Here is a 72,089-nt window from a genome sequence, read left to right on the forward strand (position 1 = left end):
ATTCATGGGTGAATTGGGTAGACGGCACTGTGTAGGCTTGCTCGACCGGGGTAACTCTGTTGAGCGTCGGTCGCGCTCCCCGAGGTCGGGGTGTGACAAGAATATTCTTGCATACACCTCATATGTACTCCATCCGTTCACTTTTACTTCTCCACTATACTAAAAATATATTTTCACTTTTACTTGTCTACTATACTAAATCAAGAGAAAGACAATCTTTCTTTTCTTGTTTTACCCTTATCATTAATTACCAATTCCTCAAATCATTTTCCAAGAGTTTTGAAAATGCTATCATTATTATTATTTTGGATAAAATTGTAAAATATAAACTTTATTTTTTATAAAGGGAGTGTAAAATTAAAAGTAGACAACTAAAAGTAAACGAAGAAAGTATTTTTTTTTGTTCTTATCAATTTCTAATTTATAGGATCTTGTTGGCACATACAAATATTAATGAGCTTCTTTTTATATCAACTTTCCTTGTAAGATTCTTGTTAAAACACCTACGTAATATATTAAGAAACTATTAAATCAGAGGTGAATAAACTGCAGTCTAATGGTTAGGACTTAGGTGTAAAGTTTTAACTAGACCATAGGTTTCGTGTAAAGTTTTAATTCGATCAAAACTCTTTTTTCTCCTTTATCTTGGTTCTTCAAAATCACAGGTCACCTTATCCCCAAAAAATAAAAAAGAAAGAAGAGAACTATCAAAAAACTGATGAAACTTATAAGGGGACCAATTACCAATTAAGAGGAGCCTTTGCTTTGCCTGAGAAGTCTGACTTATAAGTGGAAAGTGGGTTCCAGCTTATTACAGTATAAGGCTAAATATGCCATGTGAGGTAGGAGACCACCAGCTGGCTATGTCTTATTTTTGTGGGTCTCTTTCTCACCCTTTCTCTTTACTCTTCTCTTCTTCCTTCCTCTTATTCTTTGTTGTGCGCAAATCCACGTTAGTGAATTCAGAAAAAATGGAAAAATCATCGTAAAATATTTCAAAAAAATTATATATATATATATATATATATATATATATATATATATATATATATATAGCAATAATATATTTTAAATCCACTAAAAGCGCCTAAACCAAAAGAAAAAGAAAACACAAAAACAAATGTCACTTTCCAAAGGACTTTGTCTTTCTTCATCACGGGACTTCCTTCAAGTCTCTTCTATCCTTTTGGTAGACTCCAAAAACACTTACCGATATCGTATAATTGATTAGAAACAATTGGCATATTTCAAAGGCATGTGTTTAACTATCCTGAATTGATATCCAACACATTTTCCGCTTCTCTCCTTTTTTCTTGCTTTTCTCTTTAAGTATGTTTACATTTAGTGAAATGAAAAAAGTACCTAAGTGCATCGCGTTTACGCAGAATTCGGGGAAGGATCGGAATGTGATATAGACAGCCTAGCGTAATGCGAGTATTAGTGACTGCTTCCACCGTTCGAACCTATAACTTAAGGGTTACAAGAAAATAACTTTACCGTTAATCCAAAGCTCCACTAAATATAATGAAATAAAAGTAACACAAAAACATTAAACGCATAGACAACTAGACCCTAGCCTTAAAAAAATCTCACTTTATTTTTTGGTTTTATAAACGTATTGATAACAACAACATGTGCATTATATCTCCAAGAGATAATGACCTATCAATATAAAGTCTAAAAATAAATCTACTACGTGTACCCCTAATTATTATGGTGAACAAAGTAGCAGCATGTGTAGAAGCATTTGCTCTAACGTTCCTTTGACGTGGAAAACTCTAACATTGGTGAAATAATGTAAATACTGAGTATACTGTGAGTAATTTTTTTTGATATTCTTTTTTGTATTAATTATACAGTGCTCTTCTTTGTTTGCTTGTATTTTGAATTTCTGGAACCTCTTTCTACCACCATTGGAGCAGTATTAGTTGGGTGGTAGCAGTTCAATTCAATGGCTATTAACAGAATGAGTCCAATCTTCTATTTCTAGTTTATTATAATATTACTAAGCAAGTGCAACTGACCCTTTCTGTCTCCAGTCACTGCGAAAAATATGTATTCCTTTCCTACTAAAAAAAAAAGCAAATGGCTTTTTATCCAGTTCAACCTGCTAAAGTCAATTTAAGCTTGTAGTTTAATGAACAATTTGCATTTAAACTACTACTATGAGTTAAATGTTCGTAGGTTGACGATATAACTTTTTAGACCGTTAGATTAAGTACTTGAAATAATAGGTATCTATCTATGTATAGTTAGTAGTTAGCATAAATTGCTAATATAAATTAGGAAATAAAACAAATAATCAGCTGTGACTAGTTAAAGTAAAATGAGGACGTAAAATTTCATTTGACTATTGGTATATATAATGTAGTAAATTCTTTAAACTATTACGGCATAGTGTTTATTTCACAAACCTTTAAAAAAAAAAATCTACATTTCATTGATTATATAGAGCACCATTTTGAACTTTATTTCTAATATATATGTGTATAAAAAGTATTATTAATATTTAACATATAATTTTTTAACCAATAATATGTAACTTATTATCCTTGAACTTATATGGGTCCACAATAGAATTTTTATGGTAGACATATATACATGTATGTAAAGCATATAGTAATAAAAGAAAATTATAAAATATTAGAAGCCGAACCCACTTGGCATACTCGTGCCAAAGGAAATGAAAACATCATCTACCTAGTAATCGTATATAGGATTCCAAATCACGTGGCCTTGCGCTGTGTTGCACCTTTACCATTTTCTGGGATTTTATTAGAACGCTGTCCTTTCTTTTTAGACGTGATACATACTTGTATATATAGTAAGTATTGGCCATGAAATATTTTTTATTTAAGAAATTAAGGGGAAAAGAAGAAGAAAAAAAGGGGGCAAAAGAGTAAATAGAATAACGACCAAAAGTGGAAGGGACAACTGTTTTTGACGGGAAATCAGTAAGAAGCCGTTGCAACCAAGGGCATTTTCGTAAAGAGTGATTCTTAAGTCTTCTCTTCTGACATGTTAAGCATTGGAAGCCATTACTCCTTCCTTACTAACCGTCTGGGCTTCTGTGTAGTGTGCACTATTTGTAGTGAAGACCAAGACAACTTAAAAAAAAAGAGAGAAACATTAATATTAAATATTAAAAGGTTCAATTTTATTAAAAATATTTATATAGATATCATTTTGCTTTAAAATTATGACTTCATGTCTGTTGAGGGTTGACCTATAATAAGATGCAACTCTCCATATCAAGACAAAATTATAACCTAAAACTGGAGTAATAATCAATTAAATTGCATTGTTAATTGGATCTAGTTTTTTTACCTTAGTTGTGTATATTTTTTAAGTTTTTTATTTGGTGTTCGGTATTCTAATGAAGCACCAATCAATTAATATTTGTACTATTAAAGAGACAATCACGCTTATTAAGAATAAATGAATCTTATGCTTTCTATTACAATCCTTAATACCGTAGTTATTATCTCTATATATAATCTAAACTCAAAATAATTTATTGATATTTATCAACAGTAAGTGTGTATTATTCCTCAGGAAAATGTTATGTAATCTGTATACAATTGTAATATAGATATGCACCCAGATTATTGTAATTGACATGGAGTACTTACTATACGTAAGCTAAAAATAAAATTAAAAAAACAACAAAAAGGGAAAAAAAAAAGGAAATAAAAAGAAGATGTTATGTAAGTGGTAATATATATATCGTTTTACTTAAAGGTTATGACTTCATGTGCTGTAGTAACAATGTAATAACAAATATATTGTCAGATTAAATTGTTTGTTGACATATAATAAGAGGTAACTCTCACAAAATCATAACCTTAGATTAGAGTAATAATCAATTAAATCACATTGATTGATAGTCAGAGTAGTTTGTTACATTAGTTGCCTATATATTTTTTTAATTTTTTATTTGGTGTTCCATATGCAAATGGAGCACCAATCAATTTATATTTGTAGCATTAAAGGGGAAAACATTCTGATTATGGGTAAATGAATCTTATACTTTCCATCACAGTCCTAAATGATTATTATCTGTGTGTTATTAGTTATTACTTGGCATAATGTTGCAATCTGTTACAACTGAAAATTTTACATTGTTGTAATTGGTATGGGGTACTTACTATAGTTAAGCTAAAAATAAAAAAAGAGGGGGAAAAAAGAAAAAAGGAAATAGAAAGAAGATGTTATGTAAGTGGTAGTTGTCATAGTTGTTACACTACTAACACACACATACAACCACTGTCACAATCTCCATCTTCTGAAATACTCCTCCTATACCATACACCCCCTTTCACTTCTCTATTCCCTCAACTACCCTTTTCTCAATCTTCTTACATTTTTTTTTTTCTGAGTGTGAATAACTAGCTTTCTTTGTTCCTCACCGACTCTATTAGCTGCTGTTGTTGCATCACTTTCTGGTTCCTTAATACTTCCTTTCCAATTCCGTGAAAAAACAATCTTCTCTTCTTCTAACTGTTTTTCCCACTTTCATTTCTTTTCACTGTATTATTTTTCTTGAGAATTTTCTTATGGAAGCTGCTACTGGGGAAGATTGTTGTGTTAAAGTGGCAGTTCATATTAGGCCACTCATTGGAGATGAGAAACTTCAGGGTTGTAAAGATTGTGTCTCTGTCGTCCCTAACAAGCCTCAGGTACTCTAATGTGATTCTTCGATTCAGCATTTTTGCACTGAATTGGAGCTGTTTTGGAGATCTGGATCTTATTGTGATAATAGCTTAATTGCTTTTTATGGACCTTATGGATTCTGCATGTTTTAGTTTAAGCCAAGTGTTTGTGTAATCGGAGTTTTTACTCTGATAGTTTGTGGCAAAAATGGTGAAGAATCTAACATTCTATCTGCCTGATTGAAGAATGCTAATCCGATTTTCTTTGATTTTTTTCTTCTTAATACATCTTGGGTGGGGTGAGGAGAGAGAAGGTGAAAAGGACTTGACTCTAAAGATTTAATTTTGTTTGATTGTTTCAAAGTGTGGCTCTAAATTGGGGAAAATGAACTTCTTTTGGTGCTATCAGGAGTTCATACATGGACTAAAATCCTATTTTCCTAACTTTTTTTTTGCTTCATTTAGATCTGCAATTGACTTTTCTTCTTGAGTTTTGTAGTTTTGTATAGCAACTGCAAGACAACTCACCTGGGTAAAGATTAAGGCTTTCCAAAAGAATCATGCATGTGAACTAATTCCCTTATGTCACTATTCTTGTTTATGTGAAAAGCCTAAACTACTTGGACTGCGTTCTTTCTCCATATTGATAATTAATAATTACCACTTTTCAGTCTCTTTTATCCTAATTAATTTAATAGGCTGCTGCTTTCTAATGACTTTCACTTCTGATAATTGGTTGGGCTTGCAGGTGCAAATTGGAACACATTCCTTTACTTTTGATCATGTTTATGGGAGCACTGCTTCTCCCTCAGCTTCCATGTATGAGGAGTGTGTGGCTCCTCTTGTGGATGGTTTGTTCCAAGGTTATAATGCCACCGTTCTTGCTTACGGCCAGGTAAATCATTTTGGTATACTAGAAGTGTGGGTTTGTAATAGAAGCTATAGTTAAATTCAGGCATTTTTTCCCCATATTCTTTCAATTTACATTTCAATGCAATGCAGACAGGTTCGGGGAAAACATACACCATGGGCACCGGTTTCAAAGATGGTTTCCAAACTGGACTAATTCCCCAAGTCATGAACTCTTTGTTCAACAAGGTTGAGGCTTTGAAGCATCAGGCAGAATTCCAGTTGCATGTGTCTTTCATCGAGGTTTAGTGACTCATTTCTTTCCTCTGTTTTATTTTAATTTCACTGAAATCTTCACCTACGCATGCCCTTAAAAAATTTCCTGTGAATTCATTTTCATTTTGTTGATGCATTAAGCATTTCATTTACTGGCGAGTATTTGTTCGTGCAAATTGCTATTGAAACCAAAGCATCCTCAGTATTCTAGTAGATAGCTCTTATGTTCCCTAAACTGCTTTGCATATTTCTTTTGGTGTAATTGAGATCACTTAAGAACTAATTGATAAGCAAGCTGAGGGACTTTGTTAATTGAGCACATAGTCTTCTATTAGAATTTAGCCATAGTAGGATTATACTTCCATGATGGACTCAAAGTGTACATCAAGTCCAAATTCATGCTGCATTTACTATAATGTATCCTTGGTTGAGATAGATGGATGAAATAACATGGTGGCAACTCGGCACAGGATCGACTTTGCTCATGGATTATACATTTTCCCGACTTCTTTTAGTTAGATGATATTGGATTGTGTTAATTGTTCAAATATGTAGTTTCGTCAATGCAGCATCATACAATAGTCTGCTTTCAATTCTCTTTATTTGGAACCCAGAGACTGATCAAACATCATTTCTAGATGCTAACTTTTTTCTCTTTATCATCTTGTTCTTTGTATAGACCGGATATATTTTTTATTTGAGTGATGTTACGCATACTTTGTGATAGTAATTATGCAGCATTTTTACTAAGATAATTCTTTTTCCAGATACACAAAGAAGAAGTACGAGATTTGCTGGATGCTATTTCTGTTATCAGATCAGAGACAACAAATGGACACAATGGAAAAGTTGCTATTCCTGGGAAACCCCCAATACAAATTCGTGAATCTTCAAATGGTGTTATTACATTGGCAGGATCCACCGAACGCAGTGTGAAAACACTCAAAGAAATGGCCGATTGCCTGGAACAAGGATCTCTTAGCAGGGCCACAGGCAGTACAAACATGAATAACCAATCAAGGTTGGAACCTAGTTAATTGTATAGTGTACTCTCTCCTCCTTACTTATTTTGGTCTGAAACATGGTCTGAAACCTAGTTAATTGTATAGTGTACTCTCTCCTCCTTACTTATTTTGGTCTGAAACATGGTATACTCTCGCATGAAACTCCTAAATTTAAAAAGAAAAAAACTGACAATAATTTTTTTTTTTTAATTTTCTTTCTTTGGGGGTTGGGTGGAAGTGGTGTTGAACTTTTGTGCATATAAATGATGATATGAGTTGAGCTTAAATGAAGAAGTGAGAATTTATGTAGCCGACCCCAACTTGTTTGGGACTGAGGCGTAGTTATAATGTTCCGATAATTTACGAATGAACTTGCTTCTTTGTTAAGAAAGAAATTATTTCAACGTGTAAGATTTTGACACATGAATTTATTAACACGAATGTAAGAATACGAGCAAACTAATAGCGAGAGTTCTTAAATCCAGCTTTTGTTGCTTGTATCCTGAAGGACCGAGTATTGACTCGTGAAAGATGCGTTTTTTCTGTTAAATTATTTGTAAATATTTACACTTATACAATAAGCTGCTTTATCCCCTTTTTGTTCACTTTTTCAGTCGCTCTCATGCCATATTCACCATTACAGTGGAGCAGATGCGCAAGACTGGTTCTAATGACGGCCATAGCAATGAATGCATGACTGAAGAATATCTTTGTGCCAAGCTGCATTTGGTAGATCTTGCTGGTTCAGAGCGAGCAAAACGAACTGGATCAAACGGTCTCCGTTTTAAAGAAGGTTCTTGTTTTAACATTCTTGCTGTCTTTGAAAGTGTCCCTTGCATGGCGATTATTGACCGAATTGTCCATCACAGGAGTTCACATTAATAAGGGCCTTCTTGCACTTGGAAATGTTATTAGTGCACTTGGGGATGAGAAAAAGCGGAAAGAAGGTGTGCATGTTCCTTATCGAGACAGTAAACTCACTCGGCTATTGCAGGTTTGACATGGTTCCATGTTTTAGGTTATTCCAATATTTCATTAAATCGTTGAAATAATAAACACAAGGAAGAACCAGATCTAAGAAATGGGAAAAACATTTCATATTTCTGTTTGAGTATCTCCTCATTTGTGTACTGTATGATGGAGCTCTGAATGAACGAGTGTGAAGAGAACTCATTTGATCAAAATAATCCAAAGCAGCTCTTGTTTGTTTTTCTCAACAAAATCAGCTCTTGGTTCATTTGATCAAATGAGTTCACTTTACACCTGTTTGTTCTTAAGATGTCATTGACATTAGGGGGACCTCTTGCTTCCCAATTTGTCAGTAGTTATGATGCAATCTTGATAATAAAATGTTTCCTGAATGTCTTTCCAACATCCAATCTGAATAAGTCCAACCTTTTTCTTGTCATCAGACTTCTATATCGAAATGTTCCCTGAAATCCTTGATACTCTTTATTATAATAGTAAAACATCAGCTAACCTTAGTAATAAGTTTTCTCACTGGAGAATTTATCACATAGAAGTATAAGTCATCTCGGTGGAGAGGAATTAAATTGGAAAATGAATACTGCGAAAATTGTGGACTGAGTTTGGCAATAATACAATATTAGGGTGGCTTTGGTATTTTAGATTTTGATAATATCATCATCTTTTAAAGTTGCTTTGTTTTGTTTCTCCCTTGTTGATTTTCTAGTCTGTTTATTTAGTTATTTGTTGATATTTTTTAATGAAATGTTTTTGGCAAATGACAGGATTCACTTGGTGGTAACAGTCGGACTGTCATGATTGGTAATTCCAGTTTAACCCCTTATTTGTTCTAGTTTGAATGGATTTTGAATGAAGAACCTATTATGTGTCTCAGTTTTGCTGAACTTTTCTACACTTAGGTCTTGCCAAAGAAAGCATTGTGACCTTGACTTAGTGATATTAACTATATTCTTTCTTCCGTACCTAGAATAAACCATGCTAAACTACCAAATGCACAAGTGTACAGATTTTTCTAGTAGGCAGTTTGTCACTCTCGAAATGAACGCTGTAGTTGCTTTCTTTGATCAAGAATGAACGTCAGTGTTAGCATTTAAGCAGAAGTTCATTACACTAAATTGTTTCTGTTCACTAAATAAAGAAGCGGCTCTTTGGAGATTTTTTACCCTGGAGACGACAAAGCTTGCATTTTCTAATGACTTGCACAAGCTTGGTTTCTCTTTAGATTTAGGTGAAAGCCTCTTCTTTATTCTTCTAGGTAAATCATGATATTGAACACAGGCCTCGACATCAGTTTAGCTTTTATCCAAATTGGTTGTTTTATTCCCCTGTCATTGCTTTCAAGCCTGTTAGCTGTGGGTGATATGTGTATGGTTACAATAAGGAAGTCAAAGTCATGTTCGTTTGGCACACCTCGTGAGATGTTTCTATCTGGCACATGACGACACAATTTTTATGAAGATATATTACCTTATCAAGTTAAAAGGAGAAAAAAATCTAAGGAAATAAAAGTGGTCTTTGGAAGAGTGAACTAAAGCTTATCTAAGCTAACAATAAGTTATTTAATTAGAGCTGTTATCGTTCTTTCTTGTCAGCCTTTGAGATGACAAGCAGATTCTTTCTGTATTCTTCTTGCTTACGGTCTGGTTTATGTATTTTCCAGCATGCATTAGTCCTGCTGATATAAATGCTGAAGAAACTCTCAACACTCTTAAATATGCAAATCGGGCTCGTAATATTCAGAACAAGCCAGTTGTAAGTCTAGTGACAAAACTTATTTCATGTATCTTATCATTTCTGGATCAAAAATCTCAAGTAGTTTTTCCTTAAACGATGTCCAGATCAATCGAGATCCTGTATCTAGTGAGATGCTGAAGATGCGGCAACAACTAGAGTATTTGCAGGCAGAACTCTGTGCCCGTGGGGGAGGTGCTTCCTCTGAAATTCAGGTAAACTTGTTGTGCTCCGTGTGTAGATGTCAGCAGACTACCTTTTTAAATATTAAATAAAGCTCTGGTCATCTTCAGTCTTCACCAAAATGACAAAGGAGATTTCAATTTGAAATAGGTACTCAAGGATAGAATTTCATGGCTTGAAGCTAGTAATGAGGAGCTAAGCAGAGAACTGCATGAGTACCGCAGAAGAGGCTCTGGCACTGAACAATGTGGAACTGAAGTGAAGGTATTGAGCTCCCCTCACTTATAGAAGCCATTTTAAGAAAGAGGAATTATCATGCCCCCAGGCTTCGGTCTAGTGGTAAGAGTGCCAGCTTGTGATGTGTGGGTTAGACGCACGTCACGGGTTCGAACACTGCCACAGGCAAAATTCTGGCAATTGGTATTTAACTGGAGAAGGATAGAGGGGTGGGCCCATTATCCAATGAGTTTTGAACCGTGCGTCACTGGTCCCCGAGGATTTCCCGGTCATAAAAAAAGAAAAAGAAGTGGAACTCTCATCCAACTTAGTTGCCTAACAAATTCTTCATGTCGATTGCAGGCTAATGGTGTCTTTTCAGTAAAAAGCGAAGGGCTCAAAAGGGGCTTGCAAAGTATAGAATCATCTGACTATCCAATGAGTGAAAATGGTATGCCACACTCAACTTTTGGTACTAGGCAATGAGGTCTATATTCTGATGACTATGTTTGGGACTGAGATGTTCTCAGGAAGAAAGCCATTTTCATTGTCTCAAGAATTTAAAATCTAAATGTTTTTAAGTGGTTCAGTATTCTTATTTGGAACCAGCCTCTGTACTGCCGGGTGATTCAGGGGATATGGATGAAGAAGCAGCAAAGGAGTGGGAACATACCCTCCTGCAAGACACAATGGACAAAGAATTGAATGAGTTAAATAGGCGCTTAGAGCAGAAAGAGGTGAGGCAGACTCTTGATTGCATCTGGACTTACCATGCAGGGATAACAAAATAGATGTTCTTAACACTAAATCAATTTGATATTGTTTAAAATTGTCTGTTCCTGTGCATACGGTTTTTGGGGGATTAACCTATTAAAGAGATATGCTAGTATTCATTAAAGAAGGGAGGCTACTAGAGATTCCACGTCCTTTGCTTGCTTTTTCACATTTGCACTAATAGCGACTTCAAACTTCTAATATTAATGGTTTGTCTTTTGCTGTAGTAAATTCATATGTGGATGTTTCTTCTTTTGTACGCTTTGCAGTTAATTGTGAATATAGTTATTCATTAAAAATATTAATTGCGAATATAGAATTTGAAATGGGATAGCGCTCTTGGTTGTGCAGTTCTCTTAGATGGTATGGTTGCTCGTTTTCCTATCGTTGATGCATGTGGTGATTTGACATATATATCTGTGTAACAATAATTCAGTCTGAAATGAAACTTTATGGAGGCTTGGACACCATGGCGCTGAAGCAACATTTTGGAAAGAAACTTTTGGAACTTGAAGAGGAGAAAAGAGCGGTGAAGGTAATAGAAAAGCAATGAAAATGTGATCACACGTTGTGATTTTGAGCTTGTCAAACTGATGTTCCCTTTTTTCAACTGACCTGTTGATGCAGCAAGAGAGAGATAGATTATTAGCTGAGGTTGAAAACCTTGCAGCCAACAATGATGGACAAGCACTAAAATTGCAAGACACGCATTCCCAGAAACTAAAGTCCCTTGAAGCACAGGTTTGCCCAATTGTACCATGTTCATTGTATAGCCATGAGTGTCATGCTTAACTCTAATATCTTAAACATTTTTGCTGACCAGATACAAGATCTTAAGAAAAAACAAGAGAACCAGGTTCAGCTTTTAAAGCAAAAACAGAAGAGTGATGACGCAGCAAAGCGCTTGCAAGATGAAATACAATCAATCAAGGCACAAAAGGTTGGTTTTTCTCGTTTGCTTAACACCCTTTCTACCACTTAGATGCAACTTATATTCTTTCCTTTTATAGGTACAATTGCAGCATAAAATTAAACAAGAGGCTGAACAATTTCGTCAATGGAAGGCATCTCGGGAGAAAGAGTTAATGCAGGTAGTTTGCTGCTATTACTTTTTCCCCATACGTTCTTCGTCTTGTAACATGTTGGGGGGTCATTATTTGAAAGGGATGATTGTCCTGCTATTTCAGTACTATAAATGTTTTCCTAAGAGTATTATATTCATGCATTACTGATGAGGCAAATGCAATTCATTCTGGTTGAAATTCTACTTTATTTTGTTAACCAACAATATTTTCCTTGGACCTTATCAAAAAGATTTTCCTTGAAATGCAGTTAAGGAAGGAAGGGAGAAGGAATGAGTATGAGAGACATAAATTGCAAGCCTTAAATCAGCGACAAAAGATGGTGAGCATTTTACTTTCCTTTTTGTCTTTGCATTCTCTTTCATTCTTCTACAGCAGTTTTAATCTGTTGGCCAAAGTCTAATTTAAAAATCTTCAATTGTATTTCATGAAATGGATATGTGTAAGTGGCAATTTTTGTTATCCTTTACGTAAAAATTCAGCCACTTGAACGTCTATCTGTACCAGAGGAGATGACAGCCTTTTTCTTAAGAACTTTACTTCGATCACTGATTCCTGAAGATCTAGCTCAAGTATAATGCAAGATATATTAAAGAGAAAAGTGGTACCCTCCCCGCCATATTGTGACTATTGTACATTTGACAGTGTTGATTTAGTAGTGGGTAACATAAGTTGGTGGCTTTACTAGAATAATATGGACAAGAGTCAAGCTCGTGTAAGGGGGTGATCACAGTCGATATCTGAATTGTATATGACATCATGGATTTATTTCAGGTTCTTCAAAGAAAGACAGAGGAGGCTGCAATGGCAACCAAGAGACTGAAAGAATTGCTAGAAGCGCGTAAATCTTCAGGTCGTGATAACACAGGTTTGCACTACATTTAGCTTTTATCTGATGCCTTTGTTGTGGATTACTGGTGCATTTCTGTTTCTATTTATAATATAGGGTATCAAGAATTTTGCTCTCATATAAAGTTCCATTGAAATTCTACTAATTTCTGAACTTTTAACTGTTCATCTTTACATATGTTCTGTTTAACATGCAGTTACTAGCAATAGCCACATAGCAAATGGACAGGTACTTATCTTGCTCTCTTTTGGACTCTAATAGTCTAATGGATTTTGTTTCTGTACCTGTTTGATCAAAGAATTTAGTCAAGTATCTTTTGCATTCAGAGCAATGAGAAGTCATTGCAACGTTGGCTTGATCATGAGCTTGAAGTGATGGTGAATGTTCATGAAGTTCGTCACGAGTATGAGAAGCAAAGTCAAGTGTATGTAATAAACTTTAGTTTACCTAATGAAATCTTCTCTTAATTTGTACACACTCAACAATTCTTGTTCTTTGCATTTCTTAAAATTGATTCTTTTCATCTCAGACGAGCTGCACTGGGTGAAGAGCTAGCAGTGTTGAGACAAGTTGATGAATTTGCCTCAAAAGGACTGAGTCCTCCAAGGGGTAAAAATGGTTTCTCTAGGTGCGTATACTAAACTCATCTTATCTTTCAGCCAATAGTGGATTCCGTAATTCTCCAAAATGCAGCTGGAAGAGCATTAACTACATTAAACTACAAAAGAAAGTTCGGGGTAATGGATTTCTATTCATGGTTATCTGTTCAGGGCATCTTCAATGTCGCCAAATGCTAGAATGGCACGAATTGCTTCCCTTGAGAATATGTTAAGCATTTCATCCAATTCTCTAGTTGCCATGGCTTCACAACTTTCAGAAGCAGAAGAACGAGAGCGTGCCTTTAGCAATCGGGGACGTTGGAACCAGCTCCGTTCAATGGGGGATGCAAAAAGTCTACTCCAATATATGTTCAATTCTCTTGCTGACGCAAGGTATCTACTGATGTGTTTTGTATCTTGTAGTATGAATTGTTATTATCTGAAGCTTTATAAGTAGAAATAACTAGAATCTTTATGCTCTGTATTCAAGAAGGAATTGCGAAAGGAAATAGAGAAACTGAAGGTCTACTGCAACTAAAACTATCTGAAACACTAGATAGGTCTTTTGAGCGTAGCAGTGGAATGTGGATTAGGAGCATACTGCTTAGGTCCAGTAGTGAGAGTTTTCAACCCAAAAAGATTTTGTATCTTGGTAAGCTAGGGACGTCAAAAGGTAATGAAAGTGAGTTCCAAAAGGGTAAGCAGGTCTTGTCTTTACTTTAGAAAGTACATTTGGTCTCCATATGTTTACACAAGTGTAAAATTCCACATCATCCCAGTCAAAAGAGTTCCACCAAAAAAAAAAAGGAAAGAAAAAAAGAAGGAAGACAGAACCTTGGAAGATTTCCTTAGGAATGAGTGCATATGATACCCCAGCTGACCACTATCTCATATGGTACTTGGGAGTTGGGATAACTGTCTCTACCTCAAAGTGCATATGAATTCTGGATGATTACTGACATGACGTCCAGCTATTAACTAAAAACAAAATTTGTAGAAGCAACATCTCATTTAGTTCTATTTTGCGGCAGCCCGCTGGATTTTTTTTGCTTTAACTCTCATTATGTCATCCAGATGCCAACTTTGGGAGAAGGAGCTTGAGACCAAGGAAATGAAAGAGCAGATGAAAGAACTCATTGGTCTATTACGGCAGAGTGAAATTAGGAGAAAGGAAGTTGAAAAGGAGCTTAAGCAAGCTGTTCAAGATGCATTGGCTTCCCCAGCTTCGGTAGGATTTTACTTTCTTTAGTCCCAGATTATATATCAAGTGTTTTAGATCTTATTTAAGGGAAGCATGCAAGGCTTTTAGATAGTACTCCCTCCGTTTCAATTTATGTAAACCTATTTCCTTTTTAGTCCGTGCCAAAAAGAATGATCTCTTTCCTTATTTGGAAACAATTTACCTTTATGCAATGATTTATAGCCACACAAAATATATGTGCCTCATTTTATACCACAAGTTCAAAAGTCTTCTCTCTTTTCTTAAACTCCGTGCCCAGTCAAATGAGTTCACATAAATTGAAATGGAGGGAGTAATATTTTTTGAGTTTTGAAAGAAATGCCTGATGGAGTCTTTCTGCGTGCTATATGGTTAAGTGCGTCATGTTTATGCATACTGTTGAACTGTGTAGTTACAAGATCAGAATGGATTACATTCTTATGTTTTACATTTTCCCTATACCGATGATGTTGCCATGAGAAACAGGTTATCTCTAACAAGCAATTTGTTGATGAGATGAGCGGTCCACCATCTCCAATCCCTGTACCAGCACAAAAACAGCTCAAATATTCAGCTGGCATTGCTAATGCGTCAATCAGAGAGGCAGCAGCCTTTATAGATCAAACACGAAAGGTTGTTCTAATGTTTTTTTTCCCTACCTCTTTGACAGTTGCCAAACTCAAGTTTATCATTATTAACAAAAATGGCTGATAATAAGCTCTAATTATGCAGATGGTGCCACTAGGGCAATTGTCGATGAAGAAATTAACAGTAGCAGGACAAGGTGGGAAGCTGTGGAGGTGGAAGAGAAGTCATCACCAGTGGTTATTACAGTTCAAATGGAAGTGGCAAAAACCTTGGAAACTCTCTGAGTGGATTAGACACAGTGATGAAACAATTATGAGATCACGGCCCCGTACCCAGGCTCTGCCAGATATTATGTGCAGAAACGGTCACTAGCTTATTCATGCCAACTGTATATTCTATTCTGATCTCTTTTGACCCCTACACTTGGTACAGGGAGAAGCTGGAAATAAGTGCTGGTAAGTTCTATTTTGTTAATTATACTGTGATTCGTCTCTTCTTTTCTGGGATCTTAACTGCCTTTGCCTCCATAAAATTGATAAATGAACACTTTTTTGACTGATTTCACATGGTTCCATATTGTGGTAATGGAAAGCATGTCATCCTCGTTATGGACAAAAAACAATTTATTCAAGGAATAAATTACAGTAGGAGTGTCCGACGCTTGGCCACACTTATGCTTAACTAGGATAACTAACATTGCAACATAAACAGTGAATTATGAGCTATATTATGGTTTATCAAGAAGCATAAAATTCTGTCGTTTCTTACTTGAAGGGAAAATGTAAAAAATGAGAAGCATTGACATAAATGGTCAAATTGCCTAGTCATAGACGCACTTCACTGTGCTATATCTATTGAGCCTTTATCTATTTATTAGGTAGTAACTTATTTTCAAGAACATGGGTTAATGCCATTTGCAATACAGGTATTATACGTGCAGGTTGCAGTTAAAGTGGTCGAGCGGTGGAGGGGATTTTGGTATTGGGGTGTTCTTAAAGGAGTGGTTTTAGTTGGAGTTGCTAGATCTTTGAATTTTTGAACTGTGGTTATTCATCAGCAGCATCTTGTGGATATGTTGAAGCTACATTAGGATTGCCTCAGTAATTGCTGAACAATACTTAGAAAGTGGATGGTGAAGTTGCCAGTAGATTTTAGTTATAGGAGATTTGTGTATACATTTTGGCAAATAACATAAACTTGAAGGAATTCCTCCGTCAGGTCACAGAAGCATGTCAAAAGATCCTATTGTTTGAATTTGTTTTGGTCATTCTTGATAAATTTGTGTAATGTACATTGTGTGTAGGCACAACATTGATTTTGTTTAAAGTATAATGAAATATGCAGCATTTCCTATAGCAGCTGGAACTTTTTCTTTTTGTCCATTTTGGCCATGCGGTAGTGGAATTATGTATGGCCTTGCGTAGGATTTGTAAAGAACACTTGGTATTTAGGAGACTAATTTTTTACCGTTGTGTTTGTTATAAATAGAATTGTATTAAAAGTGTAAATCATCCCAAAATATCAATAAGAATTACTCTCTCTTTCTCTGTAATATTGTTCTTCTACTTTTATTGTTTTATCACGCGTTATCAGCACGAGACTCTAATCAATTGAATAGAAGCTTTGGGATTGAGCATAATGATTGTCAATTGTTCCATGAACTTCCTTCATGATTAAATTCTAGATTCAAGGTAAGTATTTTACTTTATTTTTCTATTTTAAATTCTTGAAATTTTATAATTTGATTTTAAATACAAGCAAAGACAATAAATTTTATTTTTAACTCTAATAGAGTTTGTAAGTAATTATAACCTCCCGAAGTGGTAAAATTTCTATGTTTTGCCATGATCAAATTCATATATGATTATGAGCACAAGAAGTGGAAACCCGTCCCATTGAATTTGCTTCATTCTCGTTCCCTTAAGAGAATGTGGTAGCAATATGTAATAAGTCTGAAAGAGACAAAATTATTACCGTGAAAGTATCAATGGATGTGGACGTGGCAATAGACGAAATTATAATCGTCATCATTGTGGTAATGAGAATAATAAGGATTCTCAAAATAATCCTTCACTATGTGAAAGTAATGTTTGTCATCGATTTGGCTTGAGATTTTGTAAAGCACACATAGATAATCATGGTCCATTCATGATGTGAATGTGACAACATGTGATTTATGAATAAATATTCATTCGTGGAAGAATATGAACGTGCTAGTGTTGGTGAATATACCACTCACCTCTAGAAGGAGGTTTGAGATGAAATAAGAAAATAATGTCATTATTATGACATGAATGGTCATTGGTTAAGTACCTATTGTACGCCAAAATATTTTTTCAATGTGATTATTAAAGTACAACAGTAATGCAAGAAACATATCTTGCATATAATTTTGAACTTGCTTCATTCTCGTTCCCTTAAGAGAATGTGGTAGCAATATATAATAAGTCTGAAAGAAGACAAAATAATTACCGTGAAAGTATCAATGGATGTGGACGTGACAATAGACGAAATTATAATCGTCATCATTGTGGTAATGAGAATAATAAAGATTCTCAAAATAATCTTTCACACTGTGAAAGTAATATTTGTCATCGATTTGGCATGAGATTTTGTAAAGCACATATAGATGATCATGGTCCATTCATGATGTGAATGTGACAACATTTGATTTATGAATACATATTCATTCGTGGAAGGATATGAACGTGCTAGTGTTTGTGAATATACCACTCACCTCTAGAAGGAGGTTTGAGATGAAATAAGAAAATAATGTCATTATTATGGCGTGAATGGTCATTGGTTAAGTACCTATTATACGCCAAAATATTTTTGCAATGTTATTATTAAAGGACAATAGTAATGTAAGAAACATATTTTGCATATAATTTTGAATTTGCTTCATTCTCGTTCCCCTAAGAGAATGCGGTAGCAATATGTAATAAGTCTGAAAGAAGACAAAATTATTACCATGAAAGTATCAATGGATGTGGACGTGGCAATAGACGAAATTATAATCCTCATCATTGTGGTAATGAGAATAATAAGGATTTTTAAAATAATTCTTTACTATGTGAAAGTAATGCTTGTCATCGATTGGGCATGAGATTTTGTAAAGCACATATAGATGATCATGTCCATTCATAATGTGAATATGATAACATGTGATTTATGAATACATATTCATTCGTGGAAGAACATGAACGTGCTAGTGTTAGTGAATATACCACTCACCTCTAGAAGGAGGAGGTTTGAGATGAAATAAGAAAATAATGTCATTATTATGGCATAAATGGTCATTGGTTAAGTACCTATTGTACGCCAAAATATTTTTGCAATGTGATTATTAAAGGACAATTGTAATGCAAGAAACATATCTTGCATATAATTTTGAACTTGCTTCATTCTCGTTCCCTTAAGAGAATATGATAGCAATATGTAATAAGTCTGAAAGAAGACAAAATTATTACCGTGAAAGTATCAATGGATGTGGACGTGACAATAGACGAAATTATAATCGTCATCATTGTGGTAATGAGAATAATAAGGATTCTCAAAATAATCTTTCACTGTGTAAAAGTAATATTTATCATCGATTTGGCATGAGATTTTGTAAAGCACATATAGATGATCATGGTCCATTCATGATGTGAATGTGATAACATGTGATTTATGAATACATATTCATTCGTGGAAGGATATGAACGTGCTAGTGTTTGTGAATATACCACTCACCTCTAGAAGTAGGTTTGAGATGAAATAAGAAAATAATGTCATTATTATGGCGTGAATGGTCATTGGTTAAGTACCTATTATACGCCAAAATATTTTTGCAATGTTATTATTAAAGGACAACAGTAATGTAAGAAACATATTTTGTATATAATTTTGAATTTGTTTCATTCTCGTTCCACTAAGAGAATGCGGTAGCAATATGTAATAAGTCTGAAAGAAGACAAAATTATTACCATGAAAGTATCAATGGATGTGGACGTGGCAATAGACGAAAATTATAATCGTCATCATTGTGGTAATGAGAATAATAAAGATTTTCAAAATAATCCTTTACTATGTGAAAGTAATGCTTGTCATCGATTGGGCATGAGATTTTGTAAAGCACATATAGATGATCATGGTCCATTCATAATGTGAATATGACAACATGTGATTTATGAATTCATATTCATTCGTGGAAGAACACGAACGTGCTAGTGTTAGTGAATATACCACTCACCTCTAGAAGGAGGAGGTTTGAGATGAAATAAGAAAATAATGTCATTATTATGGCATGAATGGTCATTGATTAAGTACTTATTGTACACCAAAATATTTTTGCAATGTGATTATTAAAGGACAATTGTAATGCAAGAAACATATCTTGCATATAATTTTGAACTTGCTTCATTCTCGTTTCCTTAAGAGAATATGGTAGCAATATGTAATAAGTCTGAAAGAAGACAAAATTATTACCGTGAAAGTATCAATGGATGTGGATGTGACAATAGACGAAATTATAATCGTCATCATTATGGCAATGAGAATAATAAGGATTCTCAAAATAATCTTTCACTATGTGAAAGTAATGTTTGTTATCGATTAGGCATGAGATGTTGTAAAGCACATATAGTTGATTGTGCTCCATTCATGATGTGAATGTGACAACATGTGATGTATGAATACATATTCATTCTTGGAGGAATATGAACGTGCTAGTGGTAGTGAATATACCATACTCACCTCTAAAATGAGGTTTGAGATGAAATAAGAAAATAATGTCATTATTGTGACATGAATGGTCATTGGTTAAGTACCTATTGTACGCCAAAATATTTTTGTAATGTGATTATTAAAGGACAACAGTAATGCAAGAAACATATCTTGCATATAATTTTGACCATGACCATAATGGTATGACTTTCTCCTTGAAAGAGATATTCACCATATGGATGTTGATGAATATGTGTTAGTACAAAATTAATTGAGAGCTTTGGACAATCCAATTATCACTATTTTGGAGAAATAAAATTGATTATCAATAAGGTATTGTGTCATAGTAAGTCTAAAAGAAACTTATTTAGTTTCTAAAGTGTTCGCGAAAGCGGTTGGTTATATTGAGACTATAAATACAGGAAAGATTTAATATCTTCTATTACTACAACTTATAGCGGGATAATATGTATGTGAAAAGTTACCCGCTTTATTCTCCAGTTTGTACTATACAAATAAAAGAATGCCACAATAAACTATAAGTTTATTGATATAAAAACTCATATAATAATAAACTTTGAGTTTATTGATAATTGCACACGTCATGGTGTAAACCTAAAATTTATCAGTATTGATAATTTATCCAGTTGGCATAACTGGTTTAGCCATATTAATATAAGTATGATGTGCAAAAATAAAAGAGAATTCACATGGGTACACATTAAAGAACTAGAAAATTCTTTACGAATTCTCTTATGTTCCTTGTTCTCATTAATTAATAGATCAATATCAAAGGTGAATATGGGCTCATTCACCTGCCATGTATATAACATAAGATGCATCTATGAGATGGTTACAAGTGCGATTATTATTAACTCGCAACATGGTGTTAGTCAAATAACTTGCTCAATAATTTAATTTAGAGCATATTCCAGATTTTTATTCAAGATAGTTCATCTTGATAAGTTGGTTTACACACAGTTGGTTTAGCAAAATAATTTATTGAGTGCCTCAACTTAATAACTAAACTATTGCTTATTAGAACAAAGGTATCTATATCAGTTTGATATACGTTATATACGAAAATATATTACATTCTCCCCTCACAAGTTGTTCAGGGTTAGAAACTAAATAATTCCATATTATTATTATGTGCGGTGTAATTTTGATTAACACCATAATACACAAAGGTGGATTTTCAAAGTTAAGGAAGCAAGTTAGTTTTTCTAACATGAGGGGGAGACAAGATAAAAATTGAAAAAAAGTTACTTGGAATGAATTATCATTTGTACACCTAGATTCTCGAATAAGATAATATGAACTTGAAGTTCATAAGAAGATAATTCATCTACAATATATTGCAAAGCATTCTAGATGCATTTGCTGACCCAAAGAATGTAACTATATTCTCACTGTAAATGCTCATATTAGAATAAGTCCTAGAAGGACAAAGTCTAAGGTACGCTTAAAGCGTATAGACAAATCGGTTTCAAATAAAATTCTTGATAAAAAAATATGAGCAAATGATCAAAATGATCATAATAAGGAGGCAAGTGATCTAGAAGATCACATGACATAATACTTCATAAAATCTCAAGAGAGGTTCAGGTACCTGAAAATGTAAATGAAGAGATTTCTATGTCGTGTCTTTATGAAAAAAGGTGGTTGGAACTGATATAAAATGTTCGCCGATTACATCCAAGATAACGCTAAATATACATGAGGATCTTAACTCTGGAGAAACAATTCAAATAGAATTGGTTTCATATGAAAAACATGTAGTTTTGGACCTGCAGTTCAAACACTTGAAAGTATAAAGTCAATGGTGTGTGCAATCACGTTTATCTATCTTATATGTCTAGCATGACATGAAAACTTGATGTAATAAAAGTCCATTTATATGACTTATATAACTTTACTTATGACAATCCCTGAAAGATTTAAATCGCTTAAAGCATATACAATTCTTGGTCCTGAAGTATCATATCCTAAGTGTAATTTGTGCACATATGTATCTTACAACAACGACAATAATATACCCAGTCTTATCCCACACCGTGGGGTCTGGGGAAGGTAGTGTGTACGCAGACCTTACCCCTACCTTGTGAGGATAGAGAGGTTGTTTCCAATAGATCCTCGGCTCAGGAAAGCATATGTATCTTGATATAACTAAAAGCATGATAATGTTATAGCGAGAATACCTCTGTGGAGATATTGAAAAGGCTATTCTACGACATTATATGAAGACATTATATATCTATCAAGAATGATTATTTCAAGGTGTAACATATTTATTGGAGTTAATATGGATGATTTATTCACCAAATCTCTGCCGACGTCAACCTTCAAGAAGCTAGTGTATAAGATCGGGATGCGAAGGCTTAAAGATGTGAATTGATGCTCTCATCAGGGGGAGTTAATAGTTAATGCGTTTTACTTTTTTTCCCTTACAAGGTTTTGTCCCACTGAGTTTTCCTTGCAAGATTTTTAACGAGATGACCAAAAGGCGTATTCCTAAACATGTGTACTCTTTTTCCTTCACTAGAATTTTTTTCCACTGGGTTTTATTTTAGTTAAGGTTTTAACGAGGCACATTATTTGTTGGATAAACATTCAAGGGGGAGTGTTATAAATAGAATTGTATTTAAGGTGAATGTCTATATTTAGAAAGATTTTAAGGTTTGTTACTTGATGGCTAAGTCATTTCCCCCTATAAATAGAGGGTTCTATTCCATCAATAAGTATTCTCTCTCTACTTTTCTCTGTAATATTCTTTTTCTTCTTTTATTGTTTTATAACAGTATACATTTTGATAGTCTCATTTTCTATTTAGCATTGTCTAAGAGAAAGTTAATATAAATGAAGTGCTAACGTTGTTGACTACAGGTATAAAAGTTGCATTCATCACTGATGCACTCCAAAAGGCAAGATGGACAAAAGGTGATTATTTTTCGGGTACAGCCATTGACTCTAGCTGCAATCAAGAGTTTACCTGAATCAAGGTAGTTAAACGAACTTCAAATGGCTCCCTATTAGATCAGTCAAATTAGTCAAGAATTTCCGTTCCCTAAAGCACACCACCAAACCGGGAAGGGGCAAAGGACCCAAACAAGCGTTGCTAGTCTGAACTCCATAAGAATTACACGAGTATTTATGTAGCAATCAATCGCGATGTGAGAGAGGATATTTGTATTTCTTTTAGTGATATGTTTTGGAAGTTGTTGGTCATGCTACTAGAACGACTTACCGCAAGCAGAGCAGTATTTAGGCTGCTAATCCTAAGAGCCAAAAAAGATTGTTAATCATAAGTTTGGCACAACCATAATTTACAAGCTCATTCTAGGGATATGCGTATTATTTGATAACATCTTACACAGCACAAAAGTGCACAAACACACTCCTAGAACCGAATACATTTCCTGTGATCAATATCTAACCATATGACGTTTAGTACTACCTCAGGCATTCATAACTTCAGCCACCAAATTGGCCATGTAACGCTTATAGCAACATGCCTTTAGAGAAAGTACATCTGCAACCAAGAGCAGGTTATGTATATAGTAGAAACTACCACCTATGGTGCGCCAGCAACATGCACGAGATATATGCCTCTCATGATGAGTAATGACATAAAAAATGTAACCAAGCAAGGAAATGTACCCCATCAAGTAGCAAACTGTCACATTTTGCAACACCAGAATGAGTAGTGCTCATCTTTGCGGTGCGCACTAACTAGACCCCCACACTGTAAGCAGACAAAGCTGGTTCCATCAGAGAATGCATCAAGCATTATCTGTTTTCTGCCAGTTTCAGCTAGTATTGAAGTTCCATCAACATCAACTTCAATTGGTTTATCCACTGTATTATGTTCATGTTCATAAGGCTGGGATACAGGAGGCATGGCCTCAGCAATGGCACACTCAGCAAATAAAGAAGCCAGCTCATCTGCAGCCACACTTGCCTGTACTTTATTTCTGTACAACTCCTGAGCACGATTAAGGGCTTGAAATACAGCTTGCTCACCGCCTTTGGTTCTCATGGCCATCACCACCTGTTACCTCATTTAATTAGTACCAAGATTAGCATGAACACAGACAGAAAACGAGAACTTTTCATAACACTATAATGTCAGCGAAAATCTGAATATATATGGTACAGAACTAATTGTTTTTGGGCGTATACCCCGCTAATTTTTGCAACTCAGAGTCATGAGGTCCATTTAACGGCTAAAAGCACCTTAACATGAGATCAAGATAACGGATACAAGCCAATGCTTTCATCTTCTTCTCCCACCCCCTTCCCCCCACAAAAAAAACGCAAACGCAGAATCTCTATTCTCGCAAAGTGTAAGATCCCGTTTGGGTTGGCTTAAAAAAAATAGCTTTTAGCAGAAATAGTTTTTAAGCCAAAAGGCAATAAGTTGGGTTGCGCAACTTATTACTTTTGACTTGTTTTAAGCAGTTTTTAACTTATTTTAAGTATTTTTTTGACTTTGTCAAACACTGAAAAAAGAACTTAAAAGCTGATTTGATCGGCTTAAAAAACAATCCAAATACCCTCTAAGTGGTCCTTTAGCCACTTGTTTCCATGAGCAACCTAGCATAGATCTTATGCATGGACGTCACATTTCTTATGCACAAGCCGTTTGTCCAAATATTGTGAAATATCTCTAAATTACCAATATTTCAAAAGATTTCTTACAAATGGCTATGCATGAGAGGTTATAAGCAAGTGGCTAAGAAGACTAGCCAAATGATTTCATGTATGTTATGGACAAGTGACTTCATGGCCTATGACACTTGTCATGAGACCATTTTACATCTTATAATTAGCTAATCATAACCACATTATTTGCAATCATAAGCAATCATAAGTCTTCCTTCAACAACTCTCTCACCCAGTTTTTCAATGTAAGAATATTTCAAAAGATGTTTGACAAACGGCTTGTAGGTAAATCTATGCATAAGCTATTTTGTTTAAGTGGAAAATGGATATGGACGAGTGGTTTCATGTTTCGCTAAGTGGCAAGTGGACATGATCTTAAGTGTCTTGCCACTTAACATGCAGCCATGACAAATGGCATGGTCAGAAACATCTCCTCTTCTTATAAATACCCCATTTTTACTCCATCATGAACACACAAAATATTGGCCTAATTATGTCTTCTTCATGCCACACCAATAATTGCTATTCCTTTGTCCCAATTTATGTTTCATACTTTCTTTTTAGTCTGCCCCACAAAGAATGTCATACTTTCTTATTTAAAAATAATTTAATTTTTAAATTCCTACTTTACCCCTAATAAAATGAGTTACAGCCACACAAATATCTATGGCATATTTTAGATCACAAAATTCAAAAGTCTTCCTTTCGTTCTTAATCTCTGTGTCGAGTTAAGCACTGCCACATAAATTGGGACAGAGATTGTACTAATTATTACTCTGTCCTAATATCTACTCTCTCCAGCCTTATTTTCTATACAATCAACCTCCCTACAAACATTTAGCTACACTTATCTTTTCTTCTTTTCCACTCATAGGTTATTGGTTCTTATTTAAATTTTGATGTTCTGCTCCTTCTTCCGTCAGAGGAAGGCCTTTTTAATCCCGAGGAAACTTTTCATCCTGCGAAAATGATTTTAGATTGTTGGAAAGCAAGTGAAAAATAATCACTACAAATAATAATTTATTTATGAGGAGATAGACATGGAGCTTAAGTCATGTTAGGCATTGTCCTGTTTCTTGAGATAGTGTCTGCCACAACTCAAACTCCACATGTATCTTCTCATATATAAATATTGTCAATATGTTTCCTAACTTTCAACAATCTAAGAAACTATATCAGTCAGGATTAAACAAGCTTTCCTCTATGAGAAGGCAGGAAAAACAAAATTAAAATAACAATCCAACAAGTCAGCAAAGCAAAGAAAAATAAGAAAAGGGACAGTTAAGAGTTTATTCAAGAAAATAATCACAAGAAGAAACACCTGGTGTAAAGAGTTATTGAAGGATGCTTGTGATTGCAGAATAATGGGATTATAATTAGTTATTTATCATACGTGAAACGGCCTCTTATTATGACAAGTGTCATATACCATGAAGCCACTTGTTTGTAATCTCCAATGCATGAAATTAGAGACGTACGCAGAATTTTTCGTAAGCGGTGTCAATATTTATAGAAGAGAGGAGAATAAATAATATTAATTATCACATTACCTAACAAGAAATAGTCTTAGTTCATTGATTTTGTTGAATCTTAAGTTAGAAGAGGTCATGAGTTCAATTCTACCTATTTACATTTTTTTAACAATAAAGGCTCTCTCAAATATTTGCAAAAAAATTTATCTAGTTGAGGTTCGAACCTCTAACCTCTTAGAGCAAAATTAGGAACTTAACCAGCGTGCCAAGAAACAGTATATATCAAGTGGAGTCATTTCTTTTAAGTTATTATTTCCGTACGTATTACTACATATATCTCGTAAAAAATTTCAACGAAACGGTGTCGCATGATACCGCTTCGTTCCACGTGCATCCGCCCATGCATGCAGGGGCGGATGCAATGTGGCAGTTACGGGTTCAATTGAACCCATAACTTTCGACGCGGAGTAAAAATTTATGTGTTGTTCATTAAAATTGCAAAATATAGTAGATATGAACCCATAACTTTAAATATATAATGGGTTCAATGTTAAAAAATTTAAACTTGAACCCATAGATTTTAAATCCTGAATCCGCCTCTGCCTGCATGAAATCATTTGGCTAATCTCATTAGCCACTTGTCCATAACTTCTCATGCATGAACCATTTGTCAAATTTTTTTTAAAATATTGGCAATTAAGAGATATTTCAAAAGATTTGGCACAAGTGGCTTGTGCATAAAATGTGACATCCATGCACAAAATCTGTGTGAGATAGCTAATGGCCTTGAACAGTAAAATGCAGATAATTAATAGTAACACTTATCAGAAAATTTTAGATAATCCATACCACGTAGGCCTCAAACCTAAGGAGGTTTATGAGGTGACAAACTGACAATAACACCAGTACAGTATCTTTTTTACAGTTACACCACTACAAAAACTTTTTGTTCCTTAAATCTTAGGCATAGAGTACACTACAGAATCTTATATCATCCAGAAAACAGTATGGAATAGCAGATATGCTACTTCAGTTAAACTGGAACTGTTTGAGACATCCCAATAAAAAAACCTAACACTGCTGGTACTAAAAAGGGCAGCCCGGTGCATTAAGTTCCCGCTATGCGCGGGGTCCGGGGAAGGGCCAGACCACAAGGGTCTATTGTACTAAAATATTTAATGATATCTTAGCCCGGGGCGGTGTCAGTCGACACGGCTTCGACGGAAAATTGAAGTAAATATATGTATTAATACTGTGAGGAAACAGATAAGTAGGAAAAGTCTTGGCATGTTGGTGGTATGCCTGAGTTTGCTCTAAGAGGTCAGAGGTTCGAACCTTAACTAGCACATTTTTTTTTTGGCAAATATTTGAGAAAACCTCTGTAGTTAAAAATTGTGACGAAGTAGAATTGAAATCTGGATCTTCTCTAACTTAAGACTCAACAAACCAATAGACTAAGACTATTTCTTGACTACAAGTATGATAATTAAAGTTATTATTCTTGTTCTTCTATAAATTTCGATACAAATTGCCATCTTAGCATGTTAACTACATTTCATTTCTCCTCTAATCATGTACTCATCCTTCATTGACATAAGCCAGAGTTAACAGGCAATGAGAATTCGCCACTGATATGGTGTCTTACCAAGCAGCTACCTGTATTGGAATATTTTGACTACATCCACCATTGTGCCTATTCAACCAGCTAAACTCTGAGAACATATCGATGAAGTGTCTAACAATCTAATATCCATCAACAGAGATGCTCTTAGTGAATCTTCAGTGACAATGATTACAGGATAGTGTACCTCACATTCCACAATAGGTAGGTATGAATCTCTTTCTTACATATTTCAAAAGTACTCTTGCAAAATCTACACAACTTCATAATGCCATTCCTAAGAGATACATGAATGTCAGAATGAGTAGCCTACAATCGTCAGCTAAATCCAAGTTATTACAGTGTACTTATCGTCTGTCTGGTTTACATTATACAAGTATCTGAGATTATTTAAATTGGTGATTAGTAAAGAGTTAAAATTATACCGGTTTAAAGTTGGTTATTAGCTAAAAAGTAATTTTCTGTCAAAATAACCTACTAATATTGAATATGATCATGAAAATTAGTATAAACCAAAAAGTTAAATTAAATATGCTAAAAAATGGCGACAAAAAACACTAGCATTTAGATAAAAATCCACCGCTCACTCAATAGTTAAATTAAGAGACAGTTAGCATTCATTTCCAGTTAAACAAAGAATTTAAAATCATATACTAAAATTTCAGAAGACGAGGCTAAAGGTAGGGAGAAATGAGATTACCGCTTGGAGAGCCTGAGAAGGCTTGCCTTGATCGATAAGCTGGCGAGCAGTAGTGAGCATGCCTCTAACGACGTCGTATTGGCCCGAACTGGAATGCAGTTGTGACGGTGGAGGTTGCGGTGGCGCCGCCGTGGACTCCGCCTCCATCATGTCAGTATCCGTACTGTCCATGGCATTTCAGTTGCACTTTGCGATCTGTACTTTCGTCGGTGAAGAAAACTTTATCTCTGACTCTTATTGTACTGAAGGGTTAGTATTTGATTGGAGGTATTAGTAAAAAGAAGAAGATAAGAGAAATGGCGAAGAGACAAGCAGATGTTTCTAGCAATTTCTGGAATATTTGCCCCTTCCCACCCCCCAACACTCATCTTTCCTCCTCGGCTCTTCTATCATCGTCCCCTTGGCTGATTGTTCTCTTATTGGGCCTTTTGTTTTATGGGCTTTTCACACCTAGGCCCAATTAAACTACAGTCCAGTGACCCATTAATCCATTTTTTTGTGCGTAAAAATTACATGGTATAGCTAATGTATACACTGTATTTAGCATACATAAATACACTTTGACATAATTATAATTCGTAACTATTCTTTGTATTTTGTAGCAAGGTAAATACAGTAAAGTCACATACAATGATACAATAATTGTATGTATCATTATATTTTAGTATGAATACAAATGATACATCCAATTAGATCGAATGAATACAAGAGATACAAGTTGGTAATAATAGAACAGTAGCTACAAATGATAATTAAACAAACTATATACATATGGTTATTAGGCTCTAAACTGTAGTGTTTTATAAAAATTCTTCCTATATAAAGGTAGGAAATTAGACAAAGAAAAAGTATATAAAGGTAGGGAAGACTCACATCTAATATTGAGGCATTTAATTGATTAAAGTTATGTATTGTTTGCCACTCCTCGAGGTCAAGTAGGCATATATTAACCTGAAACGGACGTGTGTTTAGTGTTAGATCGAATTGATTGTGTTGCTAACTTTTCTGCTACAGAAAAAGTTTGAACAAGGCGAACAATGGTGAAAGATTGCTAAATTCGAATTCTTGACACTATTGTTTAAATTAATTATGATCTTTCGGTGATCGAACTAATCATGCAAGGACACAATGACCCGTTACTTGATTACATAATATTTACATTTTCCGTGAAAACTAATATATGGTACCAAAGTTTATTGACTCGCACAATTTAGGAATCAACAATGATGAATAGTCGGAAGACTTTGTTTCCAACTTTAAGCAGATGAATAGGTAGTTTGGTAAGATTGGGAAATGGTATTATCGGGTATATGTGGTCCATGGTTATTTCTCATTTGGGCAAATGAATAGATTGTGATTGTTATTTGCTCATAGATATACATCAAAATCTATTTAAGGTAAGCTAAGAAAAAGTGAGTCATGAAATATTTAGTTATTTTGGTTAAGACATATATAGTGAAGGTACATGACAAAGGGACCATTGAAAAGGGAAATAGTTTCTTTCCTTTCAATTGTTATGTTGATTGGTGAAATATACGTTTCATCACATGTCATGAATTGTTATGTTGATTGGTGAAATATACGTTTCATCACATGTCATGAAGCATAACATTATCTGCTATAAAAAATACACCACGGCCATACTATATGCAAAATTCCCAAATCTATATCCACTCTTCATATTTATTAGTGTATAGTTCATACTTCGATTTTGGTTCATTATCAAATTCATTGATTGAAGTTAAGAACTCGTCAATTTATGTTGATAGTGGTTTTTTATCAACCTTGTCTATTTTTTGTTCAAATTCTTCATAATCAGTATTCCAAAAAAAGTTAGTATTCTAACGGTGCAGAGCAACAACATGCTTGCTAGGATTATATTGACAACTTAAGATGGTTTCACTGGTTCAATTTTCCATTGCAGGAACCAAAAAGAAAAGGGGAAGGAGTTAAATGGAAGCTCAATTCGAGTGGTGGTAGATGAGGCTGTCCACACCATATTAATTTGTTCATGGGTGAATATATTCATTTGTCCAGCTAACACAATTGAGTTTTACTTTACCTCTTTAACTATAGACACCTACTCACCTCTATCAAGCCACAAAATAATATGGTCTAATTTATTTTTTATAAATTCAACCTTCAATTACTGAATGAGAAGTAGCTCCAACAGCCAACTAGATGCCAAGTTGTATTTTTTCTTGAACTTTACTAGATGTGCATTAAATATTGTATCACTTTTACTGGAAGCAACTAAATTTGCTACCCTTTTCCGTAAAATTATTATGATACTCCCATCTACTACCATGATTCAATTTATAACATCATGAATTTTTCTAAGAGATTATAGAGAAAATAAATCAACTTAGACTCTTGAAAAAAGAAATTGGGATACCCAATGTGAAATAATGGGATAGTATTTAAATAAGACGAGTTACTTATGAACATGCTAACAAAACTAGTCTTTAATTTCCCCCAAACTAAGAGCTCCAAAAGTTAAGCAAATGAAAATCCGTATATAGTCTTGATGTTTCTGCCTTTTTAATTTACCTTTTTTAAGCTTTTCTTTGAACAATCGTTGAATCGAGGGTTTATCGGATAAGGTCTGACTACATATTATCCCATATGGGATTCCACGAAATTTGTTGTTGTTGCTTTTCCAATGAACAATCAACGGTGTTTAGAATATAATACAGATTTAACTTTATAACAAAGATTTAGTAACTAAAAACTAGGAGGTGCCAGTGAGGAGGTCCATATCATGACTATCTTCCATTATTACAGATTCTTTGATCTCTTGTATCATCTTTAACACTTGCCACATTGTAGGTCTTTGCTCTGGTGAAGTCACTCTACAAGCCATAGCAACTTCTAGAAGCATTTCCAACTTATTATCTTCTCCACTTCCGTCATGATCTTCTCTAGTAGATTTCACCCAATGGATCATATCATCTGGCATTAAATATGGATGTTCTGAGGGATGTTTTCCTGTTAAAAGCTCAAGCAAAAGAATGCCAAATGAATATACATCGGACTTGGCACTGGCTTGGCGTTGCTGGTGGTGGTTGTGACTCAACTTTCGAATTTCTGGAGCTTTGTAGGCTGCAGAATCGGGGTCGTCGTCGTCCGAGGGGATGGCGAGGACCGAGAGGCAATAGTCGGCTATGCAGGCCTCGAAATCGGAGCCGAGGAGGACGTTAGAAGACTTGAGATTGCCATGAACAAGCCTCCATGCTTGGTGAATGTAGGAAAGTCCTTGAGCTACGTCCTCGGCTATTTTCAAGCATGAAGTCCAGTGAAGTGGCTTTGCTCTTGATGACTTGGAACCTGAACACGTGGCACATTGACCAGTCAAAGTACGTTTCAGATGCCACGTCAGATTGACCAAGTTTTGAAAACTAACTAAATTCAACAAAGAATCAACCTTTGCATTAAATATGCAACGGTGGTACTGACTACTGAACACTATTCTTTATTACTTTAGCAATGCCGAGTGCTGACCCCCACAATACTATTAACTTCAAGTTACGCAATCACACGTGAAACATAATTAAAGTTACATTCTTAAATCAGATTAAATAAGTTTAATAACACTACTACCTATGATTAGGACACTAAACAAACATAAAAGTATTTTACGAAGACAGAAATCGGTTTCCAATGTCGTCAGGGTCAGCTGCAAGATGCTCTGTGTCTGTGAAAACCTTGGGTTGAGGAACTGCAAAAATAGGAGTACAACCCTATTTGATTGAACAGGGTGGCGGAGGTAGAAGTTGAGCCAAAGATTCAATCGAATCTAAAATATTTATTAACTTTTGTACAAATTCGGTTATCATTAATATTTATCGTTTTAAAATTAAGAACTCAGTAGCTCTGACAACATACTAAAGTATTGAATTACTTAATTTATTTGTAGAGTATATAAACCCACCTCTATAATTACAATATTATTCGGATAAGGCAATTATAAATAAACAAGGAATCCTTCAGAAGAAAGCTTTCATCAGTGGGGCACCTTTATAGGTATTTGAAATTCTTAGTACCATTTTATGCAACATCTTTTATTTTAAATTAATGTAAATCTTTACATTTCATTTTGATGTGAATTTTTTCCACTTCAAACTAATGTCTCAATGAAAAATATCATATAAATGAGAGCAAATGTAATACTGCTCAAACTCTTCCTTACTTGTCCCCGCTAATCTCCCACCGTCCAATAAATGAGGAATTAAGAGCAAATGGAGAAGAAACGTACCATGAACAAGAGAGAACAGGCTACCATTGGGCTGATAATCATAGACCAAAAGCCTTTCTTCCCTAGCCTGAAAATAAGCCCGAAGTGGAACCAAATTCGGGTGTCTAAGCCCGCCCACTGATTCCATATGCTGCTCAAACTCTTCCTTACTTGTCCCCGCTAATCTCCCACCGTCCAATCTCTTCACACAAACAATTAAACGGTTATCAAGCACAGCTTTATAAGTGGTCCCCATTGTCCCTCTACCCAAAAGCTCAGCTGAAGCTCTCATCAGCTGCTCCAGCGTATACACCTGCACCTCACCTGCACAGAACATTAAGCTCCCACTTTTCCCAATCACTTGCTGCATTCCTTGTTGTACTCTTTTCACCTTCTCTTCTAACTCATTATTGTCTTCTTCAATTCTCATTACAGCTTCTGCATTGCCACTAACACTTGGATCAAATGCACCTTTCTGGGTTTTTTCACCCAGTTTTTTCGTCGCTAATGCTAATAATATTACTGAACATATAAGTATTAAACAAGCTGTTGAAACCCCAATAATAAGTAAAGATCTTTTATGGGTATTTTTTTCTTTACGGTTTAAAGCAACCCCATTTTGTAAATCCTCGTTCTGACCGAGTTCTGCCGGAGTTTTCGGTGGCGGCGGTGTAATTTTGGTGGCGGCAGCCGTGGAAGGGCTGAAAAAGGGTTGTATTGCACGGCATTCTTTGTGTATGATTTCGCCACAAAGTCCTATATTATCTGAAAAGGATGCCGTTTTAAACCGGGATAGTGTCTTAGTTACTGGAATAGGACCGGACAGGGTATTGTGAGAAATGGTAAAGATTTGGAGTGAAGATTGGTTCAGCGGTGGGACTGAACCGTTTATCCGGTTTGAGTCAAGCCGGAGATAGTACAACCGGTTCAAGTTGTTGATAGAAATGGGTACTGGACCGGTTAGATTGTTGTAGGACAGATCAAGAGTTTTGAGCCTGTGAAGAGTAAAAATAGAAGGTGGTATTGAACCAGTGAAAAAGTTATGGTCAAGAAAGAGAACTTTGAGATTAACAAGGGAAGAAAGATCAGGAATGGGACCAGTAAGTGAGTTATTTTGCAGACTCAAGACTCTTAGTTGATCAAGTTTAGACAATGTGTTAGGAGGAAATGTACCACCTAAGCTTATACCTTCAATTGTAACACGAACCACTTTCTTTTCTGCACATTGTACACCTTTCCATTTGCAGAATCTGAAACTTCTATTAGCAGAAAACTCAAGTTTGTTTCCTAAGTCAGCTTTGTATTTGAATGCTAACAATGCTGAAGCATCTGAAGGAATTAACAAACTAGTGGAAGGAGAATGTAAATGAGAAGAACCAGTAGTTAAAGAAGATAAATATAAGAGATTAACAACTACTACTAAGAGCTGATGTATTTTCATCTTCTCTCAGTGCAAGAAGGGAAAAGAGTTGTTGGGGGTTTAAAGATTGAATTTTTGCGACCCTTTTTTTGGTTTTCTTTTCTTTGCTAGCTCTATAATGTAGTCTTACATTATGCAGATAGGTTTAGAGGTGCAATACGTGACAAAAGAGGTGAAAGACTGAAGAGAGGATATGGCAAAGGCACAGTCAGATTCACGTGAAGATATGAGAAAGAAAAAGAGAAATGAAAGTGAAAAAAAAGGAGGGTGGGGACTTCCAATATTAGCCTGGCTACTTCTCTCTGTTTCTGTGTCATGCCATCGCCATATGTTTGTGAAAATTGTTATAGTAGTACTCGACTACTCAGTAGGTCAGTTCATATATGAGGAAACCCAACCTAGGTATTAGAGATTCTATAACCAGGTTTAATGAGAAGAACGAATCATATGATGGCTTGGTTTGAAATGCACTATTATATTTATTATTGTTCCATCCTTATGATGTGAGTGCATTTATCCCAAGGACGGCTCTAATGTTACAAGAGGTAAGGCCTATACCTTAGGCCCCCAAATTTGGGGGGGCTATTTTTAAAAAAGGAAATAGGTTCACATAAATTGGAACAGATGGAGTAATATTTTTAATATAAAAGTAGAGTTTTTAATATAAAAGAAAAGAAAACTTTTTATATATAAAAATAAAGTAATAATTTGACTTACTTAAAAATTGGTAGATGAATAATTTTCTAACATTTCAATTTTTTAGTTTTTACTCCTTCATTAGAGAACGTGTAAAATTTTTACTCTCTTTTTCTTAATTTGTTCAAGTCAATCTTTCTTTTTATCAATCTCTTCTTTTTTAAATACATATTTTTTGTCTTTCTCTTTATTATTCTTACTCATATTCTTTCTCCAAGATTTTATTAATTTAAGTGTTCAACAATACTTTTAAACTTTAAATAGTTTTATACTTCTATTGCTCTATAATATCTTATCTAAAATCAACAATACCTGAAGAAAGACTAAATGAGTTGTCTATAATATCGATTGAAAAAGAATTATTAGAAAAAGTTGATTATAAAAAAGATCATTAACAACTTTATATCTCAAAAAGCCAGAAGATTAGATTTCAGATAACAATATATCTTATAACTTCATTCTAAAAATTTAGGTCTCGTATTAAATTTTGGCCTTAAGCCCCGCATGTGTTTGAGCCGTACTGGTAACATGGTCAAGTGATAAGATACATACTTTTCTGTAAGCCTTTTTTTTATTTTATTGGGCTTGTAACAGTCAGAATGAGTATATAACCCCACACATGGTAGTGCAATGTTTCACTCAATAATCAATCTTATTTTTGAAGCCAAATGAAACATCACTTGGAAATGTAGGTATACTCGAGATCGACTAAAGCTTACATGAAGATTTTTTTGTTTTTGTTTTTAAGATTGTTATTATCGTATCTTCAAGGATTAAGCTCATTACTTACAGGTTAATGGTACCTTGTGTTCAAAACTCCACATAAGCAGTAGAACTATCATTTTAACTCTTTTTTTTTGAATTCCAGCCCCAAACACAACGTTTATGGCTGATTAGCATTGCTCTTGACCATTTAGCTATTGACTATTGTGACATTACAAGTATGGACTCTGATGTCGTTTGTTAATTCATGAGATTTTAACACTGTAGAGCAAATATATAAAACTATATAAATAAATAGCATAACTTTTGATTTTTTTTCAAAACTAGTCTTATGATATGCGTGTTGCGCGTGTATACTATCTAAGTGGTAAAAGACTTTTTTAAAAACATATTAATAACTATTGTGCTTGAGTTATAAAATAATACTACATGTTCCTAAAAATAATAAATAATGATGCTATATACATCACGGCCACAAGAGAAGTTCTCAATCATTAATCAATACATTCAACTAAAAAATTGTTCCATATTTAAATTTTATTTTATACTAAATAGATAGAAAGTAGTGCTTGAGACGTATCCTATTAATCATTACAAATTTACACACAAAAAAATATTTTTCTCTTTTATCTTTGTAATCTTAAAATTCATTAGGTAATGAAATATCTCTTATCTTTGTAATTTGATTCATTAGGTAATGAAAAATCTCTCATCTTTATAATTTCAATTTCGTTTTGTTTATCTTACTTCAATAAATAGTTATGATTAAATATAATTGTAATTATTGATTTTTTACTATATGTAAAGCATTGTTATATATATAATCTATCAATATCATTTTATCAATTTAGTATGTATAGAAAATTTAGGAAGGAAATTTAATAATTGAACGTGCGTTTTGACATGACCTTTTATCAAGTTAAAACATGCTTAAAATAAACATGGCATTTAGAATTCGAAAATTCCATGATCAATACAAATAAAAAAATAAAGGAAAAAAACACACAGAATAAAAAACAAAAAAGAAAAAAATACACATACTGTATTCACTCAAGTGCTTTAAAGAATCTGGAGAACATATAGACGTTAATGAATTAATAGACCATAACAAATAGAGAATCAACCAACAAATCTATTCTATAATCAATACGTTTTCACGTATCAAATATTTTGAAGACACAAAGATTCTATATGAAAAATACACAAGAGTTTAATATAGACAAAAAATCAATTTTTACTTCATAGCAAAGGAAAACTAAAGATACAAAAAAAAAAGGCCGAACTTACGAACCTGATCAAGAACCAAATGATCAGTACTAATGATTTGGTTGAAGGAAACCAACTCTAACTTGCGATAAGAGTATATGTAATAGTTTTATATGTTAGACTTTGACATGGACTCAACAATAAATCTATCAATCCCCAATCACATTATAAGGAGGTGCAGAATATTCCGTAATTTTTGTCAAGTTGATACTAATTGATAGAAGTTATTTTTGTACTAAATTGTTCACAAAGGCAACAGTTATGTAGAATTTTATTTTTGGTTAAGTATTTATTGTGCTGCCAAACGGAGAAAAAAAGACTTCAAAATGTCTAAACCTAAAAGAATACTAATTATTAGAAAAATAATTATACGTCTAATCCTAAATATTAGGAAAATATTTAAATGCCTAATTCTAAATATTAGAGAAATAAGTAAATAATTATTTTGTCTAATGTGAATTCTATTTTTAATGGATTAAAAAGGCAAACGATATTTCGCTAAGGGTTTTCGTGCTTTTAATATAGTATAGATTAACAGATTCATTTACTTTTATGGCATATTCTAATAGTAGTTACGGTTAATGATAGACCACTAATTTAAAAATTAGTTTATAATCTTATAAATATATATCCATTTATCTTTCATCCTCTTTAATACATTTCCGTTGCTCTATTAATAAATATAGAGAAGTGCTTGACAATAGGGATGGCTAGATGACCACATGCAGGTTTGGTTTGTATTTTAGTTCTTTCTTACTATTTATAATTGAGTATTGGATAATTTTAACTAAAATAATAGTTACTCGATCAAAATACTGACTTTGAGTATATAATTTATTTAATATATATATAATATTCCCTTCGAATTCACCATAAATTTATTTTTTCTTGCGACTGCCATTCTCAATTTTTTGAAATTCTTAACCTAATTTCTTAATCTTTACTATACCAGGTATATTTTTATTATACCATGAATATCTTTATTATACCGTGTATATAATTACATATGCGCACATAAATAAACAAATGCATATGTACGTTATACCATTATTAAAATGTGTATATAATTATTACACACTTAATAAGAAAATAAAAATCTACAACGTACCCTTCATAATGATATAATATAATTATATATTCATACATAACTAAACAAGTACTAATTTATGATATACCATTATTGTGTCGTGTATATAATTTTCTAAATTAACTAACACAAACCTACAATATACCCATAATATACTAATTCACTTAATTGGAAGTTCAAGGAAATGCCTTCAATGGTGCAGATTATTTTGTGTCTTCCTTTGATGGTATGTCTAGTTTTTTGAAGACTAGAGTTTTTTTTCTTTCGGTTTTTGTTGAAAAAACGGAGATCATATGCAAAAGGTTATCCTTGGGGAATTTAATTAGGAGATTTATTGGGATTTCATTGACTACAAGATGGAAACTGCTACTAATATAATATTTTTATTGCCTCATTTGTTATTCAATAAATGATGCTAAGAATATGTAGATATTTTTAAAATCTTGTCTAGTTATAAAAGTGACGGATTCGCAATCAACAAGTAGCTAATTTATATTTAAAGTGAAATGTGAAATTCAGGAACTAGATGAAAGTATTATGCTTAAATTAAAATAATTAACGAATATATATATATATATATATATATATATATATATATATATATATATCAATCAAACATGACAATCCTCTGAGACAAGATGGGAGTTACAATTGTCATTGAAGTGCAATCAAGGGTATAATGTTATACCTTCCCAGGACCATGTATGAATTTTCTTTTTTCTAAGCACGGAAGAATTAGAGCATACTGTTGACATGCCTTTATGTTACTAATATTATAAAGAAAAACCTCGTTATTCGCTAAAAAGTTGACAGACATCTTCTCCACTGTGGAAAGGGATCAAATGAATGAGCTTGAAATGGCAATATTGATAATTCAGAACGTTCCCCTATTTCTAGCCAGAACTTTGCATGTGCAAGCATTATATGTAACTTTTACCTAATAGTTACGGATTTGATAAGTCAATCCCAAGAGGCAAGAACACTGTTCCAAACTATTACAGTATACTAAGATCATCTAGCTGGGGCATGTTCACTATTCTGAACTTTGGAAGCTTGTGGGCTAAAAGAGTTAAAGATATCGTAACCTCTCAGATGAACCACCATTAAAACCATAGTTTACGCAGGAAAAAAAATTATGTACTCAGATGACATAATATTTTTGACACTAACCCTATTAAAAGCCAATTTAAGGTGACTATTCATAGGAATAGTAAAATGGTAATGTAAAAAAAGAGAGTAGGTGGCATGTTACAATATCTTTAACTGATGGGACAGTTGTAGCCATAAAAATCATACAAGCTTAAATTCAACAATTCATGATGCGGTGATCTGCGTTTAAGAGATGAACTTCAATTAAAAGCGTTAAGTACGTTGGAAGAAAATGCTGTGCTTATCTATAATACAAATTAATAATATGTCTAGTTCCTGGAACATCTGATAAAATTTTCTTCTGTTCACTCAAGGAAAAAAAAAAACTTTTTAAATGAAGTAGACTTATCACTGCATGTTCCGCAATGGTCTATGAGTTTGTCGGAGCCTAGGTTCTCTTACATCTCTCATTAGTCGCTTTCAATTCTGAATCAACCATGCATTATTATCGAGCTAGGAATCATCTTTACTTTATATGCAAGGGCCACTTAGACATCTTGGGTCTCTTACATCTCTTATCTTAGCTGTTTGTGTACTGCTTGTCATTAAACTTGCTAAAACTCTTGTTTCAAGATGATTTTGCTTGAGATACTTGATATGTGATGAAAATTATGAAGAATTGTTAGCTAGCATTTGGTTATAGATTCTCAAATTTATTTTGAAAAATATGATTTTGGTGAAGTTTGATTTGAAGATGGAAATGTGTTTGGACATCTGTTTTGGGTGAAGTTTTATTTGAAAAAACATGAAACATGACTTATACCCACAAGTTCTAAAAACTATCACAAATACCCAACAGTACCATTATCAATAACATTCATTATATTATCGCAAACTATATTCCTGAACATAAATAAATTTGATACAAAATTATCATTTTTATAATGAACTACATGATACACTATCAGATGACCAAGAAGACGAAGCAACATCGTTACAAAATAATAAATGGTGGGCTCTTTTATAAAATATAAAAGTTTGGGATAATTTTTAAAAAATATAATACTGATATTTTGGCGAGCTGGTTTTGGGATTTGGGAATTGAAATTTGGGATTTGGCCAAAATGTAAGCAAAATCTATGGCCAAACATATGTTTGCCAAATAAAACCCAAATTTATTTTGGCAAAATCTATGGCCAAACGGATCCTTAGATTATGGCATGTGTAACTATATTACTTAAGTAATTACTCAAAGAGACCTCTGCTTCTGTCCATCTTAGCTATTTAAAGGAGCATCTACTCACTGACAAGTTAATTTTACATAAGCATTTACCCATCAGGGTTCAACTAAGTTTTGCACGAGTCATATATAGTCGGCATGGTTGTGCACTATCAGCCTGTTTTAGATTTTTGAAGTGTTTGGCAAATAAGAAAACTGCTTAAAAAAGTTAAAAAGGGCTTAAAAAAGCCGAAAGCCACAAGTTGGCTGACCCTAACTTCTCCGTTTTTGGCTTAAAAGCAATCTTATTTTGACCAATGAAATTACTTACTTGTCCCTTATAACTTTTACTAATCCCAAAACTACCCTTATCAAATAAATCCTAAAACATCGAACTACTCCCACTTTCTTCATTTTTTAAGCCTCTGCTCATCTTCTTTCTTCTTCTTCTCCTTCATCTTCACTCAAGTTTTCGGTGGAAATCAATCTTCTTTATATGCTTTTTCTTTGAGGTATGGGAATATCCGGATTATCCCAAACCTGGGATAAGGCTTTGCATTTTTAAAAAAAATATGGTAACAATCATTTTGCAAGATTTATGTTTGGTGATGGTCCGCTTATGTAGAAATCGATGTTTGGCAGAATGTTATATAATAAGCAGAGGAAGATGTAGGTTCTTGATTTGTTTTAGGCAATATTTTTGTCTTTTTAACAGAAAAAAATGCTTCTTGTTTACCAAACACTTCAACAACTTTTTTTAAGTTTCTAACACTTTTATCCAAACACGTAACTACTTATTTATAAAACAAGCTTCTGCACTTAAAAGCTGCTTTTAAGCAGTTGTGCTTAAAAGCTATTTTTTTCCAGCTAATCCAAACCGGCTCTATAAGTGAGGATGGCAAACAGGGCGGGGCCTTTAAGGTTACATAAGCATTTGACCCAAAAGGCATTTTAGAGTCTATAAGTTTGTTTACATTTGACTTCCCATAATAGTAAACTAAACCTACCGAGGCAAACTCCAAAAAGACGGTCAACAGTCACTGCATCAACACATTGTTCATAAGTAAATTTATATTTGACTTTCCATAATAGTAAAGTAAACCTACTAAGCCATACTCCAGAAAGACAGTCAGTGCATTAACACATTGTTCTGCTTAAGATTTCCAAGTTTTAATCTTAAGCAAGCGCATGCGTGCTGACTTTAAGCCTCACCTGCAACCTAATTTAACCAATGTATCTATCTCTTTACCGTAGCATATTGCATAACCAATAGCACTCAAATAATTCAAATAGAGGTAGCTCGGAGATCATACCAGATTAACATTTCCAACTTAAAAGATGACTTCTGCTCGAGGTGATGACGACCTTCCGAATTTCGTAACCTGTTTCATTATATCGATCAATGTTTCCTTAGATAATGTGCAAGTCTCAATAATCATTGTCTCCAACACCGGAGACTTGGCCAACAGAAGCTTGATCAATTCAATCTCAGGCTTTGTGCCACTAATTGCTTTCAGTTTAACTTTGGTAAGGTGATTCAACTTTATGTCAGAATAGTATTCAGCTTCCAAAAATTCCTGAGCAGGAAGTTCATCTCCTTTGTCATTAAATGCCTGAAGAAAGATCACAAAATGAGGAAAAGAACATAATAAACTAGAACATACAGCGAGAGGAAAACAAAGGAAAAGGAGGAATTAAGTCAAGGTAGTTGTTTCAAACCTCAATTTCAATTTCTTCTAAATATGGGGAGCTTCTAATCAAGCAAAGAAGACAGCAAACTTCATCAAATCCACTTAGACAAATATCAAACAGGTAAAGCTGTCGAAGACAGAGAAGAGGCATGGGAAGCCTTACTGGGATTTCATCTAGTCCTGCTATCATGGCCTTCCAAGGAAAATACTAAAATCAGGGCAGCAGAAACATGGTGTGTGAAAGAACATGATAAATATTATTAGTTCCATTCACTTTTACCTTGATAATACATATATCCAAGCGGAGATCCTTAACAGCAGACAAGGAACCAAAAAACTCGCCAAAATCACATTTTCCTCTCTCCACAGAAGATACATGATCTAAAGGATGTCCAGTCGCTATTGCAACATCAGCAAGAAGAGTGGTATTCTTGAAACATAAAGAATTTATTTTGCTTCCAAAGTAAAAGTATCTTAATTGAGGAGCATTGACTTCGATAAAGTTCAAGGGGTCTGAGATTTCCAGCTCCAGACACTCGAGAAGTGGGCAACAAGAGATTAAATTCTCGAGCGATTTGGCAGAAATAGTGACGTTAAACAATTTCAGGCAAATTAGCCTACTAAATTCTTCAAAGGAAGGTGATGGATTGATTAGACAATGGTGAAGAACCAAATACCTCATCTTTGAACACCTGAAAACTGCAGAGGGCAATTTGTATTTTTCACCCTCCGGAAGTTCAAGAACGAGAGACTCGACCCCATTCTTTGACAGGAAAAACATCAAGTTGTCAATCTCAGGGCAGTCTTTCAGATCAGGAATGGAGATTATACACTTAGTAATTGGTCAAGTGACAAGAGCTGATAGAGAATCACTGCAAATTTAACTCTAGGAGTTGATATGTTTTGCTTGGTTTCTTTCCACAGTGTGTGATCAAGTGTTAGTTTTGGAAGTTTGACCAAGTTATACCGCCATTTCCTGGACAAGATACTAGTCCTAACAGCATCTCGCAGGGGCAAACACATTAAAATGGCATTAATCACATCGCCTGGAAGGTTGCTAATTATATCAGAAGATTTTCGCCCTGACACTTCCGTGATTTTTGATTCCATCATTCTTGGGAATCAATAGAGGAATCTGGAGACAATAGAAGCAATAATTATAAAGCAAGGAACATTCAAACCATACTGGAATAACATGTTGCAACTTTGAGAAGCAAAACCAGGGTAGCAACCAATAGAAATTATTTCCTTTCCTAAATATAGTTATAACAATACCACTACTCATTTCTTTTAATTAAGCACATACATGAACCTATCCATAAATGTTTTTCAGACAAGTTGGATCAAATGATTAATGGCCCGGATTAACAAAGAAAATAAATCTTGACTACATCATATAATGCTTTCCAGATGACAAACTAGCATATTTTACTAATAAATCTGCGCCAAATTTTTACACATACATGGAGCAAAGAACTGAGTCAAAAATTTAATTGCAATACCAAGCTAAAGAATTAGCTATAAGAGAATTTTGTTCATGTTTAGGTGCTTTTATATAAATAGATTGCTAATACACAATTCATATACCACTATAACATAAATAATACACATAATACATATATTACTGCATAAAGTTTGTTCAGAAAGCTCATACATCAAATCAGATTGCCGACCTAATAAAACTGAAAATTCTATCATACCAATAACAAAAAAAATAAATAAAAATTGAACGTTATTTACAGAGAGAATCACTTTCAAACTCTGTTAGACCATGAATTGAGAAATTTGAAAATAAAAGACGAAAAAAATTACACCAGAAGCCTTATGTTCGCAATTGTACTATTGCTTAAACATGAAATTCTACGAATGGAAACCAGACAGAGAGGAAAATATCTAAACGCAAGGGAAAAGTAGAACATACCGATTTTGATTCTGTCCGAGAGGGAACTTGAGGAGTTCGCTATAAGAGGAGCAGATTTGCTCAAACGAGGGTTTGGCGAGATTTAAGGCAGAAAGCAGAGAATTGGCGCTCATTTGCTTGTTTTCCTTCCAATACACTAGAAATTAAGTTGGCCTTGGGCCTAAGTTTTACATTTAAATGAGTGAGGGATTTGCAAGAATAGCGTAGTTTCACGCCAGTATTTCTTGACTGGGCCTCTGATCTTATCTTGCCTGGTGATTTGCAAGAATGGCCTTCGAAGTAGGTAATCTTTATTTTTTAACGGGCGAACTTCAACTTTAACAAGTGTTGCCCCTCATTTGCCACATCAGCAATACTTTTGACTTATGACCTTAAAAGTTTGCCCATGGGACAAGCGAGAATTAAAATATTAAGAGTAAGACCATCAATTTTCAAGGTCATTAAGCCTGTTTGGCCAAGCTTCTCAAAAAGCTAAAAGTGTTTTTTTTCCTCAAAAGCACCTTTTTTCCTAACTTGAGGTGTTTGCCCAAGTTTTTTTTGGGAAAAAAAAGCAGTTTCTGAGAAGCCGAAAAAAATAGCTTCTTCCCAAAAGCAGAAGCAGTGTTGACTTTTCTTCCTACCAAAAATACCCTTAACAAAATATAGTATATACCAAAATAACCGTTAAACCTAATACTTAGGATATTAATGTATAAATATTTTTTTATTATTTTTAGGATATCTTTCTAATATATAGTAACTTTTAAGGGTGAATGATTTTATATTTGTTGAATGATTTTTATTATATTTAACTTATATTAAAATAATTAAGTACTTTTAAATTTTATTTTCATATTTTGCTCAAATAAAATAAAAAAATTTAATTATTGCCTGTAATAACAAATTTTTAAGATTATTTATTTACTTATAATATTAACTATTAAGTAAATATATTTATGTCCTTATTCGTAATTTGATACTTAAAAGTACTTTCTGAAAAGCTTGGCCAAATACTAATTATTGCTCAAAAGTACTTTTCAGAGTTATTAGCCAAACACAAACTGCTTCTTTTTAATAGTACTTTTTTCAAAAGCAATTTTGAAAAAAACACTTCTCAAAATAAGCTTATTTCTCCAGCTTGGCAAAACAGTATTTTGCCACGCATCTTCTCTGGCCCTCTTCATATTCTCGCCTATTTGAATTCTAGCCAGAACTTCGCATGTACAAGTAGAGTTGTTCAAAACCGAACCGTAACCGTTAACCGAACCGAAAAAATGACTTATTAACTTATTGGTATCGGGTTATCAGGATAACGGTTGGTGAACAGATTGAGATTTTATAATTAACAGCTTAACGGTTTGGGGGTGGATTACTCAATTTCCTTATTGGATAAACCGTTAACCCGTTAAAAAATTTTATATTTATACTTTTACCCATGTATATAATAAAGTAATTTTGAAACCCTAAGGTACTCTTTCTTGAATTCCTAACTATTATTTCCCCTTTCTTTTGCTATCAAAACATGCTATATTTACAGTATATTAAAAAGCATGTACTCGAAATGATGTGTGTTAAGAAGTTACGTGCATCTCTCTCTCTCTTTCTTTCTTTCTTCTTCTGTTGTTGGCATACATATTCCTTGATCGTGTCCTCAAGAGTAAGGGATAAAAGGTACTTCATTTAGTGCTTTTTAATATAGCGGTAGTAATTAAATTTGACAACTTACGGGAAAATATTCTTAGCTTTGCAACCAAAAGAACTAAGGTTCAAAAATTTTCTATTTGATTTAGCAGATAAACAACCCGATAATCGCCTGATAATCGTTAATCCGATACCAATCCACCCATTGTCTTATTGGATGGCTTGCGGATTACTACATTTATAATCCGATAACCGATAAGTCAGAACCGTTAAACGTAATAATCCGCCCAATCCGCCCGATAATCACTCATGGTACAAGACAGGCATTATATCAGTTGGATGTATCATCACTACATATTCCGCATTCCGCAATGTGTATGAGTTTGTCGGAGCCTCGCCTCTCTTACGCATCTATTATTAGTCGCTTTCAATCTGAATCCACTTAAACACAGCATGCCTCCCTCTGATCAAATTTTCCTCGAAATTTTGTTATTAATAACTTTTAGTCTAAGATGCACTTGAATACTAATGATACTAATATATACTCCCTCTATTTCAAAAAGGTTGCTCTTTGATCACATTTTTCTTATATATTATATAAATATTTTGAATTGTGAATTATTATGACTTATAATGCTTTTTATGTAGTTTCCGAAAATATAAATTTTATTTTCCAAAATTTGAAGAATTTATGTCCAATTTTACAGTTAAAGTTAAGTATTTTGACCATCATATTTTGAACTACGTCAATCTTTTTGAAACATATGGAGTAATTAATATTGATGGAGACACAATTTTATATTTGTGACTTTTCAAAAGGTCGCAAGCTTTTCTCTTTATTTTTTTTCACCTTTTTGCTAGAGTACTAAGATCAATTAAATGAAAAGTAGATGAACGGTGTGCCTTAATTCCCCGACATCTTATGAAAAAGAGCATTCTTTTTATTATGACAACAATTAGTAGTAATATACAAAAAAAAATCTTCCTATTAACCACATGTAATAAAAACTTTAACCGAGGAAAGTTTACTAGTAGTTGATATTTATGCCCGGAAGATCTTTTTGAGAAATTTTCAGAAATCACTATTGTTTAGTGGCTATTAACTTCCTATAGTATAACGGTCCGATCGGTCGTTTTGAGTATTATAACCCCGTTTCCCTATTTACTGCTCAATTTATGCCTTACAATTAAATTATGACTTACCGGGTTAGTTGGTTCGAGTCCAGAAGGAATTCGGAGTGAAATGAGACACTTAGTCTCATAATTAAAAATTTTAAGATAGAAAAGTTGTCCGGATGTGGACTTAGGTATAAACGACCTCGGATCTGAAATTTTATGATTTCAATATCTCCGTATGGTGATTTTGGGCTTAGGAGCATGTCTGAAATTTTTTTTGGAGGTCCGTAGAGGAATTAGGCTTGAAATGCCGAAAGTTAAAATTTTGAGAAGTTTGACCGGGGGTTGACTTTTTGGTATCGGAGTTGAAATCTGATTCTGAAAATTTTAATAGGTCTGTTGATGTTTGGCATATTTCGATATGTGTTGATGTTACTTTGCCCATGCTTTAACCACTTTTTGATGTTATTTAATCTTTAAAACACCCAACATGGTGTAATTATTGGTTTGATGACTAATTAAGTTATGTGTGACAATTTAAGGTGTTCGGAGTGCAAAATATGAAGAAAAGGTGGTTTAGCTAGAGGAAGAAGGGTTGGATGCGTCGCATCCAACCTAGGAAAACATCATCCTGCATGCAACCTTAGCAGTGAAGTTGTGCCATCGCGTCCGCCATCGCGTGCGAAACTGGGAAGTAGAAGTGAAGCTGGATGCGTCGCGTCCACCATCGCATGCAAGCTGAGAAATAGAGGACAAGGTGGATGCGTCGCATCCACCTTCGCAGGCAAAAATTGAAATGGAGGACAAGGTGGATGCGTCGCATCCACCTTAGCATCAATCCCTGAAGCCGAATTGGACTAGGAATGGGAGAGCTTTGGCCCACGACTTTTGTACGCAATATATAAGCTAAAAACGCCTCTTTTAGGTTATCTAACATATTGGGAAGAGGGAAAAAGCCAGGAAAAAGCTGTGAAGGCCGGAATTCATCAAGTTTCATCTTTCTCACACCAAACTTAGTAATTTTTATGTTTCTTTATATGATTTGTTGTTTGGCTACCATGTCTATGTGGAGCTAAACTTCACGTTCTAGGGTTGTGGTTCTTTCATGACTATTGTTATTCGGATATTGATTTTGACTTCTTGATTTATCATATTAGTTTATTTATTCAATCTTGCACTTAATTATTTAATTGCTTGATCACCAATTGAATATTATCTACGAATCTAGAATTGAACTCGAAAGTGGGAATTCTATATTGCATATAGGATTGAGTAGGGCAAGTTCTTGAACTCGGGCATCGGGGAACGGATTCGTGGTTAGGATAGACATATACCTAATTGCCTTGCTTGGTTGATTTACAGGAATTATAAATGCGTTCTTGTTGATTCTAACTCCATAGACATATAGGCGTTAGGTTAGCTTGAATAGGCGAGTAAGAACTCGACAGATTCTTATGAGCAATATTAACCCTGTCAACCAATAAGCTAGATAAATTAGTCGGTCAATTCAATTGAAGAATACAATAGGATTGTTAGATAGACCATAACCCTAGATCGTTTTCATTACATTGATATCATTAAAATCTGCTCTTTCTCTGTTCAAAGTTTATTATTTATATTTTTCTTATTTAATTAGTTAGAATAAAATATTTTTAGATTTAATTCTTATTTAGATAATTAAGATAGGCTAATTTAGTTAATAGCTAATCATAAGTCCTCGTGGGTTCGACATCCGACTTTGAGTCACTTTATTACTTGACGACCGCGTATACTTGCGTGAGTGTGTTTGGTCGCAACAAGTTTTTGGCGCCGTTGCCGGGGACTTAGAAATTAGCTACGTGACTAAGTTAAGCTTTTATTAGATATTTGTTTTCAAGTTTTAATTTTCAGTTTGCCTGGTTTGTGTCAACGCAGGGTTTACTCTCGAATGCGGAGGAGTAGAAGTGCAAACAACCTCATTCCTCTTGATCCAGAAATCGAACGAACATTACATAGAGTGAGAAGGGAACACGAAGCTAGAACGAGAATAGAAAGAGATTTGGACATTGCAATCCAACCACAGCCAATAGATATGGCAGGCAATGAGGAGCGTCCGGTAATCGAAGCCGCAAGGCCCAATCTTGCGAATATGACTCAGGCTATTGTGAAGCCTGATATCACTGGGCATTTTGAACTCAAACAGTACATGGTACAGCTGATTCAGTCCACAGGACAATATGTGGGTCTATCTCATGAGGACCCGCAGAGGCATATTCAAAACTTCTTGGAAATCACGGACACTTACAATTATCCGAACGTCTCCAAGGACTATGTCAGGCTGACACTATTCCCTTTTTCACTGTTGGGGGAAGCTAAAGAATGGTTGCAAAAGGAGCCCGCGAACTCTATCCACACTTGGGATAATCTAGCAAGGAAATTCCTGATCAAGTTTTTCCCAACTAAGAAGACAAAGTCGTTGAGGAGCCAAATTCTTGGGTTCCAACAACGGGATGGCGAGACACTTCGTCAAGCTTGGGAAAGATACAAGAAACTACTCAGAGACTGCCCGCATCATTGTCAAACTGATGAGGTATTGGGTCACACTTTCGTTGATGGGTTAGATGAAGCATCAAAGATGAATCTTGACTCAGCTTGTGGGGGTAGTTGCATGGCAAGACCGTATAGTGAAATACAACTCCTGCTAAATAATTTCACTGCTAATGACCATAATTGGCAAGGAGAGGGGGATTCACGAAGGGTAATTAAACAGAAGGCCGCCGGTTTGATTGAGCTTGATGACTTTTCCGCCATGAGAGCCGATATAGCAAAATTGGCAAATCAGATGAATAGAATGACAACACAACAAATGCAACATGTACAGCAGATGTCTATTTGTTGCGAACTATGCGGAGACAGTCATATGATTGACATGTGCCCCACGAATCCTGAATCTATATACTATGTGGGACAACAAAACAGAGGTCCTATGAATCAACATGCGCAATATGGGAACACTTACAACCCAAACTGGAGGAATCATCCTAACTTCTCATGGGGCGGGAGTCAACAGAATCAGTATAGGCCTCAAGGGAATTTTACTCAACCTCAGAAGCCACCCCAACAAATGGAAGAAAGTATGAATGACTTGCTGAAAAAGTTGTTACTGGACAATCAACAGCTCAGGACCGATTTCAGAAATCTTGAGAGGCAAATGGGGCAGTTAGCAGCAAACCAAAATACTAGACCTACAGGCTCACTTCCCAGTGATACAGAGAAGAACCCTCAAATTAATGCAGTTACACTTAGAAACGGGAGGGAACTAGAGGAAACGCCAAGGAAGATAAAAGAAAAACCTATACCTGGGGGGAGTTGACACCTAAGGCAACACAAGAGTCAAAGGAAGATGATGCAAGTTCAGAGCGAATGGAGGTTACAAGGCCACCACCACCTTTCCCCCAAAGATTGCAGAAAAGGAATGACGATCGCATGTTCAACAAATTTCTCTCCATGTTGAGTCAGGTTCAATTAAATATTCCATTAGTGGATGTACTTCGTGAAATTCCAAAATACGCTAAGTACATAAAAGACATAGTGGCTCATAAGAGGAAATTGACTGAGTTCGAGATGGTTGCACTTACTGAGGAGTGCACATCAAGGGTCCAAAACAAGCTTCCCCAAAAGCTTAAGGACCCTGGCAGCTTCACTATTCCAGTACAAATCGGTAATATTAACGTGGGACGTGCTCTGTGTGATTTGGGTGCAAGCATAAATCTGATGCCGTTATCCTTGTTTAAGCAATTAGGTCTGGGAGCTCCGAGACCAACCACCGTGATGTTGCAATTAGCTGATAGGTCCATAGCCTACCCCGAAGGAGTGATTGAAGATGTGCTGCTGCAAATTGGAAAATTCATCTTCCCAGCTGACTTCATTATTCTAGACTTCGAGGCTGATGAACAAGTTTCAATCATATTGGGACGACCTCTCTTGGCTACTGGCGATGAAATAATTAAAGTGAGAGAAGGGAAAATGATTATGAGAGTGGACAACGAGGAGGCAGTCTTCAATGTCTACAAAGCAATCCAACTCCCCCGCCACTATGAGGAGCTCTCTATGATATCTGTGGTGGAGGTGGATGAGAAACTTCTTAACACGAGTGTATATCTAGGCGACTGTTTAGAAAAAGCAATCATGCTGTTTGATAGCTTGGAGATGGATGATGAGGTTGAGGAGATGAAGGGAATCCTAGATACATCATGTGGTTACATGCAAGGAATAATCCCGTTTGAGCCCCTGAATAGGCCAAGTGGCCCCCCACCAAAGCCGTCAATTGAAAAAGCTCCAAATTTGGAACTTAAACCCCTACCCCCTCACCTTCAATATGCTTATTTGGGAAGTTCTGACACCTTACCTGTTATTATTTCTGCTCACTTGTCTAAATTACAGGAAGAAAAGCTATTAAGGGTGCTACGTGAGCACAAGCGAGCAATTGGGTGGACAATGTCTGACATTAAAGGCATTAGTCCAGCTTTCTGCATGCACAAAATCCTCATGGAGGACGGACACAAGCCGAGTGTAGAACACCAACGCCGACTAAATCCAATCATGAAAGAAGTGGTAAGGAAAGAAGTGATTAAGTGGCTTGATGCAGGTATTGTATTTCCAATCTCTGATAGTAAATGGGTAAGCCCCGTTCAATGTGTGCCGAAGAAAGGGGGGATAACCGTAGTAGTTAATGAAAATAATGACTTAATTCCTACAAGAACTGTAACTGGATGGAGAATTTGCATAGATTACAGAAAACTAAACAATGCCACCCGGAAAGACCACTTTCCCCTGCCTTTTATTGACCAAATGCTTGATAGATTAGCTGGCCAGGAATACTACTGTTTCCTGGACGGTTATTCGGGGTATAATCAGATTGCTATAGCCCCAGAAGACCAAGAGAAAACTACATTTACATGTCCTTATGGCACGTATGCGTTCAAGAGAATGCCCTTCGGTCTTTGTAATGCACCTGCGACTTTTCAAAGGTGTATGATGGCTATTTTCACTGACATGGTTGAAAGATATGTAGAAGTATTCATGGACGATTTTTCTGTGTTTGGATGTTCTTTTGATGAACCTTGATAAAGTGCTAGCTAGGTGTGAAGAGACGAACTTGGTGCTAAACTGGGAAAAGTGCCATTTCATGGTACGTGAAGGTATAGTTTTGGGGCACAAGGTTTCAAAAGATGGTCTACAGGTAGATAAAGCAAAGGTGGAGACGATCGAAAAATTGCCCCCGCCGACATCCATCAAAGGCATTCGCAGTTTCTTGGGTCATGCAGGTTTTTATCGTCGTTTCATTAAAGATTTTTCGAAAATTTCTTCCCCTTTGTGCAGGCTTCTAGAGAAAGACGTTACCTTCAAGTTTGATAATGCATGTCTGAAAGCATTTGAGGAGCTGAAGGGAAGATTGGTGACTGCACCAATTATCATTGGCCCCGATTGGGCACAACCATTTGAGTTGATGTGCGATGCAAGTGACATAGCAATTGGAGCGGTGTTGGGGCAAAGGAGGGATAAAATCTTTCACTCCATTTATTATGCAAGCAAAACTATGAATCCAGCTCAGATGAATTATACAGTGACTGAAAAGGAGTTGCTTGCAGTGGTGTGGGCGTTTGACAAGTTCAGATCCTATCTAGTGGGAACCAAAGTCATCGTCTACACAGATCATTCAGCTATCAGATACCTATTTGAAAAGAAAGACGCCAAGCCGAGGCTGATTCGTTGGGTCCTCCTCTTGCAAGAATTTGACTTAGAGATCCGAGATCGAAAAGGGACAGAAAATCAAGTGGCCGATCATTTGTCCAGATTAGAGAGCCGGAACCATGTAGCTGAAGGAGGGTCAATTAAAGAAACATTTCCGGATGAGCAAATATTGGCAATCACCTCAGGTGAAGCCCCATGGTATGCAGATTATGTGAATTTTATCGCAAGTGGGGTAACGCCACTAGAATGGACAGCTGACAATAGAAGAAGATTCCTACATGATGTAAGGTTCTACGTGTGGGATGAGCCATTCCTATATAGGCAGTGTGCAGATCAGTTGGTGAGAAGGTGTGTTCCTGAGGAAGAGATGAAGGCTATACTACATGACTGCCATGCGTCACCATATGGAGGTCATCACGGCGGGGATAGAACCGCCCAAAAAGTGCTACAATCAGGTTTTTATTGGCCAAAATTGTTTAAGGATGCACATGCCTTCGTTAAAAATTGTGATAGATGCCAAAGAACTGGAACTATCACGAGGAAGCACGAGATGCCCTTGCAAAATATACTGGCGGTAGAACTTTTTGATGTTTGGGGGATTGATTTTATGGGACCATTCCCATATTCTAACGGACACAGATACATCTTGGTAGCGGTCGACTATGTTTCTAAGTGGGTAGAGGCCATAGCTCTTCCTACTAACGACGCAAAAGTTGTGGTAGGCTTTGTAAAGAAGCACATCTTCACACGTTTTGGGACCCCAAGAGTGTTGATAAGCGACGGGGGAACTCACTTTTGTAACAAACTGCTGAATAATATTCTTGCAAAATACGGAGTCAAGCACAAAGTTTCCACTGCCTATCATCCCCAAACGAGTGGTCAAGTAGAAGTTTCCAACAGAGAGGTCAAGCAGATTTTGGAAAAGACAGTAAGTATGAATAGAAAGGACTGGGCCGGGAAGCTGGATGACGCATTATGGGCATATCGCACTGCGTACAAGACCCCAATAGGCACTTCTCCGTACAGGTTGGTTTATGGGAAGGCCTGCCATCTGCCCGTCGAGCTTGAACACAAAGCATATTGGGCGATTAAAAAGCTAAATATAGAGATGGACTTGGCCGGTGAAAAGAGATTGCTACAACTCGACGAGCTTGATGAGTTTCGATTGCATGCGTATGAAAATGCCAAATTGTATAAAGAGAAGACCAAAAGATGGCATGATAAGCATATCCAACATCGTGAGTTTGAACCAGGTCAACAAATTCTACTGTTTAATTCAAGGCTAAAGCTTTTTCCAGGAAAGCTTAAATCTCGATGGTCGGGTCCGTTTGAAGTGGTTAGTGTGAAACCTCATGGTGCGATAGAATTGTGTGATAAGGGGTCCAATACGACATTCTTGGTAAATGGCCAAAGAGTAAAACACTATTGGGGTGGTGACATTGCACGTCACAAGACCACAATGGATTTAGTGGAGGCATGAAGAACATGTTGCGTCGTGCCGCGACGTTAAATCAGGCGCTTCTTGGGAGGCCACCCAAGTTAGTTAGTTTTTTTTTATTTTATTTTATTTTATTTTTATTTTTATTTTTATTTTTTTTTTCTCCCTTCTTTTCGTAGGACATAGATTTTATTCAAGAAAACGAGGCGGATGCGTCGCGCCCCCCTCAGCAAAAAAATTGACGGGCCAATTGCTCAAGGCAGTGAAGTCTGCCTATCGCGCCCGTATCGCGTCCGAAAATTTTTGAAGGAAGACAAGGGGATGCGTCGCGTCAAAGCTCGCACGCACAGGTAAGTAATATATATTTTAACACATCTTAAGATAACCTATTCGAACAAAAAACGTTTCTTGCGACGCATCCACTCGTCTCGTTTTGGCGACGCCTACGAACGCAGAACAGAATTCTCTCATCGAAATTGTAACGCAATAAGCTCAAACGCGACAGGTACTTAGATTCGTAAAATGACAGCAGCGAGTAAACCATCCAAGCAACAAGACAAAGATGGTAACAAGCAACCGCCCAGAAAGCCTACCGGAAGGGCAGCGGGCGGTCCAAATCCATAGAAAAAGAGGAAGCGGACGGAGAAGGAAATGGAACTGCTGCCTAGGCAGTTAAGTGATGATTCAGAGCAAGAGGAGGAGGAAACATTGGTCCGGAGGACAGTGAAGAAGGGTATTTCACCAAGCAAAGGAATAGAGATACGAGAGCCTGTGACATACCAAAGAAAAGCTTCGAGAATGAGTGCTCCAACTGATAAAGGGAAGGAGAAGATTACTACAGAATCTGAATCCGATTCCGATTCGGACAATGACCACCTACAGATCAACATGAGTGATGAAGACGAAGGTGAACCCATAGACCGAGTTGATTGGGAGAAATACTTTGTTAATGAGAAGGCATTCCGAGCCTATAAGAAGATATTGGTTTCAAAGAAGTACATTCCGGAAAAGCCGATAAACATCGGACCACTTAAGACAAAGTACTCAGAGTTTCTCAAGTCAATTCGAGAGGTGCAAAAATGGGGACCCATTCTGAAAGGTCATGGCAAAGCCAACCTCACCATTGTTAGAGAGCTCTACGCCAATTGGTGTCACGCACGGGGAAACATTGTGCGAGTAAGAGGGATAGATATTAATGTGTCAGCTGAAGCTCTGAATAACTTCTTAAGGGTGCCACACACACTCACTGACAGGTTTGACGCCATATGCAAAACACCAGATTATGCACACATTAAGTCTGTCCTATGCCCTACCAGGAAGGATGCAGAATGGAAGCATGGGAGTATGGAGTACCACTCTATAGCAAAGGAATTCATGAGTACGTTAGCACGTGTGGCTCTAAATTTCATTTGTAACCGACTGCTGCCATGCCAACATAAAACTGATGTCCCTCGTTACCGCGCACTCGTATTATATGCTTTATTAGAGGGGATACCACTCAACTTCGGAGCCATCATGCATGATCAAATGCAGCGAACCAGGATGAATTACAAGTGGAGGCTGTTCTTTGCTAATACCCTAACGGCTTTTTTAACAGAGAGGGGAGTACTATGGGACAAGGAGAATGATGACATTGAGGCTAAAGCTCCAGGACCATATGATGTCACTCATGTTCTAGAGCCGAACAAGGGAAGGTCTTCTAAGCTCACCGTCCAACAATTATTTGAGCATATGCAAGCAGATATGCAAGAGAACAGGGCTGAGCTGATAGCGACTCGTGTCGAGTTGAGTGCCACCAGGGATGAGTTGAGACAGACTCGTGCGGATCTAAGCCGAGTTCAGACCGAGCAGGCCACGATGATGAAGGAGATATCATTACTCCTCAGAGCTCTGGTTCAATGTGCAGGTACAGACATCTCCCAGCTGATTGCATCATCCACTGCCGGACCATCCACTCCTGTTCCTCCCATAGTCACCGAGGCTCCACTCAACAGGCCTATTGAGGTCGCTGTAACACCTGATACAGAATCAGCACCAGTTGTTGATGATAGGAATGCTATGGATGCAGATGCTCCTCCACCTTGACTTAAGGGAGTCCTTCTCACCCTACTTTACCTTGTTTGTGTGCGTTGGGGACAACGCACAGTCCTAAGTGTGGGGTGGGGGTGATTTATGTTTGATGTATGGATGAATGTACTAATATATTCACTGGATTAATGGCATAAAATAGCAGTAAATTCATCTATATGGAGTAACTATCAGTTTATCTATTAGTTTATTTATTTAAAAAAAAAAAAGTATCTTTGTAGATAGTAATAATCCCCTGTGGTTTTTCTTTGTGGATAGTAATAATCCCCTGTGGTTTTTCTTTGTGCCTCTGTTCTTTTCCATGGGATGTAGTTTGAACCGGGTAATTTTGTTTTCTTTTTAGAGTAGAGTAGGAATGTAGGGAATAAAAGGAGGAAGAATGATGAACCTAGGTGACCTTGACTTGGTTGATACTGGCATATTTAAGCTTTTACATATGTAATATCTTCCCTTCTCACTCTGAAATTATTGATGATGCCTTGTTAAAACGGATAGCATGTTTTGTTGCAGCCTATTTCTCATTTTTCTTGACTTGTGTTCACTTTGCGTTTAATGCTTAATATCTCGTTGCTCCGTGAATACTTGCATTGTTTGAGAGTCGGAATGTGACCGTCCTTAGCGAGTCATGTGCCATGTGTGGTGAGGTTTTTGTGTAGTCCATGTAATGTACTTGTGTCTAGAACTTGCCCGGTATGTGAGTTGAAGCGAAATTTTAGGTGATGCTCGGTTTGAAAAATGATTTTAGGCTTTCTTTGATCTTTTTGAGCTTATTGCTTATCACAAATAAAATCTATCCCTAGTTAACCCTTTTGAGCCTGTAGACCTTTTATTTGGTACCCACATTACAAGCCTATACCCTTTTTATTCTTAATTGACATTGTTTTGATCCTTTTACCTCTTAAAGCACTTTAATTGTTAGATGAGCGCTAAAAGAAGTAAGAAGGGACTAAGTGTGGGGTGACTTTTGAGTGGAACCAATGAAAGAAAGAAGGGTACACTTATTTTGTAAAATAATACACCACTAGCGGCAATTGAAAGAAAGAAAAGTATAGAGGAATAAATTGTTGTCTTATTCTTGCTAGTGGGTATGAATTAAAAGTAGTGCTTAAAGAAAGAGGAAATATTGTTGGGGTGATATTATTTGTGAAATTGAAGTGGTGTTGAAGAATTTGCGCTTAAGTTATTTGATGATGTGTTAAAGTGCTTAGGAGGTTGAGTCACTATTCCTAAAATATATCCTACCCGTCCCTTAGCCCACATTACAACCATGAAAAAAGTCCTAATTGATTTTAGATCGAGCGAGCTTACATTAGTAGAGATTTACATTAAGGGCAAGCCTATGGTACCAACTACATGCATGTGACTTCTTTTGTGAGAATGAGCGATTTTCTTTGGGAGCATGAGATTCGAATGTGTGGATTGATTTTACTCTCTTTGCTTTTGTTGTGAGGGCACATGGTTTCACGAGGGATAGGTAACGTTATTAGACTTCTCTATGATGTTGGTTGTTCAAGCCATGAGTGCATTGTGACATTGAGTCGGTTTTTGAGGTTAGGATTGTTGTGAGCATGTTGTCTTTGTTCGAATATGTTTAAAGAAGGGCATAAGAAAAGGGAAGTGTGTTGATGCATAGTCTAGAGCCTAATTGTAGCAAATAACCACGGTCATAGGTGCAGTGTGCTTTGAACGATAAGAGTTTAATTTTGTTTCGTCTACTATAGGATGGTTTGTTCGAGGACGAACAAAGGTTTAAGTGTGGGGTAGTGATGTTTGGCATATTTCGATATGTGTTGATGTTACTTTGCCCATGCTTTAACCACTTTTTGATGTTATTTAATCTTTAAAACACCCAACATGGTGTAATTATTGGTTTGATGACTAATTAAGTTATGTGTGACAATTTAAGGTGTTCGGAGTGCAAAATATGAAGAAAAGGTGGTTTAGCTAGAGGAAGAAGGGTTGGATGCGTCGCATCCAACCTAGGAAAACATCATCCTGCATGCAACCTTAGCAGTGAAGTTGTGCCATCGCGTCCGCCATCGCGTGCGAAACTGGGAAGTAGAAGTGAAGCTGGATGCGTCGCGTCCACCATCGCATGCAAGCTGAGAAATAGAGGACAAGGTGGATGCGTCGCATCCACCTTCGTAGGCAAAAATTGAAATGGAGGACAGGGTGGATGCGTCGCATCCACCTTAGCATCAATCCCTGAAGCCGAATTGGACTAGGAATGGGAGAGCTTTGGCCCACGACTTTTGTACGCAATATATAAGCTAAAAACGCCTCTTTTAGGTTATCTAACATATTGGGAAGAGGGAAAAAGCCAGGAAAAAGCTGTGAAGGCCGGAATTCATCAAGTTTCATCTTTCTCCCACCAAACTTAGTAATTTTTATGTTTCTTTATATGATTTGTTGTTTGGCTACCATGTCTATGTGGAGCTAAACTTCACGTTCTAGGGTTGTGGTTCTTTCATGACTATTGTTATTCGGATATTGATTTTGACTTCTTGATTTATCATATTAGTTTATTTATTCAATCTTGCACTTAATTATTTAATTGCTTGATCACCAATTGAATATTATCTACGAATCTAGAATTGAACTCGAAAGTGGGAATTCTATATTGCATATAGGATTGAGTAGGGCAAGTTCTTGAACTTGGGCATCGGGGAACGGATTCGTGGTTAGGATAGACATATACCTAATTGCCTTGCTTGGTTGATTTACAGGAATTATAAATGCGTTCTTGTTGATTCTAACTCCATAGACATATAGGCGTTAGGTTAGCTTGAATAGGCGAGTAAGAACTTGACAGATTCTTATGAGCAATATTAACCCTGTCAACCAATAAGCTAGATAAATCAGTCGGTCAATTCAATTGAAGAATACAATAGGATTGTTAGATAGACCATAACCCTAGATCGTTTTCATTACATTGATATCATTAAAATCTGCTCTTTCTCTGTTCAAAGTTTATTATTTATATTTTTCTTATTTAATTAGTTAGAATAAAATATTTTTAGATTTAATTCTTATTTAGATAATTAAGATAGGCTAATTTAGTTAATAGCTAATCATAAGTCCTCGTGGGTTCGACATCCGACTTTGAGTCACTTTATTACTTGACGACCGCGTATACTTGCGTGAGTGTGTTTGGTCGCAACATCTGTTATGTCATTTATGACTTGTGTGCAAAATTTGAGGTTAATCAGACGAGATTTGATAGGTTTCGGCGTTGTTTGTAGAAATGAAAAGTTTCAAAGTTCATTAGGCTTGAATCTATGTGTGATTCGTGTTTTTATTGTTGTTGGATGTGATTTGAAGACTCGACTAAGTTCGTATGATGTTTTAGGACTTGTTGGTATATTTGATTGAGGTCCCGAGGGCCTCAGGTGAGTTTCGGATGGTTAACGGATCAAAAAGTGGACAAAAATAATTGCTGCAATTTTCTTTTGCTGCATATTCCTTCGCCCAAAATCGAGCCCAGAAGCGAGCCCAGAATCTCTCCGGATCGAGGGCCCAGGATCGAAGCCACGATCGAAGGCGGGATCGAAGACCAGGGTCGAGGGCCATGATCGAGGGCCCAGGATCGATGCCACGATCGAAGGCCAGGGTCGAGGGCCATGATCGAGGGTCAGAATCGAGGCCCGGGATCGAGGCCCAGGATCGAGGCAGGATCGCGGGCTGTCTAGGTAGAATTATAAAGCAGGGGACTTCGTCCCATTCGTCATTTTTGACAAATTGAAGCTTGAGGCGAGGCGATTTTTGAAAGATTTTCCAGGAAAACTTGAGGTAAGTCCCTTGTGATCATTTCTACTCCATAATATTAAATTATCATCGAATAATCCGACTAGATTACATGATTTTGAGGTGTAAATCGGAGATTTGAACTTAGAAATTTGGAAATAAGATTTGTAGATTTGAGAGTCGAGTTGAGGTCGGATTTTGGTAAAATTGGTATGGGTAGACTCGTGGTTGAATGGGCTTTCGGATTTTATAACTTTTGTCGGATTCCGAGATGTGAGCCCCACGGGCGATTTTTGAGCTAAATTTCAGAATTTTATGAAAAATTAGTATTTTCTTATGGAATTAATTCCAATAAAATTTATTGACTGAAACGAATTATTGTGGCTAGATTCGAGGCATCCGGAGGTCAATTTGCGAGGTAAAGACATAGCAGAGTAAAGAATTTTATGTTTTGAGGTAAGTAACAGTTATAAATCTGGTCCTGAGGGTATGAAACCCCGGACTCTGTATCATGTGTTTATTTTGGAGGTGACACACATGCTTGGTGACGAGCGTGTGGGCATGCACCTAGGGGATTGTGACTTGGTCTGTCCCGTGGAAACTGTCAAGTTGAATAACTTGCTGTTAGCTATGTGCTCTCTATGTGTCGTGGAAATTTGACTATAAGTCATGTTAGAAACCATGTTTAGGCTATATTTTGGTATTGTTGGGACCAATAAAGGTCGTGTACATGTTGAACTATCTGCTTAATAGCTATTTTGTACTCAGTCACAGCTTACTTGATTATTTTATCACAGTCTCTATTGTTCATTATTGATGCATCATATCATTGTTGTTTGGGCTGATTTCATGATTGTTGAGAGCCCGAGAGACTGGAGAGATTTATGACTGAGCGAGGCCGAGGCCCGATTGTGAGATATTATACTATAGCACGTAAGTTGTCTGTGTAGCACGTGAGTTGTCCGTGCAAATCCAGATATTATACTATAGCACGTGAGTTGTCCGTGTAGCACGTGAGTTGTCCGTGTGGATCCAGATATTATATTATAGCACGTGAGTTGTCCGTGCAACACGTGAGTTGTCCGTGCGGATCCAGATATTGATACTATAGCATGTGAGTTGTCCGTGCGGATTATAGCGCTCGGGTTGTAGGAGCCCCTCCGGAGTCTGTACACCCCTAGTGAGCTCGGGTACCCATTGAGTGTGAGTGCTGAGGGCTGAGAACAGAGTGGTTAAGCTGTTGTGATGAGTTAAGTGACTGTTTCCCTGAGAGGCTGTACTTGCTTTTCATTTGTTGTTATACTTAGTTGCTATCTGTCATTGTTGTGAAATTCTCTGAAAGATTTTATATGTTGCTTAATGTATAAAATTGATTTGACTTAAACTGCTGGATTTGAAAGCATGTCTATTCCTTGTTTGGAATTACTGATAGTGAACTATAACTGTGTAGCTCGTCACTATCTCCAGTTCTTTATTTATTATTGTTACTTAGTGAGTTGGTTGTACTCAACTACACCCTGCACTTCGTGTGCAGATTCAGGTATTCCCGGCCATAGCGGGTGTTAATTTCTTTCGCACAGTTGATATTCCGGAGATTCAGAGGTAGCTGCCGTGTTTCGCAGACCTTGCCTCTCCTTCCCTATCTCCTTAATTACTGCATTTGGTCTCAGACTATTATGGACCGTATTTTCCAGACTTATATTCATATTAGATGCTCATGTACTCAGTGACACCGGGTTTTGGGGGTGTTTATATATGTATTTGTGAGTTTTTCTTCCGCTAAATTTAGATATTATGTTTTTCAAACTTAACAGATATGGTGGTTTATTGAGATTGTCGGCTTGCCTAGTATTGAGATAGGCGCCATCACGACGGGTGATATTTTAGGTCGTGACAAGTTGGTATCAGAGCCTAGGTTACATAGGTCTCACGAGTCATGAGCAGGTTTCGTAGAGTCTTGCGGATCGGTATGGAGACGTCTGTACTTATCTGCGAGAGGCTGCAGAACCCTTAGGAAAATTTCACTTTCTTGTATTCTGTCGTGCGAATTTCTTGATTCCGGAAACTAAATTTCTATTATTCTATTCTCCCACAGATGGTGAGGACACGTACTACTAGATCGGACGACCAGCCACTAGTGCCACCAGTTAGGACTACGAGAGGTCGGGGCCGTGGTAGAGGCTGGGGCCAAGGTAGAGGTCGAGGTATAGCTCGTGCAGCAGTTGGAGCAGCACCTGTAGTACCACCAGTTGCTCCAGCTCAGGAGCAGATTCCGGATACAGTTGAGCCAGCGGGACCAGCTCAGGCACCAACTACACCTATTGTGATTCCAGGCCTTCAGGAGGCTCTGGCCCATATATTGACAGTTTGTACTGGTCTTGCTCAGGTGGTTTCGGCTCAGGCCGCACCTGCCACTTCTCAGGCCGGGGGAGGTACTCATACCCTTGTTGCCCGTACTCCAGACCAGGTAGTACAGGGACTTCAGATACCGCGGGCACTACCAGCCCAGCCAGTTGCAGCTGCTCAGACCCCGGTAGTTCCTATTATGGCAGATGATGAGTAGAGGAGACTTGAGAGGTTTGAGAGGCTTCGAGCTCCACCATTTAGTTGTACTGAGTCATAGGATGCTCAAGGTTTTCTGGATAGGTATTAGTGGATGCTTCAGACAGCGGGTATTCTGGAGACCAGTGGGGTCTCGTTCACTACTTTTCAATTTTCTGGGCTGCCTTCAGATGGTGGGAGGCTTATGAGAGGCGCAGACCAGTTGGTGCAGTACCACTTACATGGAAGGAATTCTCCGTTCTTTTTTTGGAGAAGTTCATGCCACGGTCTTGCAGAGAGGAGCTGCGTAGACAGTTTGAGCAGTTACGTCAGGATGGCATGTTTGTGACACAGTACGAGATGAGATTTTTGAGTTGGCTCGTCACGCAGTCTGGTTGGTTCCCACTGATAGGGAGAGTATTAGGAGGTTCATTGATGGCCTCACATATCAGTTGCGGTTACTTATGACTAGGGAGAGGGTATCTGGTGCTACTTTTGATGAGGTAGTTGACATTGCTCGGCAGATAGAGATGGTTCGTAGCCAGGAACGTGGAGAGAGGGTGGCCAAGAGGCCTCGTGGTCTAGGTGATTACAACGGTGTTCCTTCGGGGGGTCAATTTTACCGCGGTAGGGGTCGTTCTTACAAACACGCTCAGACGGGTCGTCCAGCTCGTCGTGGTGCATCAGCTAGCCACAACTCTTACAGTGCTCACTCAGGCCAGTCTTTATTCAGTTCACTACCGGCATATAGTTCTCATCATGCCTCGTCCGCTCAGGCTTTTGCAGGTAATTCCTCGGATTATCCGGAGCAGTAGTTCCGTTAGAGGAGGGGTTGTTTCGAGTGCGGAGAATTTGGTCATTTCAAGAGAGAGTGTCCTAGGTTGTTGATTGGGGATCCAAAGCAAAGTCCTCGACTGACGGCACCAGCACCAGCAGTTCCACCACCCGCCCAGCCAGCACGGGGTGGGGGTCAGGCAGCTAGGGGTCACCCAAGAGGGGGAGGCCGATCATGTGGCGGGCAGGCTCGATTATAATCTTTTCTTGACAGGCCAGATGTTGTTGCCTCAGATGCAGTGATCACAAGTATTGTTTCAGTATGCCACAGGGAGGCTTCTATATTATTTGACCCTGGTTCTACTTATTCATATGTATCATCGTATTTTGCTCATTATCTGGATATGCCCTATGAGTCCTTAGTTTCACCTGTTTGTGTATCTACACCAGTGGGCGATATTATTACTATGTACCATGTGTATCGGTCGTGTGTAGTAACTATTGGGGAACTGAAGACTAGATTTGATCTCTTATTACTCGGTATGGTTGGTTTCGATGTAATCCTGGGTATGAATTGGTTGTCTCCATGTTTTGCTATTCTGGATTGTCACGCAAAAACTGTGACGTCGACGATGCGGGGGTTGCCAAAGGTTGAATGGAGATATTCTCTAGAATTTGTTCCTAGCAGGGTAATTTCTTATTTGAAGGCCCAACGTATGGTTGGAAAGGGATGCTTGTCATATTTGGCCTCTATGAGAGATGTTGATGCAAATACTCCTATTATTGATTCAGTACCGGTCGTGCGAGACTTTCTAGATGTATTTCCTACAGACCTGCCGGGTATGCCACCCGACAGGAATATTGATTTCGGTATTGACTTGGTGCAGGGCACTCAACCCATTTCTATTCCTCCGTATCGTATGGCACCAGCTGAGTTAAAAAAATTGAAAGAGAAACTTCAGGAACTCCTTGAAAAAGGTTTTGTTAGGCCTAGTGTGTCACCTTGGGGTGGACCGGTTCTGTTTGTGAAGAAGAAAGATGGTACTATGCAGATATGCATCGATTATAGATAGTTGAACAAAGTTACAATCAAAAATAAATATCATTTGCCGCATATTGATGACTTATTTGACCAGCTTCAAGGAGCGAGAGTGTTCTCCAAAATTGATTTGAGGTCTAGGTATCACCAGTTAAAAATTCGATATTCAGATATTCTAAAGACGACATTCAGGACTCGTTATGGCCACTATGAATTTCTTGTGATGTCTTTTGGGCTAACCAATGCCCCAACAACATTTATGCATTTGATGAATAGTGTATTCCAACCATATCTTGATTTATTTGTCGTAGTATTTATTGATAATATTCTGGTGTACTCACGTAGCCAGGAGGAGCATGCACAACACTTGGGTATTGTATTATAGAGGCTGAGAGAGGAGTGACTTTATGCCAAATTCTCTAAGTGTGAGTTCTATCTTAGTTCAGTGGCATTCTTGGGACATATAGTGTCCAATGAAGGAATTAAGGTAGATCCGAAGAAAATAGAGGCAGTTCAGAATTGGCCTAGGCCTTCTTCAGTTACTGAGATTCGGAGTTTTCTCGGCTTGGCCGGTTATTATCGTCATTTCGTGGAAGGATTCTCGTCTATTGCATCGCCTATGACTAGATTGACCCAGAAAGGTGCTTCGTTTAGGTGGTCGGATGAGTATGAAGAGAGCTTTCAGAAGCTCAAGACAGCTTTGACTACAACTCCAATACTGGTGTTGCCTACAGGTTTAGAGTCTTATACTATGTATTGTGATGCGTCGCGTATTGGTCTCGGTGCAGTATTGATGCAAGACGGTAGGGTGATTGCCTACGCGTCCAGACAGTTAAAGGTACATGATAAGAATTATCCGGTCCACGACCTTGAGTTAGCAGCTATTATTCATGCCTTGAAAATTTGGCGGCATTACTTGTACGGTGTCTAGTGTGAGGTATATACCGATCACCGGAGTCTATAACATTTGTTTTAACAGAAGGTTCTTAATTTGCAGCAGCGAAGGTGGTTAGAGTTGCTTAAGTATTATGATATCTCCATTCTCTATCATCCCGGAAAGGCCAATGTAGTGGCCGATGCCTTGAGTTATAAGGCGGAGAGTTTGGGTAGTTTAGCATACTTACCGGTAGCTGAAAGGCCTTTAGTATTGGATGCTCTGACCTTGGCCAACCAGTTTGTTATATTGGATGTTTCCGAGCCGAATCGAGTTTTGCTTTTGTGGTTTCTCAGTATTCTTTATATGATCGCATAAGAGAACGCCAATATGATGATCCATATCCGCTTGTCCTTAAGGACACGGTTCACCACGGTGATGCCAAGGAAGTCACTATTGGAAATGACAGTGTATTACGGATGTAGGGCAGGCTATGTGTGCCTAATGTAGATGGTTTTCGTGAGCTGATTCTCCATGAAGCTCACATTTAGCGGTACTCTATTCATCCAGGCGCCACGAAGATGTATCAGGATTTGAGGCAGCACTATTGGTGGAGGTGAATGAAGAAAGATATAGTTGGATTTGTAGCTCGGTGTTTAAATTGTCAACAGGTAAAGTACGAGCATCAGAGACTGGGCGGATTACTACAGAGACTTGAAATTCCGAAGTGGAAGTGGGAACGTATTACCATGGACTTCATAGTTGGGCTCCCACGGACTTTGAGAAAGTTTGATGTTGTTTGGGTGATAGTAGATCAGTTGACCAAATCTGCGCATTTTATTCTAGTTGGTACTAATTATTCTTCGGAGCGGTTAGCTGGGATTTATATTCGCGAGATTGTTCGCCTACACGGTGTGCCAGTGTCCATCATTTCAGATCGGGGCACGCAGATTACATCACAGTTTTGGAGAGTAGTGCAGCGAGAATTGGGCATACAAGTTCAATTGAGTATAATATTTCACCCTCAGACGGATGGACAGTCTGAGCGCACTATTCAAATATTGGAGGATATGTTACGCGCTTGTGTCATTGATTGTGGGGGGTTCTTGGGATCAATTTCTGCCACTCGCGGAGTTTACTTACAATAACAGCTAACAGTTGAGTATTTAGATGGCTCTGTATGATGCTTTGTATGGGAGACGGTGCCGTTCTTCGGTGGGTTGATTTGAGCCGGGTGAGGCTAGGCTATTGGGTACTGACTTGGTTCAGGATGCTTTAGAGAAGGTCAAAGTGATTCAGGAATGGCTTCGCATGGCGCAGTCTAGACAAAAAGAGTTATGCTAACAGGAAGGTTCGTGATGTTGTTCACATGTTTGGAGAGAAGGTTCTACTCAAGATTTCACCCCTGAAGGGTGTGTTGAGGTTCGGGAAGAAGGGCAAGTTGAGCCCTCGGTATATTGGGCCTTTTGAGATAATTAAGAAAATTGGAAAGGTGGCTTATGAACTTGCCTTGCCACCTAGTATATCTGGTGTTCATCCAGTGTTCCATGTATCCATGCTCCGAAAATATGTCGGGGATCCGTCTCACATTCTGGATTTCAGTACAGTACAAATGGACGGTAATTTGACTTATGATGTGGAATCGGTGACTATTTTAGACTGGCAGGTTCGAAAGCTGAGGTCAAAGAGCATAACATCAGTGAAGGTGCAGTGGAGAGGCTAGCCAGTCAGAGAAGCTACTTGGGAGATTGAGCAGGAGATGCGGAGCAAATATCCACACTTATTTGAGACTCCAGATATTATTCTAAACTAGTTCGAGGACGAACGTTTCTTTAAGATGGGGAGAATGTAACGATCCAGCTGATCGTTTTGTGTATTATAATCATGTTCTCCCATTTATTTCTCAATTTATTCCTTACAATTAAATTATGACTTACCGGTTTAGTTGATTCGAGTCCGGAAGGAATTCGAAGTGAAATGAGATACTTAGTCTCATAATTAAAAATTTAAGATAGAAAAGTTGTCCGGATGTGGACTTAGGTGTAAACCACCTCGGATCTGAAATTTTATAGTTCCAATAGCTCCGTATGGTGATTTTGGGCTTAGGAGTGTGTCCGGAAATTTCTTTGGAGGTCTATAGAGAAATTAGGCTTGAAATGTCAAAAGTTGAATTTTTGGTAAGTTTGACCGGGGGATTGACTTTTTAATATCGGGGTCGAAATCCGATTCTGAAAATTTTAATAGGTCTGTTATATTATTTATGACTTGTGTGCAAAATTTGAGGTTAATCGGACGTGATTTGATAAGTTTCGGTATTGTTTGTAGAAATAGAAGATTTCAAAGTTCATTAGGTTTGAATCTATGTGTGATTCGTGTTTTTAGTATTGTTGGATGTGATTTGAAGACTCAACTAAGTTCGTATGATGTTTCAGGACTTGTTGGTATATTTAGTTGAGGTCCCGAGGGCCACGCGTGAGTTTCGAATGGTTAACGGTTCAAAAAATGGACAAAATAGCTACTGCAATTTTCTTTTGTTGCAAATTCCTTCGCCCAAAATCGAACACAGAAGCGAGCCCAAAATCTCTCAGGATCGAGGGCCCATGATCGAAGGCGGGATCGAAGGCCAGGGTCGAGGGCCATGATCGAGGGCCCAGGATCGAAGGCAAGATCGAAAGCCAAAGTCGAGGGCCATGATCGAGGGTCAGAATTGAGGCCCAGGATCGAGGAACACGATCGAAGGCCCAGGATCGAGGCAGGATCGAGGGCTGTCTAGGCAGAATTATAAAGCAGGGGACTTCGTCCCATTCGCCATTTTTGACAAATTGGAGCTTGTGGAGAGGCGATTTTTGATAGATTTTCTAGAAAAACTTGAGGTAAGTCCCTTGTGATCATTTCTACTCCATAATATTGAATTATCATCGAATAATCCGACTAGATTACATGATTTTGAGGTGTAAATAAGACATTTGAACTTAGAAATTAGGAAATAAGATTTGTAGATTTGAGGGTCGAGTTGAGGTCGGATTTTGGTAAAATTGGTATGGGTAGACTCGTGATTGGATGAGCTTTTGGATTTTGTAACTTTTGTCGGGTTCCGAGATGTGGGCCCCACATGCGATTTTTGAGCTAAATTTCAGATTTTTATGAAAATTTAGTATTTTATTATGGAATTAATTTCAATAAATTTTATTGACTGAAATAAATTATTGTGGCTAGATTCGAAGCATCCGGAGGCCGATTTGCGAGGCAAAGGCAAAGCAGAGTAAAGAATTTCTCGTTTTGAGGTAAGTAACAGTTATAAATCTGGTCCTGAGGGTATGAAACCCCAGACTCTGTATCATGTGATTATTTTGGAGGTGACGCACATGCTTGGTGACAGGCGTGTGGGCATGCACCGAGGGAATTGTGACTTGGTCCGTCCCGTAGAAACTGTTAAGTTGAATAACTTGTTGTTAGCTATGTACTCTCTAGGCGTTGTGGAAATTTGACTATAAGTCATGTTAGAAACCATGTTTAGGCTATATGTTGGTACTGTTGGGACCCACAGAGGCCGTGTACATATTGAACTATCTGCTTAATTGATGTTTTGTACTGAGTAACAGTTTGCTTGATTATTTTATCCCAATCTCTATTGTTCATTATTGATGCATCATATCATTGTTATTTGGGCTAATTTCATGATTGTTGAGAGCCCGAGAGACTGGGGAGATTTATGACTAAGCGAGGACGATGACCTGATTGTGAGATATTATACTATAGCACGTGAGTTATCCGTGTAACACGTGAGTTGTCTGTACGGATCGAGATATTATACTATAGCACGTGAGTTATCCGTGCAGTACGTGAGTTGTGCGTGCAGATTCAGATATTATATTATAGCACGTGAGTTGTCCGTGCAGCACGTGAGTTGTCTGTGCGGATCCAGATATTGATACCATAGCATGTGAGTTGTCCGTGCGGATTATAGCGCTTGGGTTGTAGGAGCCCCTCCGTAGTCTGTACACCTCGAGTGAGCGCGGGTACCCATTGAGTGTGAGTGCTGAGGGCTGAGAGCCGAGTGGTTGAGCTGTTGTGACGAGTTAAGTGACTGTTGACCTGAGAGGCTGTACTTGTTTTTCATTTATTGTTGCGCTTAGTTGCTATCTGTCATTGTTGTGAAATTCTCTGAAAGATTTTATATCTGGATTACATGAACTTAAAGTGTATAAAATTGATTTGACTTAAATTGCTGGATTTGAAAGCATGTCTATTCCTTGTTGAATTAGTGAAAGTGAACTATAACTGTATAGTTCGTCACTATCTTTAGTTCTTTATTTATTATTGTTACTTACTGAGTTGGTTGTACTCATACTACACCCTGCACTTCGTGTGCAGATTCAGGTGTTCTCGGCCATAACGGGTGTTGATTTCTTTCGCACAGTTGATATTCCGGAGATTCAGAGGTAGCTGCCGTATTTCGCAGACTTTCCCTCTCCTTCCCTATCTCCTTAATTACTGCATTTGGTCTCAGACTATTATGGACCGTATTTTCCAGACTTATATTCATATTAGATGCTCATGTACTTAGTGACACCGGGTTTTGGGAGTGTTTATATATGTATTTGTGAGTTTTTCTTCTGCTAAATTTAGATATTATGTTTTTGAAACTTAAAAGATATGGTGGTTTATTGAGATTGTCGGCTTGCCTAGTATTGAGATAGGCGTCATCACGATGGGTGAGATTTTGGGTCGTGATATATAGTTACCATATACATAATTACTTCCTATAGCTACTATTCAGTTGTTACGGTAGTGTATTCACATGTATTCGCGTTGTTGTATTTATGAATACAGCAGCAAAAAGCGCCTAAAATCTGGGCAATCCAACTGTACGCGCATGTATTCACATGTATTCGCGCCATGTATTCATGAATACAATAGTAAAAAGTGCCTAAAATTAGGGCAGTCCATTTGTACGCGCATGTATTCACATGTAATCGCGCCATGTATTCATGAATATAACAGCAAAAAAGGCCTAAAATTAGGCTTGACACGAAGTTTAAGAAAAAATTAAAGTTTTCTATATTTGCTAAAAATCTACCCATTTTTTTAATAATTGGTATTTTGTCTTATATGTCATCGCAATTAAAATTTTCTTCTTTTTTAACTAGAGCCGTCAAAATGCGCTTGGCCTGTGAGGCCAGCCCAACCCAGCCCGCTACTTGGGTAGGGTTGGGCTATGAATTTTTGAGCACATTTAAAACTGAGACTTATAAGCCCGATCCAAGTTAGCCCGCTGGCCCTTGAGTCTTGACCGAGGCTGGGTCTGGGCCAGCACGTGGACCAAAAATTAATTAACTATTAAATATTTAATATTTAAAAACGTTAAAACTAAAAAAACTATTAACTATAATCCCCATTTTCAACCTTAGATTGCTCATTTACCCTTCCATATCAACTAGAATTAAGATTTTTTTCATGCATGTAATATGACAAAAATAGTTTTTCTTTTGCTTAATTAATAACGAACTCGAAATTTTTTAGATGGCCAATAATAATCTTTTTTTAAAAGAAAATATTATTTTAAGTGGCAAATGATCAGTTTGGATTACTTTAATATATTATTAATATTTAAAATGCTCTTCAGTATAGAAAAAGATCAATTTTAAATACACAAAAAAAATAAAAATAAAAAGTTGACCACTAGCAAATTTCAGGAATTTTAATTTTTTTATGGATTATAATGATGAAATCAACAAATGATGTTAATCCTAAATTAAAAAACCTAAGCAAATAAACTTATTGAAGTAATCCCTAAATTTGAGGGAAATGAAAGAAAAGTATTAAGAAAATATTTATGTAACTTTAAAAACGAAGAGCTAGAGATATAGAGAATTTGCATTTCAATTACGAGATTCCTCATCAAATATCAAGTTTTTTGTACGCTCTAAGAAAACAGAAGTTGTTTACATGATTAATCGACTATGTCATGAAAAAATATCTAAGGATTTTAAAAAATTCTTTTTTCTAAACAAAATTAAAGGGCGAGCCCGCCCTAGCCCGCGACCCTCTTATGGTTCGGTTGAGCTGATCATTTTAGGGCCCATTTATATGGCGGGCAGGGCCGACCTAGCCCACTAAATTTAAAAGCCCACGAGGCTTGGGCCGGGCCGGACTGACCCGTTTTGACAGCTCTACTTTTAACTTTAATATTTCAATGAGTTTTCTCTTTTTATTTTGCTCCCCTGTAAAAAAGTTCGCTTTAGAGAGAGTAAAGAACGTGGAGGGTAATAAAACTATTGCAATAAAAAAAATGTACAAAGTAAAGAATGTGGAAGATATTTTTGTAACCAACCAATTATTTTTAAAAAATAGTGCAATGCTTTAATAAGCCAAACCAAACAGTGGGATAAGAAGTAATCTCAAGGACGCATTGTTAGGCTTAGTTATGGGGCACATGAACCCACAGTCTTTTTGTAAAATTAGATATTTTATGTACATATTTTTTGAAATTGGTATAATATTAACTGTTGGCACCCGTGCTCCAAGAAGGTTGAATGGTGGACTTGGTTGAATGTTGAGATATTGATCAAGAGGTATAGAGATCTAATCCTACTAAATACATTTTTTCTCCTTTTTTTAGGAGTGCACCCATGTACTAGAAATCCTAGATCCGCCTCTGAGTAATCTAAGCATAACTAATATCAACATAACTAGTCTCAACATTAATAATACACTCTATTCAACACTATTTTTATACCTCCTACCAAACGACCCCTAAGTATGCACCTTGATGTTAGAATAGTTAGTAAATATGTGAAAATCCCACATCGATGGCTTTGTAAATATGTGGGAGTCCCACATCGGGTCACAAGCCATTTAGTTGGCTTTGATCTTATTTTCGTATTTTATTTTGGAACAACTTTTTGTTATTTAAATTTTGAATTAACAGAAAATTTGTGGCTATTCGTGTAAAGGGGTAACTCTTCAGAAAAAGTCTCTTTTTCTTATCTATAAATACGAAAAATATTCAGAAGTAGCGATTTTAATCTGCACATATATTTTGGGCTTTGTTGTATTCTGATAGAGAATTGCTTGTAATCCCTAAAATATATACATATAATAATTCTTGAAAGATAGTGATCTTATACGCCTCAAAGCCTTTAATTCTATGTTACTTGCCTATTTTTTATAACACTGAGAGAGCTGAACTTTCTTCATGCTTTTACTGTGGTTGTCCTGATGATTTGTCACAGGACCTCTGAGTACGCCTTTTTTGTCTTCTTTTTACTCCATCCCCGCCACAATAGGTTCATAATACTTCAACCACAAAATGAAAGTCGGACTTCCGACCAATCATTTAGCAGTGAAGGTATCTAATGCTTTGAGTATGCTTCTTGTTTGACAAAAAAAAATAAATTTCGATTAACACTATTATATTTATATAATAACGGATTAAACCTAATTAATGATAATATCTTTAGATACGAATTTTGAAAACGTGTATAAGGTAGGACAGATCCATTAAGGGGTTGACAATAACAAACATTAAATAGTCATAAAGAATGAGCAATAATGAAAGAATAACTGATAATAAATAGCAATAAATGATACTTAAGTAA

General features: G+C 36.5%; 4 protein-coding genes across 8 annotated transcripts; 1 reads left to right on the forward strand and 3 right to left on the reverse strand.

The window, feature by feature from the left end:
• The first annotated feature begins 4,231 nt into the window (after nt 1-4,231).
• Nucleotides 4,232-16,365, forward strand: LOC107796008 (kinesin-like protein KIN-4A). Of its 5 annotated transcripts, none has more exons than XM_016618713.2 (26): nt 4,232-4,679; nt 5,401-5,547; nt 5,655-5,804; nt 6,545-6,798; nt 7,396-7,574; nt 7,651-7,775; nt 8,533-8,569; nt 9,429-9,520; nt 9,607-9,714; nt 9,833-9,946; nt 10,262-10,349; nt 10,481-10,635; nt 11,109-11,207; nt 11,300-11,413; nt 11,496-11,612; nt 11,683-11,763; nt 12,005-12,076; nt 12,529-12,622; nt 12,801-12,832; nt 12,931-13,028; nt 13,134-13,232; nt 13,375-13,596; nt 14,278-14,431; nt 14,909-15,055; nt 15,155-15,465; nt 15,936-16,365. In XM_016618713.2, exons 1-25 carry the CDS (start codon nt 4,557-4,559, stop codon nt 15,380-15,382), a joined length of 3,129 nt encoding a protein of 1,042 aa, XP_016474199.2. In that variant the 5' UTR covers nt 4,232-4,556; the 3' UTR covers nt 15,383-15,465; nt 15,936-16,365. The 5 variants fall into 5 exon arrangements, with proteins under 5 accessions (XP_016474199.2, XP_016474200.2, XP_016474201.2 ...); XM_016618714.2 differs by having other exon boundaries at nt 12,529-12,607; XM_016618715.2 differs by having other exon boundaries at nt 10,508-10,635.
• Nucleotides 16,366-22,983: 6,618 nt separating this feature from the next.
• Nucleotides 22,984-28,546, reverse strand: LOC107796010 (uncharacterized). Its single transcript, XM_016618717.2, has 2 exons — nt 28,176-28,546; nt 22,984-23,768 (listed from the first exon to the last, which is right to left on the reverse strand). The coding sequence occupies exons 1-2, from the start codon at nt 28,344-28,346 to the stop codon at nt 23,397-23,399; spliced, it is 543 nt and encodes a 180-aa protein (XP_016474203.1). The 5' UTR covers nt 28,347-28,546; the 3' UTR covers nt 22,984-23,396.
• A 2,159-nt stretch (nt 28,547-30,705) lies between these two features.
• On the reverse strand, nt 30,706-34,157 carry LOC107796011 (putative inactive receptor kinase At5g67200). The gene is made up of 2 exons (XM_016618718.2): nt 32,431-34,157; nt 30,706-31,502 (listed from the first exon to the last, which is right to left on the reverse strand). The coding sequence occupies exons 1-2, from the start codon at nt 33,848-33,850 to the stop codon at nt 30,907-30,909; spliced, it is 2,016 nt and encodes a 671-aa protein (XP_016474204.1). The 5' UTR covers nt 33,851-34,157; the 3' UTR covers nt 30,706-30,906.
• A 6,812-nt stretch (nt 34,158-40,969) lies between these two features.
• LOC107796012 (F-box/FBD/LRR-repeat protein At1g13570-like) lies at nt 40,970-43,757 on the reverse strand. Its single transcript, XM_016618720.2, has 4 exons — nt 43,522-43,757; nt 41,881-42,735; nt 41,629-41,793; nt 40,970-41,522 (listed from the first exon to the last, which is right to left on the reverse strand). Exons 2-4 carry the CDS (start codon nt 42,379-42,381, stop codon nt 41,241-41,243), a joined length of 948 nt encoding a protein of 315 aa, XP_016474206.1. The 5' UTR covers nt 42,382-42,735; nt 43,522-43,757; the 3' UTR covers nt 40,970-41,240.
• Nucleotides 43,758-72,089: the final 28,332 nt, after the last annotated feature.

The sequence above is a fragment of the Nicotiana tabacum genome, chromosome 12 (genome assembly GCF_000715075.1).
Source record: "Nicotiana tabacum cultivar K326 chromosome 12, ASM71507v2, whole genome shotgun sequence".
In the NCBI taxonomy this organism is placed as follows: Eukaryota; Viridiplantae; Streptophyta; class Magnoliopsida; order Solanales; family Solanaceae; genus Nicotiana; species Nicotiana tabacum.

Bases quoted from the DNA above. Each gene is read 5' to 3' on its own strand.
- LOC107796008 (XM_016618713.2), top strand. From the start codon at position 4,557: ATGGAAGCTGCTACTGGGGAAGATTGTTGTGTTAAAGTGGCAGTTCAT. The intron at 4,680-5,400 runs GTACTCTAATGT...TTGGGCTTGCAG, and splicing joins TCGTCCCTAACAAGCCTCAG to GTGCAAATTGGAACACATTC. The intron at 9,715-9,832 runs GTAAACTTGTTG...AATTTGAAATAG, and splicing joins GTGCTTCCTCTGAAATTCAG to GTACTCAAGGATAGAATTTC.
- LOC107796010 (XM_016618717.2), bottom strand. From the start codon at position 28,346: ATGGACAGTACGGATACTGACATGATGGAGGCGGAGTCCACGGCGGCG. The intron at 23,769-28,175 runs GTAATCTCATTT...ATGAGGTAACAG, and splicing joins CTTCTCAGGCTCTCCAAGCG to GTGGTGATGGCCATGAGAAC.
- LOC107796011 (XM_016618718.2), bottom strand. From the start codon at position 33,850: ATGAAAATACATCAGCTCTTAGTAGTAGTTGTTAATCTCTTATATTTA. The intron at 31,503-32,430 runs GTACGTTTCTTC...CCACGTGTTCAG, and splicing joins CCTGTTCTCTCTTGTTCATG to GTTCCAAGTCATCAAGAGCA.
- LOC107796012 (XM_016618720.2), bottom strand. From the start codon at position 42,381: ATGTTTTTCCTGTCAAAGAATGGGGTCGAGTCTCTCGTTCTTGAACTT. The intron at 41,794-41,880 runs GTAAAAGTGAAT...TTTCCTTGGAAG, and splicing joins TGGATATATGTATTATCAAG to GCCATGATAGCAGGACTAGA. The intron at 41,523-41,628 runs GTTTGAAACAAC...ATCTTTCTTCAG, and splicing joins TAGAAGAAATTGAAATTGAG to GCATTTAATGACAAAGGAGA.